At 43.9% G+C, this 72,089-nt stretch overlaps 1 protein-coding gene across 1 annotated transcript; it reads left to right on the top strand.

The window, feature by feature from the left end:
• The first annotated feature begins 13,046 nt into the window (after window positions 1–13,046).
• Window positions 13,047–64,074, top strand: LOC8036807. The gene is made up of 36 exons (XM_029982532.4): window positions 13,047–13,307; window positions 14,463–14,620; window positions 15,470–15,541; window positions 15,727–15,792; window positions 17,568–17,627; window positions 20,033–20,128; window positions 22,580–22,714; window positions 23,323–23,385; window positions 23,493–23,549; window positions 23,841–23,903; window positions 24,029–24,127; window positions 25,688–25,747; window positions 25,832–25,891; window positions 26,011–26,136; window positions 26,458–26,584; window positions 27,553–27,600; window positions 28,213–28,292; window positions 30,031–30,193; window positions 30,589–30,686; window positions 31,641–31,806; window positions 32,720–32,862; window positions 33,665–33,830; window positions 34,956–35,092; window positions 36,792–36,957; window positions 38,334–38,473; window positions 39,211–39,376; window positions 42,351–42,493; window positions 43,970–44,135; window positions 46,589–46,722; window positions 54,435–54,597; window positions 55,553–55,635; window positions 56,705–56,885; window positions 57,817–57,980; window positions 61,693–61,773; window positions 62,779–62,892; window positions 63,836–64,074. Exons 1-36 carry the CDS (start codon window positions 13,268–13,270, stop codon window positions 63,872–63,874), a joined length of 4,023 nt encoding a protein of 1,340 aa, XP_029838392.2. The 5' UTR covers window positions 13,047–13,267; the 3' UTR covers window positions 63,875–64,074.
• Window positions 64,075–72,089: the final 8,015 nt, after the last annotated feature.

The raw sequence follows: 72,089 nt of genomic DNA, 5'->3' as shown, positions 1-72,089 counted from the left end.
TGTTTTACCATTTAAGCTTAGAATATTTAAATGTGAAATCTATATTCACTCCGCAGTGCAAAGAAAGTGAGGCTATGAAACCCCCTTGCCATCAGTGGATAAGAAAATACCTAGTTTTCTCTCGATTTCTGCCACCATTCACTTAATCTTTGCTTGGTAATCTCTACAGTCTTGAAATCCACTCTCCCTTCGCTGTCTCTAAAACCCAATGACTTTATTAAATCTATGTTGTCTTCGGTAGGCATAGGGTGAAGCCCTTTACAGTAGAGTATCAAGTGCTCAGCCGTTTCGTCCTCCTCTCCACAAGCAATGCACACTGTATCAATTTCCTGGTACTTCACTCTGTATGTTCTGGTTCGCAGAACACCCGTTCTTGCCTCAAACAGCAATGAGCTTCCCCTAGAATTGTCATAAATGCTTTCTTTGGCAATAACTCTTTTGTTTAATCTATAGCTTTCCAGAGCCGTTTTTGTCTGCATTCCCTCTAGCCACCAATCTCTTTGTGTGGCCTTAACTTTCTTCTTAACTGAGACTTGCTCTTCCGTATCTTCGCTATAGCCCAAAAACTTTCCTCTTAATTTCCTAGTGCGCTGTCTCCACTTTGTGTCTACACTCCTCATGTATAAATAGCTGAAAACCTTTCGTGCCCATTGCTCCCCGTCCATTTGCCTCAACCTATCCTCAAATTCTACCTTGCTCACCGCTTCCCTGCTCTCAAATGATGCCCATCCCATGTCTCCTTGTACTCCCTGGTTTGGCGTTTTGCAATGTGCCCCCAAAGCCAGTCTACCTACTCCGCGCTGTTTTATTTCTAGTCTCGCATGCACTTCGGACTTCATGCATAGCACTGCGTTTCCAAAAGTCAAGCCAGGCACCATGACCCCTTTCCAAATCTCTCTCACCACCTCATACCTGTTGTAATTCCAAAGTGCTCTATTTTTCATTACAGCTGCATTTCTGTTGCCCTTACCTATTATATACTTTTCATGGTCTCTGAGATATTCTGCACCATCACATATCCATACTCCTAGATACTTGTATTTACTAGCTCTCTCAACTGTAATATTCTGTATCTTCAGCCTCTCAACTTCATCCTCGTTAAAAATCATGACTGCCGATTTTTCGCTACTGAATTCTAAACCTAATTCCTCTCCTTCCCTACCACAGATGCTCATTAATTCCTGCAACTCTGTTCTGTTGTTAGCCATTAGTACAATATCATCCGCATACATCAATCCCGGTAAGGATTGCTGAATTTTTTGGCCTAGCTTACTGTAAGAAAGGTTGAACCCAAGCCCACTCTTCTCTAGTCTATCCTCCAATCCTCTCAGATACAACATAAACAGCAAAGGCGATAACGGGCACCCCTGCCTAAGGCCTCGTCTTATCTCTATTTTCCCTGTCGCCTTTCCTTCCCGTGTTATAATCACCTTGTTATCTTTGTAAATGTTCCTTAATAGTGCTGTTAGTCCTTCATCTAGGTTTAAGTTCTCCATTATGTCCCACAGGTTTCTTTGGTTCACATTGTCATAGGCACCCTTGATATCCAGAAATGCCAGCCAGAGCTGTCTGTTTTCTTTTTGCGCTATTTCTATACACTGTGTTAGAGAAAATAAATTGTCCTCCAACCTTCTTTGTTTTCGAAACCCGTTCTGTAATTCGCCCAGTATGCCCTCGCAATCTACCCATTCCTCCAGTCTGTTCTTTATAATCTGCATTACCAACCTGTAAATAACCGGTGTCACGGTTATAGGACGATAATTCCTAATATCAGACTTATCTCCCTTTCCCTTATATATCATACTCATCCTACTAAGCCTCCATTCATCTGGAATATTTCCTTTTGTTATCATGGTACTCACTACCTCCCTTAGTTTTGCCTTAGATTTAGGACCCAAATTCTTCACCAGCTTGATAGGGATACCATCTGTGCCTGTCGACGTGCCACTAGGGACTCTCCGTTCCGCCTTTTCCCATTCTCTTTGTCCAAAATCCGCGATGTCACAAACTGGACTGCTACTTCCTTCGGTTCTCCTATCTTCCACATGTACCCGTTCCCGAAATTTCTCCTCCATCACTGCTCCTATCTATTGTATCGCATCATCTCCCTCTAATTGATCTCCCTGATGCGAGAGTATGAACCTCTGTCTAGCTTGCGTTGTTTCACCGAGTGAGTTCATGTGCTCCCAAAACTTCTTGGCAGCGTTTCTATCTTTCTTACTTACATTACTCATCCATTCCTCACCCTTTCTCTGAATTTTCGCATTGATCAAACTGGATGCCTCTCGGCGACATGTTATAAAATTGTCCCATTTTCTTTTTACTTCCGTTTCGGACTCCCCACTACGCTTGGAATACCTGTGTTCTCTAGAGGCTTCCTACAACTTGCGCCATCTATCGGCTACCAAGAGCGGGGGCCACCGTAACTCAATGGGCGAAAGCCGTTTATATTAACTTACTCAAAAACTCGGCCAATAACCGCTTTGCACTCATGAAGGTTGTGTTAGGTGCGGTGTCCGTACTTTTTGGGGAAAATTTAGAAATCGTACGATCACGTTATACACAGCCAAATGACGATCAAAAATATTTACATTGCGTCTATGGCAAGACTCGAAGAAAAAGACCGCACTACGATAACGGTGCCTCTTCAGTCTTAACGAAATAATAACAACGGCACGTCAGCAAACTGGGCCGGTGGGAATGCGATGGCTGCGGAGCCCGTCTATACAAGCGTCCGTCGGCACAGCTTATTACTATGGGCCGACGTGAAACAACCACTTCCCGAGCCGCGATCGTAACCTAACCCAGTCGTCAAACGTGGGCGGAATGTTCGCTCTCTCTTTTCTTTAGCCCTGTTCAAGCGGCATCCTACCCCCCCCCCCCCCCCCCCCCCCCCCCCCCCCCGCAGGCGGTGTCGGTACTCGTAACCTGCCGCTCGACTATTTTCCGTCTCACCTTGCGATGGACCATAGCGGACGCTAGGAGCATTCAAAACCAATCCAAAGTCGAGTGAATGTCACGTGACCCTCGGGAGAGGGCGCTGTGACGAGCAGGACGCGCAGTTAGCTCAATGTAATGCTTCCTGTTCACGCTTTGTGAGAATGCACTTTCAGTTACGAGTGTGTGCTTTTCTATTTTACTTGTCCTACTTAAATCCCTGATTATTTTTGTCCGTTTCTTTTCTATTACGCATCGGTAACTTGCTTAGTTTTCAACCCTTCTGTTACTGTTATCTAATCACGTGACATGTTCACGGCGTTGGATTGGTTCGGAGAGCTCGTACAGCGCCCTCCACGGTCGATTGCAAAAGGAACTGGAGGCATGACGCCAAGAGTACGAGATCGGGCCAGCCGGGGGGCGAAAGCCCATCTCGCATAATTACCGGCCGTCCCCAGCCATCGTCCACCGCTGCCGCTGACACCAGCGCCACCTCGGGAGCGCTCGCGGCCTTTACGAACCTGTCGGCTGCCGGTCATCGTAAATTCTGGGCCGGTCTTTTGCCGACACACCTCCACCGCCCAAACTGGGTCAGAGTGGGCTACCTGCCGCTCGTGTCGTCCCTACCGAAGCTGCCATTGGGAGGGCACGAAACCCAAACACGCGGTGCAGCGAGCAACACAACAAAAGCAACGACGACGGTGACGCCGCGGAAATACAAGAAAAGAAGAAAAAAAGTTCCTCCGACGCAGTAACATTGCTCCGAAGCTTCATTTATGCGAGGGACGTATCGCTGTGCCGGCCCGAGGCGTCGTTTTTGGAATGGAAGCCACTCCAGTTGTAGGAACGTGTACGGGGTAATCAAATTCACACGTCTCTACGGGAACGAGCACACGAAGAGACAAAACACTATTGCCCTCTTTTTTGTGTTTTCGCAGACCTTGTACCCCTTGGCCCTTGGATATATATATATATATATATATATATATATATATATATATATATATATATATATATATATATATATACAGGGTGTTTTTCTTTATTAACATATTTGTTTAAAAAAAGCCGTGAAAGTTACACTTATGCCGCTTGTGGAGGTGAGTTATACGGCCAGGTGGGCATATTATAGAGGGCTAATCGTAACGATCAGTCGACTAATTAATTAAAATTCGTGAACTAACTTTTTAAGTAATGAAAATAGACATATGGTTCCAATTAGAAACTTGCTCAAGTTTATCTGTTTCCAAATTTTAAAGCTGTAAAAGTGTGACAACCACTCGCCGTGATCTCACTGTTCATACTAAATTAATGTGGAGTGTCATAACACGTGTGTCCTTTCGGACACACGTGCCAAAACAAGTCTTTAGATATGTAGACGATTACCTTATTTTTGTTGAAGTCAATGGTGGGGCGAATGTTTTAGACAGAGTGTCGTCAGTCTTCGAAAAACTTGGAAAAGGACTGAAGTTCACTTTCGAGACACGGTCAGGCGGTTGCCTCCAGTTTTTGGACTTGTCTCTCCGTTTGTCGAGCAACCATCTTTGATGGGCTTTTAGTCCCCGCTCAAGAAAAGCGCTCCTGCCGTAAGTACAAGTCGGCGCACTCGAAAAGAGTCAAGAGAGGCGCGGCGTCCTGCCCTGGTTCGGCCCTCAAGAAATCATGCTTCCACGAGGTGGGGAAAATTAAGTTTCAGTGATCCAGTGAAGAAATCTTGACGGGAGTAGGTTTTCTTTTACGAGTAATCGGGGAGGTGTCGGCGGGACCGGGTTTATGGGTTTGAAAGGCCCCGCCAGCCGGACACCACGGGAAAGATCGAGTGGACCGGTGGTGCTCCCGTACCTACACGGTGTTTCACACAATGGTAAGAATGCTGCGAGGCGGTATAATGTACAGGTAGGGTTTAAAGAATGAACCAAAATTTTGATTAAAAAACACACACAAAAAAAAAAAAAAAATGCAGCAAAGCTGTACGCGGTACGCTACAACCCCTACAACACTACTCGTAAGGCGATATCTTGAATGGACGGCCGTATTTTTGGAAAAAGAGGGCGAGATTGAACGAGGCCGACGAGGCGCATGACGTCAAGATATCTCGTTTCCTCTTCGCTTCGCCACCTCAAGGCGTCGAGGCGGAGAAGACGCGAGGCCGTTCCCTCTCCTTCTCGAAAAAACAAGACGTAAACATATCTGTGAAATGTGCCTCTCTTTTTATTGAAAAATATGGTCATCCTTTCGAGATATCGCTGTATGAGTGATGTTTCGGTGTTTGTAGCATCCCGTTGCACGCTTTTGCCGCCGTGTTTTGTGGAATCCAGAATTCGGTTCAACATCCCTTTAACGCTCCCGACAAATTACTTCAATTCTGTAAGAGGGTCCGCGAGTAGGGGGAGGGGAAGAAGAGAGGTGAATTTTTCTGTAGAAAAAGGCATGTGAACCGTTTCGTTCGATATGTCGGGTGGGCGTGGTGTATTGCGTTCCTCTGTCCTGTGGCAAGGTGTACGTGGGCCAAACTGGACGCTGCGTTAATCGAGAGTTTTAGTGTATCGTTCCGATACCTCCGACACTCCCGATAACGATACGATGCACGAGCAAAGGCTACGGCGTGGTATCGGGTGTCGTTATCGGAGTCATCGGAACGAAACTTTCTAATGAAATACTTAAGGAGCACCGTCGGGCCACCTGGCCGTCCACTGTAATAGGTGCCGCTGCTCTCCAGTGTTTTGTGACACAAATATTTTGGGCAGGTATAAATAACAGAGGGCGAGGGAGATCTTGGAGGCCTTTCAGAGAGTTTCTCGGGGAGAGGGATGCCTAAGCCACCCTTCCCTTAAACTGACTCGGGCTGAGTTGGCGTTTCTAAAGAAAACGACACGTACCAGCACGTAAACATCGTGATTTTATTGTTTTTACGTTGTATAGTTTTGACAACAAGGAGGTGAAGTGCGCATGGGCGATCTGGGTTGCGGGATGCTTTTTTTATGTTTTCTGAGGTTTCACTAAACATATCAATTGCGAATGAGCGCCTGTCCGTCGTCCGTGTTTCTTACCGCTCATTCACACTGGAAGCGGATCCGCGTTTGCAAAGCGGTTGCGAACGCGGTTGTATAAAGATCCAGTGCAATTGCACGCGCACTTGATGTCATCGGGTGCGCGTGCAATTGTACTGAATCTTTATACAACCGCGTTGGCAACCGCTTTGCGAACGCGGATCCGCTTCCAGTGTGAATGAGCGGTTACTCTGTCCTCGTCTTTTGTGCGTTTTCAAATCAGAATGAATAACTATCAACTAGCCCAATTTCTCACCCTTCCGAAGAAGAAAATACTGGCTCAGTTTGAAAAACAATAAATTAATTGAAAAGAAAACAAATGGCTAGGTTCGGACCGGTGACAAGCCTGTCCACGCTCGGTGTGAAGTCAAAAGAGAGGCCGGCGACGGGACGCAGAGGTTAAGATAAAAACTGAGATTTAATGAGACCATTAAAAGCCGGGCCCGGGCACGCGAACGGTTCAACAACAAAACGCTAGCAAGCGTTCACCACACAGCAGGCCGACGAACCTCCGCGCCGCGTAGCCACGAAGAAACAAACAGAACTCAATCACAAGTACCGCGAATACAACAACGCGCCGCTCGCGGCACAAAAGCAGCCGAGAAGAAACGTTCGCCGGCGCAAATAAAAGAAAGTCCCGATAAGGAAAAGTATCAACTACTGAACTCAAAGTTCAGGACAACAATCGAAAGTTCACCGATGACGGGTCGATGACAGGTCCGGAAGATCGTCGTCGTCCCGTTGCTCGGCGGGCCGACGCAACACCGCACTCCCGAAACGTGAAAAGCACGCCGTCCGCATTAAAAAACACGTCCGAAAGCTACAGCACTCCCAACGAAACCACATACACGAAGGCAAAGCACGCCCGAAGGCAAACACACACCACTGAGGGCGAAACGCCGGAAAGGCAACAACTTTACGGTTTCAGCCCTCATAGAAAACAAAGATTTTGAACTTATAACGAGAGCAGCGGGCAGACGAGCGGAGTGACGGCCAGACGGCCACTTAAGCTGTAACTATCCGTCCAAAATCCTAGAGTAGACCATAGCCCAACCTTGCGGCAGGCAAGGCCGAAAAGGATTGTTTCACAATGTCCTCCTGAGAGATCTGGAAAGAGTCACCTTCCTCATCCAAGAAAATAAAAGCAACGCGAGGGTCACTCGAACATCGAGTGAGTACCAGGACTCCAATTAGGATTAGAATAATAATCAAAATCCCCAAACTACATAATTGGCGGATCCCCGTAAGTGTTGACAACACACCTACGAGGAAAATCCGGAAAGCCTCAAATCCGCGCAGAGCTCAGCTGCCTCTGAATGATACGCTGACCAACAAAAGAGGTCACCGAATCCCCACACAGAACTACCGTGGAGGTTACGAAATAAATAAGCACCTTAAAACGAGTTGGGCTTATCCCACCTCACGTCATCGAAAGAGAAGCGAACACAGGTGTGCGACCTGAACCATACACCCACAAAAACAATATATATATATATATAATATATATATAATAAAATATACTGAAATTTGTGACAGAGAAGATGAACGAGAACGACGTCCAAGGCGCTACCATTTCGGAAAGGCGGTTGTGAAACTATGTACTTCTCAGAAGGAATCTCACATCGATACAGTTAGCACTTCTCGCTGAGCAGTAGCAGACTCACGCTCCTGCAACCTCAGAGATGGCAGATTCGAAGGCGAGTCACCGCGAAATCCGCGCTTCGATTGCTGCACGGCAATGAGTTCAAGGAGAAACTTGAGCACGCGGCATTCGAACCACGGGCATTGCAGTGACTCGTGTTTTCAGACTGTCTTTTGTAGGATGTATGAGCAGTGTGACGCCACGGCTTTAGAGTTTGGATTGAACACACGAGCCCCAACCACGGTGGCCTCAACGCGAATGTCCGACAACGAGTTGATCGCAGCTGAGTCAAGTAGAGTGCTCAGTGCTCACGTCCCCTGTCCATGAGCTTTTGCGAGGGCGGATCGGTCCCGGAAGTACATTATACCATCTTGATTTCCGCGACAGCAAGCGTCAGCAAGCTTCGCGACGGAGAGGCTGGAAGTAACGGACCGCTTCCAACCTTGAAATTATACCACGATAAAGAAGCTTGTGACGTACGAGTGTACAGCGCGTAACAAGCGCGCACACGGCATCGGCATCCAGCCCGGCCTTCAGCACGTGCTGGAGTTAGGGTGACCACCCGTACCGCGACTCGCGGGACAGTCCCGCATTGAGGGCTCGTGTCCCGCGTCCCGCAAGAAATTCCAAAACCTTCAAAATGTCCCGCATTTCGCGTAAAAATTCACTCATGGCGCTGTCGAACAACGGGGCACGAGGAAGCGCGGAGGTCACTGCTAAACGTGTGAATCGCGATGGTACACCAATTTCTATCAAAGCATTCCGGGGAGCGACCGTCGTTCTCGCAGGAGATCTGACGCGTAAACGCCCTTGTGCCTCTCTTCCCTTGGTGGTAAAATACTGCGAGAGAAAATCGCTCGCCAAAAAGTTGAAAAATAAATTATTGTAATTGTTTTCAAATAATGCTGTGTCAATGCAAAAGGGTTGCTGTGGAAAGTTTTATTTTATTTTTATTTTTTTAGTGAAAACCACACAAGGCAAAACGACTGCAACTCACAACGGTCAAAAACAACATAAGGTTCGAAATTTGTGTAGGAGCATATTGGTAAAAGTAAGAATCCACGAGGAACAAGAAGCCGTAAAAGATTTACTGCTTCTGCTATCCTTTTGATGCATTGAGTTCTGCTGGCGGCTGCAGTCGATTTTATGTTTTCAACTTAGACAGATTTATTAACGTATGTGGCATTAAAACATAAAATATATGACTGAGAGTGACAATTACTTGAGCCTAATTGCCGCAATACAATTTGCAGCTGTATAATATGTGAAAAAACAGTGAGTGTGCAGGCGAGCTGGTGGTAGCTGATCATGTCATATAACACCTGAGACTGTGGTGGAAGAAATGGGAAAGCTTTCAGTAGAGCGAACAAACACAAAAAGAGACGTCCCTTTCCGTGTCTGTTCCTCTTACTAAAAAGTTTCCAATTTCTTCCACCACAGTCTCAGGTGTTATATGACATGTATAATATGCTTTCGGACAAGACAGGATATTAAATGTGTTAGCAGAGCCACACTTCTTGGCGTGTGTTGTTAAATTCCCTCGAATAGTTTATTTTATGATGTTTATTTTTAACCTGAGCTAGACTAGGGCAGAAGGAGGAAAAAAAATGTGACCTCCTTCTGGCCCAGTCTTGGTTTAAAAAGCATCATGGTAAACGTCCACCAACTCGACTGCACACTAAGCAGTTTTTTTTTTTTTTTTTTTTTTTTTGCAGTTGTTACAGTCGAAATATAATACCGCCCTTCCCTTACAACCCCCCCCCCCCCCCCCCCCCCCCCCCTTTTCCACCCCGGTCAGCTTGTCCCGCATTTTGCTAGCAGGAAGGTGGTCACCCTTGCTGGAGTCCCAGGCGCCCGAGACGCCGATGCGTTGTGGAAGGTCGAAAGCTCCTTCTGGTGGCGGGAGAACTGAAACTTTTCCCTGCCATTTCTCATCCTGTCAGTCACTACAGCATGCAAGCAGCCTGGTACTGTCGGGTATACGAACAGTGTGGGTACGAATATGAAATGCGAAAAGCGGAGCGCGTGGCCTTTGAAACATGCACGTTGCGCTACTTAGAGGCATCTAAGGAACTGTAAAACTATGGGATGAAAAGCGGGCTGCGAGAGGGCGCGGCCACTCAGCTGTGCATACCCTCGAAGGCCCTCTCACCACTACGCAGTTGTATGAGTTCCAAGTCGCGTCTAGATTGTGCCGTATGAATCGAAAGCCACGCGCTCCGCTGGTCGCATTTGATTCGTACCTGATAGTACATTCGCTTATCTTATGAAAAGTTTGCCTTAGGTGGTGGTTTAAACCTTTCAACACGTTCTGAACGACTGCTAAGTCACAATCACAAAGGCCTTATGCGCGCGCGCGCGCGCGCGCGCGCGCGTGTGTGTGTGTGTGTGTGTGGCTGAGTTAGTTTTGCATGCATCACGAATGGTATTATACCCGTGTCACATGGGCAACTCGATTGGCATTTAAAACGTGGTTTTGGTTTTTATACAATTTTTTTCTGAGTCCAGTAGGAATTTAACCTTGCAATATAATGTGTCACCTTTCTTCCCTACCTTTACGAGTTTGAATCAAAATGTTTATTGCGTTTTAATGGTTTCTAATTTATAAAGCAATTAAATTATTCGTCACTTAAATATTCTCATTCCTCGATCCATTGGGGGCCCATACTCCAGTAGATATATCTGTTACATGAATTTCTTTCGACCCTTTAATTTAATGATTTCTGGAAAGACTTGAATGTTTTCAGAGGCGTCGGAACAATTAAAGAAATCGAAAATGCGGGTGAAGGGGGGAGGGGGGAAAGGGGCGATACGACGGTGTTAGTGCTGGTGGGAAAATTTTGCCCCCCTTCCCTCGTATTGTTTACTTGAAAATTATTAAATGTCTGGGGGCAATCAGCCCCTGCGCCGGCGACACTGCAAGACTTTATAACATGACGTCAAAGATCCAGGTGTTACCGGTTGCAGTAAATTATCGTGGGTGACGAAAGTTTTGAGGATTCATACAACCATTCCCAAGTCCTGCGTCCTACTTTGGGAATGATGCCTGTTTGTCAGCTTCCAAGTTAATTAATTTGCTGACAAATAGAGTGACAACTCGTGCCCCCCCTCCTCTTTCGCGCATGCTGCTACTTGCTCGTGCAAACCCTTCGCTTTAGTATTTATTTATCTATTTAAATATCGTAAAAGTAACTTCCATAGAAAGTACAGCTTTAGCAAAGCGGACGGCATCCACTAGCGTCTGCAATATGAAGTCCGCTTGCTTATGCTATGCGAGTGAGGTATGTGTACGACGCACTCATAAAAATGTGGGATTTGAATGTCTGCTTGTGGGAGGGAACTTTTCGAAAATTAAGAAAAAACTCAAACAGACACGTACATGTGCATGCGCACAACGAACGTGCTGTTTGGGCTGCTGCTCCGAGAAACTTCGAGTAAGTGCAAGCAATTGACGCATCACGAGCCGATGTGTTTGGAAACGTGAGGGCATCTGTTTCTACGGGTGAGCTGTATGGATCGGTGATTCAAGGAGTGGTTGTCGTATTCTGCTCGGTGAGCTCATTAGTTGTGCCTCCCGAAACCATTTTTTTTTAATGTTTATACTAAGGCTTATTTGCGGAGGTGTTTATTTTTCAGTAAAATGTGGTGATAGTTCGGGGAAAAAAATTGCTGAAGTGCACAATTAGAACGTCTGTTTTCTTTCTCGCAGTTTGCTATCTGGCGGTTACTGTAAAGGTGCATTGTTCTATTGTTCTGCGCTGAAAGCAATCAATTAGCTGCCTATTCGACATGAATAGTGTATAAACATGTGATTCTAGCACAAAGATATATTGCCGTCCAATCACCAAAAGCCAGATGAGGTGCTTCTCATTAAAAGTTAAATACATCTAATTTCGCAAATAAAGTTTATCAAGCTACAGAAAAAAAAAAAGAAGAAGCGAATGGATGACACTAGTAAAGCCCACAGTGACTCACAAAAGACGCCCAGACATTATCCATGTTGAATGAACGCAGAAGTCAGACTTTTTGTTATGTAACATTCACTTCTGGGAAGCTATGAACCGATATAATCACCAAACATTTTTCCTCGCTCACATTCACATTTATTTTTGTTTCCACTCTCTCGTCAATATCTTACCATGCGGTGTGGCTCGCCTTTTTTAACACGTTACATCAGGATGATTTAAATCAGGGCAGTTTTACCACGACGAATTAAATCAAACTTTTCCCACAAAAATAATCCCACTAATATAGTTTTATCTACATTTTTTTTCTCTATCATTCGATGCTTTCTTGCTTCGTGCATTTGCTTGTATTTATAGCAAAAACTCGTCGCGGAAGAAATGTTTATATCAGGCTGAATACCGGCAGAAGGCAGTGCTCTTCCGAGCAATCGCAGAGTTCAGCTTTCCACCTTCCACCCCATTCGCCCGTTCCGTAAAGCAAATCAGAATGCGAAAGAAAGGAACTAAATACGAAAAGTAATGTCCCATTGCTAGCAAATCAGAACGCGGAAAAGAAAGCAATAAAAACTTTCTAACTATCTAAAAAAAAAAAAAAAAAGTCGAGCTGTTTTTGTATCGATTTGGCAGGTCTAGATCTAGAAAATGTTGTTAATCAAGCTACTTTAAATTTAGAGTATTTTAAGATGTAGGTTGACGAAGCACTTTGCCTGTCTTGTTGAAATCACGGTGTATATGTTTTTTTCTTCTTCCTTCTACTATTATTAAAATTAAGTTGCAAGTAGCGCTCTGTGGTGTTCGTCGTCCTTTTAGTCGTCCGTCGTCTTGTTAGCGCTTTTATCCTATACAATGAATCACCAACTGGCCCAGTAGTACTACATTCCCTTTATCAGTAATTATTTCTCCCTCAATATTATCGATGATCGCACGCATTGGCCACTTAATCTGCCGTGTATACACCATTCCAACACCTACAATAGACCTCTTGCTAAATCACTCAAGCATCAAGGGGAATGCCGGGAATGGTGTTCCACTCACCGCACGTGCTGGCGTCTCCTTGATGCTCCTTTCTCCTCAGTCCAGCACGCGAATGTTCGTCGCTTCGGAAAGCGAGCAAATAACGCGGCATACGCACGTACACTGAAAATGAAACCGGCCAGGAACCAAGGAGCTCTTTTTTGGAAAGGAAAATACACCTTTGTATCTAGAATCATTATTGTTGAGCTACAGTGATTAAGATCAAATTAATCTGATTTAAATAAAATAAATTTGGCTTAAATTACATACATCTAATTTAAATGAAACAAATATAATTTAAATAAAATAAATATGCTTCATTAAAATTAATAAAGCTGAAGCCAACCTTGCATTGGGGAGCCTAAAAAGAAAACTAGGGAAGAACCTAGGGAGATTTTGGAGCCATCGCAAAATCTCTTGAAGAGAAGTGGAAAGAGAGGAGGAAACGTCGTGGAGAGTGGAGAGAAAGTGGCGGTGGCGTGTGGCATTACCCGTCGCCCCCGTCGCATATCATATGATGCTGATTTCACCCTTCGTGTGAACAAAAACGCACGGCTCCGTGCGCGTTTTGTGTCTTTACGTTGCTTGTTGCAGGTTTGGTTCTTGTTCCAGTGTGCCCTCGTCTCCTTTGCGGACTACCGCAGCAATAACCCGCGAAGATGGTCGCGGGGATTTTTCTCGTGACTACGCTTTTGTGCTGTGAGTACGATCGGTGCATCATCCGCGATCATTTCGTAACTTTTCTCTGAAGTTCATGTCACATCCAGATGCGGACGATTCCGCGCCGTTGACGGTCTGCGCGGTTTGGTTTGAGACAATGAAAAGCTGGCTTTTTCTTTGAGACGCCTCACCCTCGTCGTGGTGTTGTTTCTTTTTAAAGCAGCATGAATGACTATGCACGTTTTAAGGGTTGGTCGATGCTTCTGGAGCCCACTCAAGAACTCGGGGCTCCAACAAGCGATTGGCGGATTTCATTTCCTAATATTAACGTGCAAATTTCCTAGTTCAAATATTTGCCCCCCATGCTACGTAGTTGTTGACTGGCCTGAAATAATAGGTCGTTCCGCGCTCGCTGCGTTTTAAAATGTGCTACTGCACGATATTGTGTTTCGTGGTTTGGTATCTGAAATTTATGTCGATGTCTGAATAATGTTTTGTTCTGAATGCTTTTGTTTTCGTACTTGCAGATATGGTGCGTATGTATCTGTTTGAATACTGGGCCACACTTGTTACGCGTTATTCACCACTATGCATGCCTCAGTCACCTGTGCGCTGGATCACTGGTTTTTGTTCTGTTTACCACATTGCGTTATCTGCATTGTTAGTTGGCTCAGGGCCTTTGTCAATGAGGAAAGTCGAAAGAAGGAACGCAGGGACAGAAATATGGAATGTGGTTGATTGTAAACAATTCAAAATCAAGTTCAGCGGCTTGCATGGGACGAGCATCGAAATCTGACATCGTTGTAGCTTTTGAAATGTAACCGCTGTGTTCTGAATCAATATAAATGTATATACATTTGTTTCTGGGCACACTGAACTGAATATGTGATGTTCCTGGGTCACATGCATGTAAAGATGCACCACAAAGCATGCCATTAAACAAGGATGCTGATTATTTCTATGTTAACATAGACTTGACACAATTAAAAACAAGTAGCAAGCAGTTGTTGGCAGGCATGAAAGGTTAAGCAGATTTCTGATTGACATAATCATGCCAAATGAAAAGGAGCAGTCGTCGGAGCTTACTTCTCTTTGGGCAAGGATGATGGGGATGGCTTGCACACATGTAAAGTTGGCAGGGTAAAATCCAGTGCCGTTTGAGGCTGTATGCATGCATATCTTTTCTCTTCATAGTTACGGCAGCCAACAGCCTGCCATTAATCCAGCCGTCCGATGAAGTATGTCAGACCCTGAGCACATCATGTCAAGACCTGTGGGTCGCGTCCGGATGCAAGAAAGTCAAAACTTGCATAACCGAAGTGTGGGAAAAGCTGGAGGTCCCTCTTGACAACGTAAGTGCTCGTGGTTAGTGTGCTTCTTGGAGAATATGTGACTGAGTAATTGTTACTCTTTGATATGACATACGGTATACAGGGTGTTGACGACAAAAGCAGACTGTTTTTGGCACCATAAAAATAAACCATGCAATGTCCAAGGCTCGGACTCTACTTGGATGTAGAGTTAGGGGTTGAGATTGGTTACCAAAGTTTCGGAACAAAAGCAATTTTCTGGGATTTCCAAGGAGGAAATAGCATTCAGTTGTGGCAGCAGATACTATTCACCTCGGTGCATCACAGCCTCCTGGGCTATCATTTTCTCATTAAAATTATTAGAGAATTGCTCCTCACTTTTACTGCAGGTTTCCTTACATTCTAAGACTTTGGATCTTGTCCCAACTGCTTCCACTACATTTGGGCCAAGTGTGTGGTCCAAATGCGGTGTGGTCAATCATTGGTCACTTTATGAGCCTGAAGATTATGATTTTATTAACCTTTGGATGGAAACGACTACATTGGTATGAGCAGACTTAGATTGTTTGGCTGAAGAGTTTTGAATTCCTCTCAATACCCTGCTGATGCTTAATATCTGGCTGTGGTAGTGTGATGTTATTAATATGGAGGTTATAGATAAGTGAGTTCCATATTATATCTACTAAAGTGTGTTTTGCACAAGCTTAGTTTTTTATAGTTCCTTTCCCCTTATCTTTTTTCCCATAGACTGCAGAGCTGCTCATTGTGTTTTAAAATGATGCCCTGCTCTTTTTCGATAAAAAGCCTATGTTCATTATCAGCTCTACAAAGCTTTTGTGTTGCATCCATATGTTTTTCATCTGTATATGATCTGATCTGCCTTCCTTTCAGAGCAATGTATGCAATATCTGCAAAGAAATGGTAAAAGAAGCCAGAGATCAACTTCTGAGCAATGAAACTCAGGTGAAAAATTTTTCGCTTTTGTTTTAAAAAGTAGAAATTTTCTCTTTGAAGCCCATCAAAGTTTCTGTTTGAAGCCAATTTATAAAGTTCTAGATATTTACCTTACAATATACAAATACAAAGCTCATTTTTTTGCCACAAGTACTAGGTTTAGATTGTAAGTTGTTTTCACACCTGTTTTGTAGGAGGAACTCAAAGAAGTCTTGGAAGGCAGCTGTAACCTCATACCTGTTGGATTTATCTCAAAGATGGTGAGCTTTGCATGTTGACTCTGATGAGAAAAAACTATTTATCGTGTTATTACTAAAAAATACAGTGGAAGCACTCATTTCGTTCAAGTACCTGCTATTAACATTTCCCAAGCTTGGGAATTCTGCAAATTATATAGATTAAGTGCTCGATTTGACAGGACGAGCACCCATGTCTAGAGTAACCCAGTTTTCAGTGAATGGGGTGGGCGCTTCTGTATCTTACGGTGGTCATGATAAAAGTGATTGAGGGGTCGCTGCCTCAAGAGCCAAGTAGCATTTGTGCATCAAAGACTTTTGGATTAGTGTGTGGGGCTGAAGCAGTAGCAGGTTTTGCAGCTTGTGTTCCCCCTTCTGATACTTTGTAGTAATTTTTTTGTATGTAGTAAATCAGATACTGCCACTTGCAAATGTGATTTTTGTGCATAGTGTCTAGAGTTACATCTGAGGGAACCCAGAATAAAAATTGGAGTTATGTCCCATGTAACTTTACCCCAAGGTTTCGAGATAGGTCCAAGGTAACCCAATCTGAAAATTAAAGTTATCTCAGAGACAGACAGAACTTGAAATAAAAACTGAAGTGACGTTCCACGTAACTTTACCCCAAGCTTTCGAGTTAGGTCCGAGGGAACTCGAAATGATTATGAAAGTTAGGTTCGTCCGACGGGAATAAAAGTTAAAGCTACATGCTGTGTAACCTACGCAAGCTTATTGAATGTTACGCTTTACGGCCGATACATGACGTAAACTCAAACGTTTGTGAATAATGCATACGTTAAGTCTGATGCAGCATTCTTCAATTGGTTAAAATCACGGCTAAATCTGTACCTCCAGGTACAGATGCCCGCCTTGTTTAATTTTTTTCGTTCTCGAGTTTTCCTTTTCTTTAAGACAATTTTGTTTTCTCCTTTAAGATGATTTCTTGCGACGCTTTCTGAGAGTCACTTTTATTCGAAGGAATTATTAAGAGAGATAGAATGGTAATGTGATACTCGGTCGGACGTAACTTTAATTTTCATATTGGGTTACGTCTGACATAACTCAAAACCTTGGTGTAAAGTTACGTCAGAGGTAACTTTCGGCTTCTGTGGGACCTAACACTAGACACTGCATAAGAATTTATGGTTGGAAATTTTAAACTCAAACACTCCTATGAAGTAGTCTGGATGTGGAATGCGGTGTTCGGAAGGCATGATTTTCTTGAATGGAGTTGCTTTCCAAAGGTCATCCGTTACGGAAAAAATGTTTACTCAAGTTTATTGCCTAATTATAATTGGTGAGCAATCAAAACTTTTAAAATGCCAGGTTAAATTTCAGTGTCTGTGAGAAACAGTGAAATGATAAATCTCGGGTTGGTTTCAAGCCCCTGATGAATTTGGTGTAATGTAATTCGAAAATGGTTAAGCTTATAGCCTTCTGTTCCTCTCTTGTTCAGCTAAATGGGGGTTCAGTTTCTGGTAACACCTATTTGTGTTCATTATATATTATTTTGGTAATTTACATTTTCTGTCTCACTTGGACCATGTCTGACAATCTCATCCCCACATTATATTATAGAACTGGCTTCACACTAGTTTCAGCAGGAAAACTTAAAAAATAATGATACAAAGTATCAGTAGTTTCAAATGCATGCTTACAACTTTCAGGCATCTATACCTTGACTTACCCTTTCAAGTGCTTAAAGTGGTGATTTCAAGAGTCCGAACTAAGGTCCGAAATATGGCGAGCCGGTTTATTCCTCCATAATTAATGCGGGTGTATCCTTTTTGTCCTTATAGTGCAGGCAAGTTGTCGACAGCCTTATTCCTGACCTGATCGACATGCTCGTCTCGAGAATGGTGTGTATCTTCGTAATGTGGCACCTTTGCATCTTGTCTTGTCATGTCTTCTTTGTATGTCACCCTATAGGTATTGTAGTATTTGACTTCGTTTTTACTCGTAAAATAAGTTAATAATGGGCCCGCTCTTATTATACCAATTTTGTTGAAGGTAAATTAAAATAATACTTTCTTACATTTTTTTCTGCATTGATAAGCATCCCATAGTAGATTTATTAGCAGTGTTTTGGGTGGTATCTGAATTATCATTTATTAAATTATCTTGAAAAAATCTACCAGTAAATGCACCAGCGATGTGCTGTTGACGATGCTCTACAGATGTCATGCATTTGAGGATTGTAATGTAGATGGTTGAGGCGTGTTGGTTATTAATTTACGATAAGGAAAGAGGGACATTAAAGACAAACAGACAAAATCAAACTTGTGGTGTGGGATACATTCTTTGTATTATTTTCAAGGTGAAAGTTCATAATGAGGTTCTGCCCCAACTGATAGTTGCATCCCAAATAGGATGATTCAGCTTAGTATGTTATCTCGCCCGCTATGCCTGCATCTTTTGTCTATTTCCAAAACATGTTTTTTCATAAATGGACAGGAGCTATCGGGCTTTTGTATTCGCAGCGTTTCTCCTCATTTTATCGCCTGCTACCTATTATCAGAGTTGTACATCTGACAGTGCAAAACTGGGATTCATGGCTTGACTGTTGCTATGTGAATGACGCTATAGTGCTCACAAATTTGCTGCTGCTTCTATCAGCTTTTTTCTTTGGTGCCTTTTCCTAAATATTTTTTGGGGAATTCAATTCTCTGTGTCATTGAAGTGGTAATGAGTTGCTTCATAACTTAGATTGCTCAAATCTGAATTGTAGAATAGTGGGCTCTTACTCTATTGCATAAACACTGCAGTGCTACCAAGGGCTAAGGTACAAGAACATTGTTCTGCAAGATGCATTCCTTGCATAAGTGCTCATCTTTGCAAGTACTATTGCGATGTTTTTTTAAACTAGATTTGTATGGTTCCTTTTTTTTAAAAAAAAGCAGCATTTAGCATAGTTTTCTCCACCGCAATCTTCAACTGTTAGAATTATTGGCCTTGCAATGGGACTTTAAGCATTCTCAAACTTTTCAGTCTCTGGTGACCCTCTATCACTCCTAAGAGGGGTCATTAACCCTTCTCCCTTAAAGGGCCACTAAAAAGAGAATTTGTTTTCTTTTAAAAAAATTTTAAAATAAATTTTTTAGAAAAAAATGGCCGCATCTCCGCGTGGTGGATGATGTTGATTGGGACGAAGTTCTGGTGGGGCTGATGATACTGATTTTGTTCATAGGTAGTGCTGATGGTGCTGATTTTTTTTTTTTATTGCTCATAGGTAGTGCTGAGTTCTGGGTTTCATTGGTATGGAATGTGTGGTATGGAACGTGGTTATATACGCTTTTGAGCATTTGACCGTGGCGCCCTCCCGTCTATAAACATTGAGCCAATGCATGCAAAGTTTAACCCGATTATATACGCATTTGACCGCAGTGCCCTCTCCTGTATAGACGTTTAGCCGATACATGCAACGTTTCATCCATGACATTCCAGCTCTTGAGTTACTACCACCTCTCGGAGCCCCATACTCGTCCCGCAGTCGTGGCCGAGTGGTTAAGGCGATAAACTAGAAATCCATTGGGGTCCCCCCGCACAGGTTCACATCCTGTCGACTGCGCCAACATTTTTTCTTTTTTTAAGAAGACAGATGGGATGGCAATCGATGTGAGCACGGACGCCGAATGGACAAGGCTAGACCCTAAGGAGCTTCGCCCCTAAAAAAAAATTTTAGAGCAATATTGTTGGCGCGAGATTTATTTTAAATCCTACGAGCAAAGTCCATGGCGTCACGGAATGGTCATAGACTCTTTCCACTTCAACGAGATGGTCATACACTCTGTCCATCTCAACGTGATGGCCGAGCCGATCTACCTCTCCTCCACACACCCGAAATGCCGAGAGAGAAAACAAGGGGAGGGGGTGACTACCGACTACATCATGTCTCGCGCCGTCACCATTGCTCTTGAAGTATATTTTTTGTGTACAATTTATTTTTTGACACCTTTTTAGTGGCTGTTTAATGCTTTTTTGACAAAGCAATTAATCACTTTATATGCTTTCTTGATTACATCAATAAGAATGCAGATCTACATGTTAGTAAGAAAAATGAGATTGCCAGGCTGACATCAGCGGTCTCGGTGATGCTGAAATCTCGGCTAAGCTGTGAGAATACATTTTTTAATGGTGGAGGCAGGGTAGTCATAAAAAGGGGACACTTGAGAAGTTCCTGGTGGTGGTTTGGCATGGTTAGCTGAAGTGCCGTCGACATAACCTTTTGTCAGTTTCGATAACTGTCTTCCCCATCAATTTTCAGGACCCTAATCAAGTGTGCAGCATTTCTGGCCTCTGCAATCCTGACTTCATGACCCAAGGACTTCAAACCAAGCTGCAGCAAAGCCTGCTTCTTTCTGTAAGTAATGAAACTCAATTGTAGCTTACCTTCCGTCACTATTTAATGCTCGGGTTGCCCGCATCTTCCTTTTGCAGTATCTTCAATAGACTACTTCCATAAAGCCCTGCATGCAACACGGCGCGCGTTGCACTCTGGGAACTAGTTGGCCAGGGAGGAGGGTGGCATGGTTTCGGTTTCGATCGACACGTCGACAAGAGATTGTTTTCTGGTCCCGAGAGCGTCATTTGTGGTCTCTAAACTAAGCTAAATGGTCATACCTCGAAGCTTTAGCACAATCCAGAGACTTATAGCTTGTCTTAACACATGCTTGTCGTATTTTTGTACTTGAGCCCTCCTGTTAGTGTTCCAATCGAGGTATGTGGACGAGCCAGTGCTGGGAGTCTCGACGCTGCGAAGCTCGGGTGCTCGGGGATCTTGCTTGTGTACGAATCAACAAGCTGTAGCAACCAATAAGTATGCATACATCGAGCTCGCGCCTTTACATTAGTGTTGTTGATCAGGAAGTTTGCTTCGTGCGTTCATAGACGAAATATTACTTTTTGCAATTGCTGTTTTTCTTAATGTGCCTGAGTACGCGAGGTAGAACTCGGAGGTGCCATTGAAAAGCTCAATTTTAACACACTTATCTCTTATTTGTACTGACCCGCAGCACTGCACGAAGTGAAGTCCCTACCCACTTGCATTCCACTAATATTCGACATCGCGTATGCGCATAAAGTTATCCTGCAATCATATAGGCAAATTCGCGCATACAGGCCGTTTTAAGAATGCAAAAGTCGAGCACTTGTGTGAAGAATGTCGCACCGTTCGCCGGTAGTGCGTCAGACGGGCATGAACCCCTATATTGGGGTTCATGCATGCCCGTCCGGCGCACGGTGCGACATTCTTCAGACAAGTGGTCGAACGGATTCAAAGCGCATTTGACGACTGCTAATGGCCATAATATTTGTTATGTGTTTGCTTTCTTCCTGCCTGAGTATGCCGAGATAATTTCAGACACACCGTTCCCGGCACAGATCTCGGGCGTCAGTAAAAGCTCGTCCAAAAAGGCTTAGCGAGGAGTAGGGGACGCTTGTTAGGGCCTCCGTCGTAGCTAGCCGATCTCAGCGTTTGCGAAAAGTTAATCTTCTATCAGCATACAATTCTAGTGGGAGATATATGATGACACGAGGAAGACATCATAGTACCTTTTGTGCAGTAGTGAGGTCGAATTTATTGCGTTTCCTTAAAAGTTCATGCGTAAACGCTGGCCTCAACTTTGATACCCTGCGAGGATGCGGCTTGCTTTTCGCCCAATGAAGTAACGAGAAGCGGACATTTGGCAAACAAAATGCGTGTAAGGCTCCAGACGAACAAATTTCAGTTGTAGTTCTCTGGTACTAGACGGGATTACTGACATTGAGCTCAAAGATCCACTCGTGGGGTGAGGTGACTAAGCCACGACTTACTACGTTCGCGTACGCACGCACAATATCCAGTGTTTCGGGAACCAAGGAAAGTGCCCCGGTCTTCGTTTTGTATCGCTCGAGAATGAGTGTGTTGTACCTTCGTGAAGAGTCAGGTAAACGAAAATGCAAGCAGCGCGTTCGGTCGCGGCGTGATAGCATGAGATGAAGCTGCTCAGTCGAAACCGAAACTGAGTGGCCAACTAGTTCCCAGAGTGCACTGCGTGGTATTTCGCCGCGATGGGGCGCGTCGGTTTTGGAAGAAGTCCATTACATTGGCATCCCTTGGTTGTGTATGTTTTGGCAGAGCTAGAACCTCACATGATAATTTTATGTAACGAAGTGTTTATTGCTTATTTATTTTCTTGACATTGCTGGATTCCCCACCCAAACCTCTCTCCTTCCGCCCTGCATGCATTCCCTACGTGCACAACACATCCCATCGTTTGAGTGCACTAGCACATAAATTCGACACCAGGGTTCTTTTCACCGGCAAATTCAAATTCGGCAGAATGTGCAAGCGCGCTAACAATCCCGAACCTCCGCCACGAGCGAGGCAGGCAACACAGAGCAGACTCCCAACCGCCCGCAGTGTTCGCTACTGCAACGGTCTCCCTGTGTCTCTTACATCTCCCCTCATCCAACACCCCTCATCCCGCTCCCCCTCTCCCCATCGCCTCCCCAAGTCGAGCCCGGAGCGGCTAGCCGCCCCAGTAAATCTGTCGTTGCAAGTCGAAAGCTGTGTCGTTTGTTTCGTCCTCTTGTGTGTTTCTTTTGTTTTAAGTCAATTTAGATCACCAACATGCTCAAGTCTTTAATTGTAACTTGCAATGTTCTGTTTTGTAAAGCTGTACTTATATTAGTAATACTGTTCCTTCTTGAAAAATTGTGTCCAGGTTTTTGTCTTATTCTCATCCACCTGAAACTTCCGCACAGCAGTGCATCTGGTCTAATGAAGGTATGATGAAATACGCACAAACTCAGTTATGTAATTTTTTCCCAGTCTTTCCAGTCTCGCGTTTTCTTGCCTTCGAGCGAGGCCAGCACATCTGTTGTGGCAACTAAGAAGAGCTCCGATTGTGTGTTGTGCAAGGATGCCATGAAGTACTCGAAGAAAATGTTCAACAAGATTTCGGAGGTGAATATCTATTTACTGCTCATTGGTGCGGAAATTACATTATGCGATCACGTTCTGTCCTATATTGCATTTCAAGCTCTGTTGCAATGAGAAAGGATAAGAAAATGTTTACAAAAAGAACTATACAAAAGTTGTTAGACTCATATACTGAACCTTTCTGTGTTAAAACCTGACCTCATGTAGCTACAACTTGTAAACATACCGGTGTACTACAGTAAAACCTCGTTATAACGAAGTTGAAGGAGCGGTTGTAATTATTTTGTTATAACCATTAGTTTGTTATAGCCAATGTCCATATCTTCTCACTATATTAGCAAGCAAGGGGAATTATGATTGCTTTGTTATATCCATTAGTTTGTTATATCCCATTTTGTTATAACAAGGTTTTACTGTACATACTTATTCCTAACACACAAAATACAATTTTTTTAAATCATTTAGTGTACAAATAGTTAATTGTAACAGTCTACAACAGAAGTTTCTAACATCAACTTATAAATTTAAAGTAAGTTTTTCAAAATGTGATGTCCTTTGGAAGCATTTGCTCTTTGTCACTTTGCTTCTTCAAGCTCTCAAATTGATTCAAGCCTGCAAATTTATTCAATCAGGAACGGATGACATCCATAGTCCTGAAGGCTTGTGAGAATCGCCTCGGAAACCAGTCACCGGAGGTAATACTCATCACTCGGTTCCTTACTAATTTCTAGGCTAATTATTTAATTAGATTTGAGTCATTGCAGTGTACTCAGGCCTAAATGTGTTTATGTTTTTTCTCTAGTGTCAAGCTATTGCAAAGGTGTTTTTACCTCCAGTTTTCAAGTTCCTACGCACCATGGTGAGAATTTGCTCCTCTCATTGTTTCTTTTTTTTTATTTCTGCATAAAAACTTCTTAAAAGATGCAAAACATTTTTTAACACTGCAGTAAGGATCAACATCATTGGGTCTATGCAATGGGATAACAGCTTTACTTTTGCTGCAACAGAAAACAACCTTCGAAATATTTTAACTTTGCAGTTTATCTGCATTTTTACTTCCTCTTCAAATTTGCTTGCTGTTGGCAGTTTTATTTTTTCTGGACAAGTTAGTACTTGACTGCTCTTTATGTTGCCTTTTTCTTTTCAAAAGAATCCAGATGCTTTCTGTGCCCACCTGAAGCACTGCACACTTGTTGGTTCTACAAAGCTAGAGGTATGCTTGGTCTTTATCTTTTTAATATTGATCAGTAGAGCCAGCATGTTAGATGGAGAGCCTATCATAAAGTCAGTTGTCTGTTCAAGTTTTTTTTTTTTTAAATTTACCATTTTTTTTTCTAGGTTCCCGTATTCGCCAAGGCAAATGACGATCTCACCTGTGATTTTTGTAAGCAGCTAGTGGAGCATTTGAGACAAATCCTGGCATCTAATGCAACTCAGGTTTGTCTCATTTTCATTTTTATGAATACTTCCGTTTCATCATAGTTACTCGCTCCCAATATTGCCGGGGTTGGTCCTTCTTTTCATGCGAGCTTTAAAGATACAATGAACCAGTTCTTCACCTCGCCTGTTTAAGGTGATAACTTGATATGTGTGTTCTGAGGATTCTAAAAATCTAAAAAATGCGTGCCCCATTTCTATAGAAGGAATGCATTCGAAGTGAGACGTCGACGTGGAGCAGTGCAGTGAAAAAAAGCGAGCAGTGAAAAATTGTGTCTCGTTCGTGACAATGTCTTTATCGAAGTGAGGTATACACAACAATGATATGAGAGTTTCTAGAATTATTGGAGCATATACTGTAATATACTACTACGAAAGCACCTACTTCATACAAACGCCCACTATTAACTTTACCCAAACTTGGGACATCTGCAAATTGCACATTAAGTGCCCACTCCCTCCAAAGCGCCGGCATCAGCCAAAAATATTCACCTTGTTGCTGCGGCCCCGAGACTGGCTGCGGCAATGACGGAGGTATCATGTAAAAATAAACACACCTTCTCCGATTCCGTTCACCCTGCCTTCGAAGCACTTTATTGGATGCCGTCTTGGTTTTTATCGATTTGACCGGACAAGTCTTGATTAGCCCAGTTTTCAGTGAAAGGGCGGTGAGTGCGTCTTGGGTACTTTACAACAAAAATAAATAAATCTTTAAAAAAAAAAAATTAAGTGGACAATCTTTTTAAGACGCCTTTACGGTGAGTGTTTTGCTACCATCTAATTCAGTGGCCTGTGATTAGGACTTGCCTTTACAAATTCAGAGGAAATGAAATGAGTCTGTGTCTCGGCATCTTCCCTTTTCTCTTAACACAATCTCTCATGAACAGTGCATTGATCGTGCACAAAGTTGTATATTTATCTCAGGCTCCACTTTGGTGTTGAATGCAGTCGATAAGCCAGCTTGTTCATAGTCGTGAGCATTTTGTCTCTGCATTGCTCCATATTCCTCGACTTATCAAAAGCGGACATTCCTTTAACAAAAATGCACTGTTGGTAATAAAAAAACCAGAATACCAGTTGTTTTTATTGGAGTAAACAGTGCCTCATTTTTCTTCTTTGGTGCTGCATCATTAAAAATAAACTGATTCTTGAGTAGTTTTGATGAAAGTGGTCTTACTGGGAAAGACTAGTAGTTTTATTCTGTGTGAATTGCCATTTGATCCTAATACGGCGGTCAGTTCTATTTGCATTCAATATAAGTATTTATCCGAATATTCATGTTCCCTTCACATACGCTCAGGAAACTTGTAAGTGCAAAGAGAGATGGACCCGGACCAGCGTTAACATTTATGCCCTTCTCTATTTGCAGTTGTATGTATGTTTCCTGAGCGTCGTACACAAACTAGCTCAACAACAAGTCTTGTTATTTGCAATTAATTTGCATTTAACTTTAGATTTAATTTTTTATTTTTTTTTATTTGTAGTTGTAACTTTGTGAGCCAATCAGTTCTACGAATACTCTTTTGTTATAGTATTTGCATTCGGTTTTTCATTCTTCAGGAAGAGCTGAAAGAAGCCTTCCTGAACTTCTGCGAAGAGCTGGGTTCAGCAGCCGAGGAGGTGGGAACCTTTTGTCTTGCACCTTGCAATTGCTATTTATTTTTGCAGCCATTGCCAACATGTTCGTCTCCTTTTCCCCTTTAGTGCCAGAAACTGCTCGATGAGTACTTTGACATGGCATACTCCTATCTTCTCGAGGCACTTGTGAGTACATTCAATGTTTTAGTCTTCATAGAAAGATATAATTTCAGGTTTTGTTTTCGTGAAATTGGACAATAGTTCGCATTGACAGACCCAAGGAGACTTGATGTTCCCTTTTCCAGACCCCCGATGAGTTCTGCGCCGCCATTGGCTTGTGCCAGCAGACCTCGAAGGGAGGTATGAACTCGCAGGAGAAAGCCATGAACAAGGTTATTATGAAGCTCTTCCCATCGTCGGAACAACAAAAGGTAACGGGCACTACGCTTTTTCTGACATCCAGGCGGTTGGGCTTTGAATCTTTTGTCATTATTTCGGGCAGTTGTTCATTAGCAATGTCATTCATGTAATTGTTCCTGACTTGAATTACAATTCAGGCTTATTCGAGAACACAAACGGGCTAAATCTAATTGACGATTGAAACAAATGCTCGACACTGGTTCTTGAGGTTCACTGCGAACTTCCTCATCTTGAAATTGCATCCTTGAAGCATACGCATACCTGCCAAGTCTCCCGCATTACCTGGGAGACTCCCGAATTTCGTTTCGTATGGTTATACGTTGGCATTTCAGAAGCACCTCCTGAAACTGAAGCTGAAGAAGTATGGGAAAGTCGGCCCTTCCTACAAGTCGGTCAAATCTATGCCTCTCGTGAAAGTGGTTCCTGCACTGCCTGCAAAGTACCTGGAGGCTAACACATGTAGGCATCTCCTGTACTTATGCTATCTCATCTGTGCGAAGGATGTGAACAAATTGAACTTCATTTGCTGCATAACAAAGAGACAAATACGGTAGAATCCTGTTGATATGTCTCTTGCAGAAAAGCGCAGTAAAGCAATGTATAATTTGGGAAAAATTTAGCTAGAAGAAACGCTTTTGGGAGCCTGTAGATGCGACAGGAAACAGCATTTATGGAGCAACTTAATTCACATGGACGTTTATTGCTGCGAGAGACTACCATATGTAGGGCGGTTTCATTGGATATACCTACCTAAGGTTTGAAATCGTGGTGTACGCCATGTTGATGAACTTTTGCTCTAATCCCTTCTATGCACAGAGGCATCGCTGTCCCATTCGCTCAAGTTCTTTCGCATTGTGATCAACTGCTCCCGCCACAGTAGTCAGGAAGGTAAAAGGGCATTGGCTGGTGTTTAACCTCAATAGATATTGGTCTTTATTCAGGATTATTAAGAGGATTCGGCGATTGGGAAGTTGAGCCCTCGGCGACGGAAATACAGCCGCAGTAGGTGCCTTTGGGGAGACTCCGAGAGGAGAAATACAGTAAGCACGGATTTATGTGGCCCAAATATGTCCCCGGACATACTTACCAAGTTTTGTCGTCGACAGAGCCACTTGTCACGCTTGTGCATTTCACCAATACCAAAAGCAACGTCAATAATTGGCCGTCTGCACGCAGTCTAATGGGGAAAGTGGCAGACGCTGTTCATCAACATGGTGAAACGTGGCCTATTGGAAGTGAAAAGGTGTTTCGTGCAATGCCCTATACATTTAAAATATAAGTAGATTATTTCTTTTCAGACTGTTTTTTAATATAAGTGCTCTCTTCATGACCGTAACCAAAGAATGTCGATGAATAAAGAGGCACAAAAATGGGGGGGGGTACTGTATACTAGGTTTTGAATGTTCACCTTTGTTTATCATTTCCAGCTGCTGCCTTGCCAATGGTAAAGCTGTTTCCCTCCCAGAAAACGAAAGGTGAGAGCTCTTTCCTTGCATCTTGGCAGAAAGTAAACGCTGTTTGTAGCATAGTTTGTTGGGCTCAAGGAAAAGGTGCAATGAGAAAGTTGTTTTAGTACTCTCCTGGCGCAGCGAAGCAAGCTGATCTTTCAATTTGTTTTCTTCAGCTCTCTCTGGGCTAAGAGGCCAAGCACAAAGCGCCATTCACACACTTGCAACCGAGTAGTTTCGAGAGAGACAAGACTGGTTTTTAAGCCTCTTGCGATGGCGGAGGACCAGATGCGCCGCTGCGGAGTAGGTCCTATGCCATCGCAAAAGGCTTAAAAACCGGCCTTGTCTCTCGGTCCTACCCGGTTGCATGTGTGAACAGCGCTTAAGAACTATGGAGCATTTTTGTATATCGAAGGAGGGGCATGCACACAAACTAGTTTTACGTTTGCAAAAAGCAACTTTAATTCAGTTTTTTTGCTCTGTATACAAAAAGAAATTTCAAAATCCTACCTAATGTTGTTTTCAGCTGTGAACTTCTGTGGCAAAATTTGTTTTTGTAGAAACCTTAACAACATACTGTGATATCTACGAGTGAATTGGGTGACTCTCTAGCTTGTAATTAATACTTTTTTTTATCAGCGGGTGACATAATCACCTGCTCCCTCTGCAAGTCTCTCATCAACCTCGCTGAGCAGCTTCTCCCTGGAAACATGACCGTGGTAAGTGCCATTTTTGATCCTCTAACTGCAGAACTTGACGGTCGGGATGTGATGATGCTGTGCACACTTCAAGCGATATGTAGAAAAATAATAGCGATTTTGTTCAACAAACATATTAGTAGTGTTGTGCGAATATTCAAATTTTCGAATAGTAGTTTCGAATAGTACTCTATTCGATATTCGCTTCGAGAGCAGTTGTAATATTCATGCTTTTCGAAGTGTTCGCAAACTCACGATCGCAAGTTTGTTTACTGTCTAAAAACCAGAAAGAAACGATATCTAAAATCAAGAATATACTCGCACGTTCGGCAAAACAGTATAAATATTATGGTGGGAACTTTGAAATATATTCATAGTAATTATTTTATCAACTTTTTTAATAACGGGCAAAAGAAACCGAGCAACGAACTCCAGGGATGCCGGCGCCATCTTTGCCAATCTTGGCACTCTGGTTGCCAGCACTCTTTTCTCACCACCGCCGCGTCCAGACATAAATTTAGAAAAACAAGTTTAGGATAAAAATAAATACCTTTAGAAATTTCTCATTTCCGATAAAACTCATAAGCACGGATTCAAAACATTTAAACTATAATATTTCAAATTATTATTATATTAATATAGCGACAAAGTGAGTGGATGACATAGACATTGTCAAAATGACGGCAGGTAAGTCGGTTGGCAAGATGGACTAACGACAGCGTGAGAAGTCCAGTTTGGAAGTATTTCTGTAAACTTCCCTCTAAAAACGGCCAAGTTTTTTGAATGGCAAGTATTCAATATTCAATTCGAAAATATCCTACCAAAATCACTATTCGCTTCGGATTCGATTCAAACTCAAAAGCCGCGTCGGCACCAGATGCTTTCAGAACAATCACCACATTGTTCACTACAAAATCAAGTATGATCTGTGATAAAGTTACCGCTGCCTGTTGCTAACTAACACTTTAGTGTTCCTAACACATTGTCGCAGACGTGGATGTGGGTGTGTCGACATACACGAAAGTGCAACAAAGTTATATAATTGCATTCCATGGCTTGTGCGTGCACACCACAACATTGCTAATTTGCTGTGTGACTGGAACTCCACGCAACAGAAAATCATTGTTTTCTTTTCACAATGTACACTCGAGTAGTAAGATGAAAACATGGCACTGGCACTTTTACAGTACAGTTCCTTAATATTTTTTTTTTATTTGAGGGTTTTTGTTTTTTTTTAGGCTCCAGCAGTTTATTAGCTTGTGCGTACATATTTATAGAAATTTCACGTATTTTCATAAATGGGTCTTTGTCTGGGAGGGCATAGTACTGCAGCTGTAATTGTTTTTCGGATTACGCAACTCGTGGATTCTATGGACTACATATAACAATGTTTTTGTGCGGTTGTGTCATCAAGTTTCCAGTCTAGTGTCAGTTCCAAACATACCGTAATAGGCATCCCGGAAGATAGCCCAGCTAAAATAAAAAGTGGGCTAACTTCTGGTGTTCGATCAAGAAAAGTAAAAAGAATACTACTTTTAGGTCATGTGTCCCTGCCAAGCTTAGTGTTATCGTGGGGAGGGTCAATGAAGCAAAGATGACTGCACTTCCCAGTCACCAACATTCGCTTACATCCCACCATAGCTAACTAGTCGCATTTACACTGAGGTCAACCTAGAATCTTTCTCCACAACTACCTGCACGATTGCCGCTCAGACCCAGGCTCCGTTTTTAATGGCTCTCATCATTTGTTCTTCAAAAGGAGGCCATTGCTGACCTCCTGGATTACATCTGCGACCTGTTTCCTGCTAGTGAAGAACAACAGTGCAAAGCGTTCATAGACACTAACAGGGACATCATCATCAAGTTCCTCACCGAAGACGCCGCTCCTGAAGTCATTTGCCACATGATCACCCTCTGCAGCGGTAAGGGCCAATTGATCTTCATCGGAAATGGGCAACTCACTCAAAATAATTATAAAATGGGATAAATTACAATTTGCAATGATTGAATAGGGATGCAATTTGGCAGTCAAATACATTCAAGAATGCAGATGTTCAGTTTTGCAAATATATTTTAAGACGGACATTTTATTGGTCCTGTCCTGTCTCCTCCTTCTCTTCTTAGTTCTTTGCGCTTTTAAAACCACCGTCTAGAAGCAAAGGAGTGTTCTTACCTTGATATAATTTCCTTGTAGGATACATCATTCTTTCTAAACCAAAATCTTGTTTATCCTTTTCTTTTTTTTCTCTGATCACAAAAGTGTTTTATGGATTTGTGGTGTAACCGTCCCTTTACTGTCTTCGTTTTCTCTTACCAGCGCCTCCGGCGCCAAGAGTTTCCCCTTATTCAGACTGCGACTTTTGTCAAGACATTGTCCAGTTCTTGTACAGCGAGTTGAAGAACAACAGCACTGAGGTTTGTAGGCATTGTATTAATAATTGTTATTGCTCTAAAATTATATTTTAATTGGCGAATTCCCAAGAAATTTCAGCTTTCTTAAGCAGTGTAAAATATTAATGTCTGTAATTTTGCATTTCAGTGTTGCTTTCAAACATGTTTTTTGGGAATGTCTCTTCGTTTGGCTCTTTTTCATGTCTTTTTCTACACACCTGTAGAAAAAGATTAACAGTATAAAAAATATTACTTTTTGGTATTAGGTTGTATACTACAGTTGAATCTCGATTTAACGAAATCTGATTTTACGAATTTATTGATTTAACGAACAAATATGGATTCCCCGCGCGGCCTATGCAAGAGATCTTTCTTCCTCGATTTTACGAAATTTCCAATTTAACGAAATAATTAGCGGGTCCTGGTGACTTCCTTAAATTGAGGTTCAATACACTAGAGCTGAAAGGTGACTCTGCCATTTATATTTGTTCTACAAAATTTTTTTCTCTACAAGTGTAATGACATTTACAAAAAGACTGCAGTGAGAATACAAGAGTGACAAATATAGTGGACATTCACCATGATGATTATAACCCAAGACAGGGCCAGAAGGTGGAAAGTTTTTTTTAGAGTCGAAGAGTAAGTAACAGGGACAGACAGCATCTAACGCTATCTGTCCCTGTTACTTTATCTTCCACTGTAAAAAAGATTTCCTCCTGTCCCAGTCTCGGGTTATAATCATCATGGTAAACCACAAGACCTCCCTCGCTATCTACAACTCATGAAGTGCTCAAAAATGTTTATTTGGTTGATTATGCGCAAGCAGTGGCGCCATCTCCTATCAGCAGCCGAGAAAAGCTCTTGCCTTGACTAAAAGCGGACCCGGGGTCTATGTCATTGCTTGAAAGTGTCTTTGTGCTGCGAGTCTTTTCAGTGAATGTCCTCGTTGATGCCTCGCTAACAAGTGCCATTCTGCAGGAAGAGCTCAGACAGCTTTTGGAAGGCGTCTGCCGACTGTTTCCGGGAGAGAGTGGGAAGAAGTGCCTCGGTGTCGTGGACACCTACTTCAACCTTGTCATGTCCATGATCCTCCAGGAGTTCACACCAGACCAGATTTGCAAGCAGCTTGGTTTCTGCCCATCCTGTGAGTGTTCTCTGCCCCTGGGGTGGTGCTGTTGCACTGCTGAGACCCTATAGGGACATGTGTTTCTATGATACATTGACTTTTATATTGTGCTTCACTTTAAGTGCTAGCATAGCAGATGCTACAATGAGGAGCTCCACACTTTCCACGTTCCTGCCAAGCATGTGCGTTAATGCAGTGCAAGCAGCATTCAAGGCAACATGCTCGTGCTTGCGGCTTTGGCTTTGTTCGCGCATAAAGTGAAACAAACGGTGGTAAAATAGAAAGGAAAATGATGAAACGGGGACATGTCGAAAACAGAGTCTGAAGGAATCGAGGAAAATTTTTTGTGAGGGTATATCTGTGATGCTTATTTTCTGAGACTTGTACTAGGTATTAGTTTTTGTACTAGTGGGAAATTGGGTTCTGTTGAAAATAATCCATGTCTCATTTCATTTCTATGGAAGCTATGCAGAAAACAAGTTGTCTGCTTCCTGCGCAGGAGTTTCGGTTACGCCATAACGATGCCGAGCTTTAATTGAATGGATAGTGGGTAGACCTCAGTGCTAGATGCCTTCAGGTCTACCCACCATTTTTTTCAATCGGCCAATAAGAGAGCTGCGTTCTGACATCACTGCAACCCCTGAGCAAGAAGCAGGCGAACTTGTGCTCTACATAAAACCCACTTTGCCCCCTCTGTTCCGATTTGTAGAAAAAAAATATAATTCCGGAAAACGTAGGGCCCTAACATGCCGTAGATCCTCTGGTTATTGCAATGACAAAGGCCGTCCTGATTTACTCATTAATCAGACTTTCAAGTTTACTGGTCAGTGTTATCGGAAGATATAGTACTGCTTGCCGATGTTAATGAGATGGAAGCAACTTCGTAGACATGAAGAGGCCAGTAAATGCCATTGTGTTCTCTCCTTGACAGCAAAGCAAGCACCGTCGTCAATTCACGCCATTCCCCAGCCCACGAAGCAAGTCATTAACCAGAAAGTTTCGGATTCCGAGTGCGACATGTGCGTCAATGTCGTTCAGTTTGTGTACAGCGAGTTGAAAGACAATGCCACCGAGGTTTGTGCCTGCTTGCATTCCCGTCCTATTCACTTTTTATCCCAAAAATTCTATAACTCCCCATTTATATAGAGGGTTTCTCAAACTTTTCGATCTCAAGGAATTCCTGTCTCTCACAAATGGCAGTCAAGAAACCCTTCCTAGTCTCGACACCGATGCAGTAAAGCGCTGCAAAAGCTTATGGACCTTGTAAAGATTAATGCACATACTCGGGAATGTTTTCCACATAGTCGCGCATCGGTGGATGGCTCAGATGTAATAAAACTGCTTAAACTGGGAGAATGCTTCACTTAGTTACAGGGATGGCCCAGGAAATTTGAGAGTTTGGGGAACTCCTGAGAGGCTTTTTTGGGAGCCAAGGGTTCCTTGGTACCCAGTGCAAAAACCCTTTCTCTAATACGTGGGCATACACATCATAATTAGCTCTGTCTGTAAGGCAGGCAGCATTTTTCGGTAAAATTCTGTGTGCTTGACATTGAACATGATGATAGGCCGCGCACAAATAGACAGAACAGACAAGGAAAGAAATTCCTACCTCGTCTGTTCTGTCTTCTATTTGTGTGTGGTCTATCATCATGTTTAATGCATAGCCTAGCTTACTACCTTACTACTGTTTGACATTGATTTTTGTTATGTTTGTACCTACAAAGAACAGGTTTATACTGTATGTCTGAACATGGTACTTCAATGGAACAGATCTGGTTGCCATATCTGACAGAAATGCATGGCTGCATTGGCGCTCGTCAGCATGCACGTTATGCCATCTGAGTTGTGGCTCGATGGTGCGATGAATGCATTACAGGAGGAAATTAAGCTGCTTCTGGACAAAGCTTGCAGTCTGTTTCCTGGGGAGACCAGACAGAAGTGCATCAACATGGTGAACACTTACTTCGACATGCTTGTGTCGCTGCTCACCCAGCAGTTGTCTCCCGATCAGATCTGTCAAGCACTGGGCTTCTGTGCAAACTGTAAGTATAGCTCATGTGCAAACTGCGAGGGCTTGTGTTCAAATTGGGGCAGTTTTCTTGGCAGCATCGTCGGTGATTTTGCGAAGGGGGGGCAAAATGCAGTCTGCTTTTGATGGCACGCATATATTCAGAGCTACAGTTGGGTTTCTGCATAACAAAGTTCAGTCTAACAAAAATTTTGTTTTGCTGGAGTACAGTAGAAGCCCATTGATACATTTCTCAGGGGACTACAGTCAAGGAATGCATGAGACGGGAAAACATAACGACCGATAACGCTTGTGCAGTCTTCAAATGAGATGGAAAGCAACTTCGACACAGTAGATTATCTTCCTTAGACTGTGGCTATAGGGAAGCATTGTATTTATTTGAGTATGGGTAGACTTCTAGAGTCTTCCATACTCTCGAGCTCCTTTTTGCCTGCCTACCTCCTCTTCCTACTGCTCTGGTCACATGGCCTCCCCGTTAACCAATCGGTGTCGAGCACCTCACTCCTCCTCTCCCACACGTCAACAAATCAGTGTCGAGCAAAGCGGCCACGCTTTTGTCTAGGCTTCACGAAACGTCGAACACTTAACCAAAGAGCGTTTTACGGTAATAAAAGGAAGAGGAAGGGGTGCATGTGGTTGGGCGGTGCAACGCGTTGTGTTGGCAATGTTGGGTAGCAGTTTTTGGGCTTAACATTGGGGATGACAAGGCGATAAAATGACAAATTAAAACACATATTCCAGTTAGAGCCTAATGTGCCCAACGCTTGTTTATGTAACAACCAGGAAATTGTGTTAATTAAGAATGTATCAACGAGGTTCTGCAGTATTAAATTTTTTTATAATTTCTTATGAAACCCTTTGTATTTTTAGTCTGTATATACCGTAGCATAGTCATTTTTGGAGCTATTTCAATGTCACTAAGCACTAGTGCTATTAACAAAAAAATAATAGCCTGTAAATGACTAGGTTGCGAATGAAGTGGGGAGCTTCAGGGGGAATTTTGCCGCCAGCGTGGGAATATTTGCCAGGTTGGGGAGGCACCTCCCAATGCGGCAAAACTTGTGGCAAAGTGTGCCCCAGGTGTTGGTGGAAGTAACATTGGAATCAACCAAATGCTTTTGTGTTCCTTCCTTGACAGCAAAGCAAGTGCTATCTGTCCACCCCGGTCCCCTGCCCGAAGGTCACACTAAGAAGGATAAGTCGGGTTCCGAGTGTGACATGTGCATCACCGTCGTACAATATGTGTACAGCCAACTGAAGAATGAAAGCACCGAGGTTTGAGCCTGCTTGCACTTTTGCATGCCTTTTTAAAGGAACAGATCATAATTATTTATGCAAACGTTCTATAGCATCAAGTTCACGTCAGGTATGAGTGTGCACTTCATAGGCAGCGCTGTGTGTAATGTGAACGGAATTTTTCGGTTGAAGTGTAGGTATGTGACATTGGTCTTGAGTAAGGTACGTTGTTCGGCTAGTTGGTTCATCTTAGTAAAACATATAAAATTGCACAAAAAAGACAAGGGCAAGAAGTATGCAGGGCAGGTGCCAACTTTCAACTAGTTTTATTCAGGAAAAGTAAACATGTTTAATTATGTTTACTTTTCCTGAATAAAACTAGTTGAAAATTAGTGCCTGTCCTGTATACTTCTTGTCCTTGTCTTTTTTTGCGCTATTTTATATGCTTTACTAACATTCGTCTTTGTTGTGCATATTTACCATCATTAAAGGGCGGTTCGGGTCGAAAACAAAACCAAAATAAATGACTGGTATCACTTTAGTGGCACGAAGTATGGTCACGGCCGAAATATGACGTCAAAGTGAAAGCCGCGTACTCCACTAAAACCGATTTTAAAAATGCGACCAGCTGCTCTTTAGCGGGCGGCAAGCGGGTTAGCTTTTAGCCGAGGAACACTGGTGCAGGACCCTTGTGACGTCACGTCGCGGCCGTGCGGCTGATGATCTGTGTTGCCATCTGCCTAGAAGATAGTTTCGGTTTTGCAGTAGACACCCGAAACGAAACTTTGAGCTGCGATATTTATAAAATTACACACAATATAAAAAAAAAGCAAACAAAAAACCTCGTAATTCAGGGACACGGCCTTAGCTAAAAACAGTCGTAATCCCAAATTAAAAAAAATATTGACCAGTGTTGCCCTTTAAGTCAGCATACCGTAAGGTCCTGCAAAAATGCCCATTCATGTTTAACGAGATAAAAAGTGAGAAATCTGAGGGGTGTGATCTTTCCGAGTGGGACGGCAGAAATTTGTGCAAAAATGAGCAATCGAAGTTATACTCGTCAATAAATTTTCATAACCCAGAAATCAGTACCACAGATCATGACGTGCCAGACTCGTACAACGGATGGGTAGGGCCCAGGTCCATCAGTTGTGTGGGCACTTTACATAGCAGCATGCTTTACTTTCACCACCGCTGCCACCGTGGACTAGGTGGCACAAGCTGCATCCCGATGCGGCGTTGCATGCAATCAGGTGCATGTGCTTATTTGTGCCTGTGCCTCCATAAACTTTTTAGTATTACTCACATTTTATATGTCTTATTTAAACACGATAAGCTAACTTATGAAGTGGTGAATAAGAGAACTTGGGAACACGCTTGTGGTCGCAGTTTCTTGGTTTGCACAGTTTTGGTCGCATTTATTGCTATGCCGCGATTGCAGTAAAGTTACTTCTTGTCCTTTTGGAGGCATGTCCCAGTGTCTACCTGTAATATTTGCAGTTTGAAATTCGGAAACCATTATCTCTGGTGGGGTGGGCGATGTCTCGGCATTTTTCACCCTATGGATGCAAGCCAGGAAAGCTGGACGGGCAACTTTTGGAGGCGGCCGTTTGCACGGTAGCTCCAGTGGCCAGAGTAACTTGTCGCGCCTCACAAAGTCATGGCACTATTGACGCATGATAGCGTACATATTGTGCCATTTAAGTTATGCCTTAATGCCAGGGTGATTGCATTGCAGGAGGAAATTAAAGAATTTCTGGACCAGGCATGCAGTTTCTTTCCCGAGGAGAGCAGACAGAAGTGCGTCAACATGGTCAACACTTACCTCGACATCATCGTGTCACTGCTTATCCAGCAGACGACTCCCACTCAGCTCTGCCAAATTGTGGGCTTCTGTCCAAACTGTAAGTTTGGATTCTCTTCATACCGGGGGAGTCTTTGTCCAAACTGGAGCAAGTTGTCAGGTGCTAGCGTCGAGGAAGGTGCCTAGGGTGGCAAAACGCTAGGTTTGCACCCATACTTGTTTTCATCTCAAGAACCATAGTAAAAGAAGTCCGGCTCCTTGCAGAGCGTTACTGATTTCTTCTTTTATGTAGAGAATTGGTAAGACATACGTAGGTGCATTTTAGATAGGTATATGTTATCTTATCAAGAATACATGTTTTAAACGCCAAAAGCATCGCTACTTCAAACATTGTGGGAACTACTTTGCATGGCGTATGAGCAACGCGCAGAACTTCCTTTTTTTTTAGGTAAAAATGAGTACTGTAGAATACCGCGCACCCACCCATTCCATATTAGTAAGCACCCATTCCCAAATTTGTAAGGTCTGAGAAAATAGGCGCAGTACATTTATATGTAAAACTGATGACCGGACAAGCGCCCATTCCCCCCTTTTCTCACGATTATTTCTAAATTTTGAGTGGACGCTTGCCCGGTATTTTACGGTATAGTGGTATAGATGCATTCAGAGCTGAAAGTTGAATCTTGATTTAATGAAGTTCACTGAAGCAAAATTTTTGATTTGGCAAGATATTGCCCTTTTTGTAACTTCTTTTCTTAGAACCCTTTATGTTTCGGCTTCAATATAAACCTATATTGCTTTTGCGAGCTTACGGATGAGACGGGGAGAAACTTGAACGGAATAAACTATATTCCCTGGGCTTTCATGGCTATAGAGAATTTCTATTCGTATATGTTGATTTCATTTCTGTAACAGCCCTTAAGAATTTGGTATGATGTATAATTCTTACCAAAGAATGTAGGCTTATGAGAGTCAGCAACATTTTCGGGCCTATTAGTGTATTTTAAGGGATATCTTACTGCGAGCACGCATGAAATGCTTATTGCGTTCGACTTGTTAAAACGACAAGATGCTCTACAATACCCTTGGAGATTTTTGAGTGCCTTGTGATGTCATTGATACTTTCTATTAAAGTGAAAAAAAGAGTTGCGGACTACTTTCTCCGCTCAAAGATATTCATTTCGGTGCATATTTATACTTGAAAAGTTGGCATTATTAAAGAACCAGGAACTGGCTTTTTCGTAAGCGTTATTGGATGCTGGGCTCTAAATTTCAATATAGGTAAATTTTAGTGTAAGGTAGTAAGCTACCGATATTACTGACTTCGTTATACCAAAGTTTAACTCGAGCTCCACACTTTTTTTAAATTTTCTGTTCATTGTTTTTGTCAATAATGCATGGAAATGTAATTAAAATGGAAGTAATTTCGTAGCAATGGGGAATGAACCAAATGCTGTCGTGTTCTTTCCTTGACAGCGAAAAAAATGCCATCGTCTGTCCACCCCGTTCCCCAGCCCAAAGTGCACATTGTCAAGAGTAGGTCGGGTGCTGAGTGTGACATCTGCATCAACGTTGTCCAGTTTGTTTACAGTGAACTGAAAGACAACGCCACGGAGGTATGTGCTTGTCTGCAGTTCTGCAGTCCTGTTTCAAGGACGGCCTAGTATCTACCCAGGAATTCCTTACAGTTAGTTTATGTAAGAAACAAGTGTGCACTTCATAGTCGGCACCATCCATGAGGGACATGGGATTTTTTGGTGTGTCACTACAAGCAAACCGTTAACGTGCCATAAAGCTCTGCATGAGTGTCCATCCATGTCGAAGAGGTAAAAAAGTGAGAAAAATTGGGTGAGCCATCTTTTCGAGTGAGACAGTGGAAATTTGTAAAAAATTGTAGCAGTTAAAGCACTGGTGTCCATCTACAGACTTGCATGAACTAAGAATCTTAGGAACCAATATCACAGGTCACGGACATGAAAAGCTCATGTTGAACGGTGATGCTTCCTGACTTTGAGAAGGTTATCTTTAGTGATCTTATCAGTCTGTGTAGGAAATTATTTTCTACATGTCAATTAGCGATTGCAATCTTCTTGCGGGCATCCTGTCTAGCTGGCAGTGGCCATCACTCGCATCAGCAGCCCTCATGGCTGCATGCCTCTTACCGCCGCTGCCACCTTTGACTGTGGTGCAAGTTGCCCCCCCTTTTAATACAGTGGTGCTTGCAACTTGATACTTTATGGTAGACAGAGCTAGTTGTCATGTCTGACAGGAACTTCTGGCAGTATTCACACATGATATTGTGCATATCATGCCATTTAAATTTTGGTTTAATGCTGTGATACATTCATTGCAGGAAGAAATCAAGCAACTTCTGGACAAAGCTTGCAGCCTGTTGCCCGGGTCAAGCAAACAGAAGTGTATCGACATGGTGAACAATTACCTCGACATGCTCGTTGCACTGATCATCCAGCAGTTATCTCCCGATGAGATCTGCCAAACGTTGGGTTTCTGTCCAAGCTGTAAGTGTTGCATCTGCCCTAATTTTGAGAACTTCTGTCCAAACTACACCAATTTCTCTGGTGGTGTTGCCAGTCGTACTGTCAATACCTCGTTTACCCCTAAGCTTACAGTGTGGCAAAAGCTACGCCTTTGCCGGACCAGTCAGCCGCCTTTCATTGATAACCTGATCCCGCTTTCTGTGTGTGGATATGGTTGGGAGAGTGATCATGTGGCAAAATATTGATATACGACTGGTCCACTGACCACGTAGCTTCCACTGCACAGTCTGCATAGGGGTGAACGCAGCATAGAGCTGTGAAGTAATGTTGTGTGAATATTCGAATAGTAGTTTCGAATAACACACTATTCAATATTTGCTTCAATATGAACTGCGATATTTGTATTTTTCTAAGTGTTGATCGCAGCGGGTTTACCCCTAAGCGCTTCTTACCGAGCACCGGTGCACTGCGGGGAAGCACCACCCGCAGAGCTCGCTTCCGCGGGTGTTGCTTCTCCGCAGCGGACCGGTGCTGGGTAAGAGCGCACTCAACGAAATAACCTGCCGCGATCAACGCTTGGAAAAGTATAAATATCACAATTGCCTGTTTGGGAGAAAAGCACACTTTAAAAGAAATGGAAACATTGTGAATGTTGTTATCTACGTGGCAGTAAAACATTTAAAGTTAGGCTGTGGTTGTTATGCAAGAGTATGTTAGGCAGAGGTGCCTCAACAATCTGCTTTCATTATTCATGATTCTTGTTTTTTTTTTAATTTGAGATTGACGAAAGAATATTTGCATATAGCAAGAATTGCAAATCCACTTAATTAGGTATAGCTGGGCATTTCTATAGGTTTAATTATATTTACAATATGTGGTTTACTTGCCAACCCATGGCATCAATCTTTCTGAGGTCAGTTCATAAATATAAGATTAAAATTAGCTTATAAACGGAAAAGTAGAAGCTTTGAACACCCTTCACGAGTTTAGCTTAGTTTTCATTCAAGCATCGTGCAACAGTAGTGAAAGGCTTTAAAAAACTATTTGATATTTGATTGGAAAATATTCGGCCAAAACCACTGTTCGCTTTGAATTCTCTTCCAACTCAAAATACACTACTATTTTCACAAATGACTACTATAAAGTTCTATGTTCACATCTGGTGATATACATCTGTTCTGAGCTACAATTGATGTAATGCATCCCATTTGCCAAAATAGGTAACTACCACTAAAAAGATGTGAAAAAGTAGGAAAGGAACACATGCAACACATTTTAATGATAGTTTATTTTTAGGTGAGCTAATCCTTTTGCAATAAAAACTCAATGACTGCTCTGGTAAGTAATTGGAGTGCTGTTAACTTCTGTGTGCTGTTGAAAGCCCACTATAGACATTCTTAACACACCTTTCTTTTTAATCAATCTCTAGGTTCATTACATCAAATCCTTGTGTGAGCAAGTAGTGTCATCCCTAGATGTCTTAAAGGAGTTGTCTCTATTTCTCAAACTGACAAATAAAGGAAAACAAGGAACAACTTCCACATCTGCTGTGTCATTTCATGAAAGTTTAAGGGAGAGAGGGGACAGTGTTGTAGGGCGGATGGCGGCTGCAAGTTAAAAGAAAAACATTATTTTGTGCACGAGAAAGATCCGAGACTCTAGGATAAGCAAAAGTGGATAAAAGTAAGAGGGACGTACAGGCTCTGGGTTATTAAAGAAAAAGAATGTTTCCTTTGTTTGTCTTCATTTAATATGCAAGTAAAAGAGATATTTGCAGATGTTTGTTAATTTTTATATCAAGCACTCAAAATCTTCGAAGTGAAACCTAACTTATCCCCATTTTTCCGATCGATGATATAGATCTGGATTTTGAGCTTTTATTCTAACAAAAATATTGAATTCCATTAAAGGACACATGCAAAGGAAAAAAACATTTTTTTTAGACAGCTTAGATGGAAAAAGGATGTCATAAAACGATTTTACAACGAAGAAACAAAATTTTTAGAGCTATATTTACGCTATACGAATTTGTAGTTGGCGCTCGCGGGAGCCGCCGCTGGTCACGTGGTAGGCCCGCGCACCGCCGCGCTGCGTCGCCGCCGCACGCTGAGCGTTGTGCGAACGCCGCTTCAACGCGTTTCTCCACGCCGCCGTCGCCGCCGCCGCACAAGTTCGCTTGCTTCGGGGCGCCGCCGCCGTCGTCTGACCGGCGCACGTCTGCTTGCGCTTTTTCAGGAGTTTCCTTTGGGCTCTAAAAGTTACTTATTCGTCTTGGTTTTTTGTTATACTTCAAACAAAGATGAATAAGTTGCTTTTAGAGGCCATAGGAAGCTTCCGAAAGAGCGCAAGCACCACGTGATAAATAAAGACCAGTCACGTGATAAATACAGACCACTTTTCCGCGGTACCCGCGGGCGCCAACTACAAATTCGTTTTGCGCCGTAAATATAGCTCTAAAAATTTTTTTTCTTCGTTGTAAAATCGTTTTATGGGGTCCTTTTTCCATCTAAGCCGTTTAAAAAAAATGTTTTTTTCCTTTGCATGTGTCCTTTAATAGGCCATAGAACTTTCAATTGCTGCGACAACGGAAACCCTAAGGAAGTTGTCGACGACTTTATTAGAGTTTCTTGATCTGTGCTGAGAGTTGCATTGAAAGAAACTGTTTATAGCTGAGGTTCTAGTCTTTCCAGTCTCAGGGAACCGTTGCCTGCCTTGTACGGCAACCAAGGAACCACTTTCGGCCTTGGCACTGCACCAGTAAAGCAGTGCAGAAACTTTACAGACCTTGTAAATAATAACGCATAATACTAGACAGTGTTTCACCCATAAGCACAAGTCAAACAACTCATGTCTGTTGGAACACTAGTACTCAACTTCCATAGTCTTAAAGAAGCCTCCGAGACACTTCTAACTTGCATGAACTTATATAGTAATGTAGCGGCGTGTTGTCTACATGGTTTGTGTGTACACTCTTCTGGTCTGCTTTTGTTTGCAGCCATCGCGGCATCCCCAGTCGTGACGAGTGCTTCGCATTTCTCAAAACAAGGCATCCCCAAAGTAACCTTTGGTGGAGAGTGTGAAATCTGCAAAAACGTTGTCCAGTTCGTCTACAACGAAATGAAAGACAAGTCATCCGAGGTTCGTCTGTTCGGCTGCGCTAGATTATTTACAGTAGGGTTCATTCAATCTCTCGTCCCTGCAGTTGTTCGACGACTCGCGTATATGCCACGCAGTGAAGCCAGCGCGCGAGCACTTCTTCTGCCATTTCCTCGTAGCTTTGCAGTTGCGATGTGACATCACGAGAATCCACTGGTCATTCATTCCACCTACCATAAAATACCGGGCAGGCGCCCACTCAAAATTTAGACATAATCGCGAAAAAATGGGGGATGGGCGCTTGTCCTGTCGTCAATTTTACATGTCAATGTACATGTGTACATTTTCTCAGATCTTACAAATTTGGGTATGGGCACTTAGTGTGGTATGGGCGGATGTGCGGTATTCTACGGTATTTCCAACTTGGTTACCTCTACGTTTTAGTTCATGTGTATAACCTATCTTATATATCTCTTTTCTAGTTATGACACACGTGAAGGCCAAAGATTTTCCGGTGTTTATTAATAACAAAAATGGGCTGATGTTTTTCGGTGTTCATCTATTTTTCAAATATCAATGTATGTCGGTGATCTGTTTTGGACGGGTGCTAAGAATGGCGGTCAGGGACGAAAAGAATCTCGGGAGAAAGTCAGAGTTCAAGTATGAAAGGGAAGGGTTTCGACAAAAACAGTTCTAGCTAGAGAAAAAAAATTTCCGGCAATCGGTGTGTTTTGTTTAGACAGATTTAATTTAGTTTTAATGCCAACAGACGTTTATCGGTGTTTTCTGGTTTTAACTAATTTCACAGTTTTGACACTGACGGATGTTTATCAATGTTTTTATAAAACTGGAAAGTCTACTGTCTGCCCGTCTAGAGTAGAATACCGTTGACTCGCTTTTCAGGGGACCATGGCAAAAAAACATACGGTTGGAAAAAACATACCTACCAATAACACTTTTGAGGGTCTGTAGATGAGAGTGGAGGCAACTCTTACACAGCAATTTATTTCACATAATCTTTCATGGATGGGGTGAACAATACCCTACCTTACTCATAACGGCTAGGGAAATGCGTCGACCGAGAATGCATAAACAAGGTTCTACTGTAAAATGATACTTTGTCTCTTTGACTGCACAGTATGTTAATTTTGCTTTTAAGATACCTTGCAATGCTGTAAACTAAGCTTGTAAAATCTGTTAGTGTCTGGGGCATCATCGAAGGTAACAATGCATGAGAAGCTTTAATGCGAGGATTGAAACCATCTAGGCTCGATGCATTTCAGTATCAAACAAGGCGCGTGCCATTTATCGGATGAAAAAGCCACTAAAGAGCATCTGAGCCGAGTTTAGTGGTAAAAGGGACGAAGTAAACGGGCCTTTTGTTTCAATCGTAACTATCGTTTGATAGTTCCAAAATTTATTTATTTGCAGAAATTCTAAATTTTCGAGAGATGTTTCACCACGAATGCTCAGTGTCTTGGCAACAGTGAAATGCTTTTCGTTAACGTTTCACTCCAGGAGGAGGTCAAGAAACTTCTAGATGGTGTCTGCAATCTGTTTGCTGAAACTGAGAGGCAGGAGTGCGTCACTCTGGTGAATACCTACCTTGATGTCCTGGTGCCCATGTTGCTGAACAAGTACACCCCAACTCAGATCTGCCAGAGCTTGCACTTGTGCCCGAATGGTGAGTGCAGTGATGTGATTGCTGCGCCAATTGCGCCAAACTGCGCCAAGGGGCTAACCCTGCTACATCCTGCTACATTTTGCCGAAATATGGGTAATCTGCGCCAAGCCTGCGCCAAAAGACCAATTTTGGTCGTCTTTCAAGACCGAAACAAAACTGAGTACCATAATTGAGCATGCATGAGCTAGGTAGCGCAAGCGGCCGCCCAACAAAAAGTACCCTGTATCAATCGTCTATCTCGTTTTACATAGTTTTTCCCGCCACCTCTTGTTTCACGCTCGCGTCGTTGATGTGTCTTGTCTCGCGTCTTAAAAAAAAAAAATTCACTGATAGACGCGCGCATGTGTTGACGCTTCAGTGCTTCAGTCGTTGTACAAAGCGCTCCAAGTGCTTAAGTGCTTTTGGACCCTGACTCGCGATGTCTTGTTTTGACCTGACTCGCTGAGGTTCTTTTTTCTGTGTGTTTAGCATGTAATTTGCCTGCCGGCCAGGAAAGCACGTGCCGCTGGACTGTTTTTTGTCGTATTTTGCACACAATTTTGGAAACCAGTTGGCGACAGAGCGGAGTGGCATGGTGTCTGTTTCGATCGAACAGCCATCTCCGCTCGCGCGACGAAGCACATGCAAATGAAAGCCTGCCAAAGTTGCCCTCATGTGCGCGCGGACATGACTGCACGACAGAGGCACCAGCCGGGACGCTTGCAAGCCATTGTTTTAAGTTTGCTTACTTTTGGGTCCATACCGCATGAGCGAATGACGTTTTAGCGAACAGCGACATTTGAGCGAATCAACGTTTTAGCGAATAACGGGGGCGCGCGTTAACCCATTTGCCGCGCTGCGCTTTACGCCGCTTCGCGGCGACAGTCTGCGGTGGCTCATTACAAAAATGTGAACCCATTTGGCCCACCCGAAAACGCCGCTTGGCGGCGTCCGACTATTCGCTAAAGTGTCATTCGGTGAAACGTGGGCGTTCGCTAAAACGTCATTCGATCAATTGAGTGCCTCCCGCCCACAGCACTGTTCATTTGTGGGGCGTCTCAATGTCTCTTTGGAGACATTGAAAGTGGGAATTCCTTACTAGCCAAAGGCAAAGCGAGTCTTGCAGCAGCCTTGTAGAAAGTTTCGAAAAGCAAAAAGAAAAGCACCCGGTAGTCTTAATGCACCTTTGTCTTGTATACAATTTCGCATTGCACTGCAGTAGTTACGTGTTTCATCAGTCGGAGACAGCTTCCATTTATTATATTATATAACTGAGTCGGTCAACCTAATGCTGTGATATTTACTAGTAAGCTGGCCATTTTCAAATAGATTTTAATATGTGCAGTTTGGTTATTATTGATCTATAACCGTACATATATATGTATAACTTAACTGAAGCATTGCAAAATGTGTCATGTCATTGTCTTTTCGGTAACATGTTGAAAGACTCCCAGGTGGTCGAACTTGACCATAATCTGTTTATTGCGGCGAGCGAAGTGGCCTTCGTTCGTTCAGCACTTAAAACGAATATGTTTATTTTTCTAAGAATATCTGCTCCAAAAGCCACTTTTACTGCTCCGAAACATTGTTTTGGCTGCTCCAAAAGCAACTTTTGCTGCTCCAAAACACTGTTTTGGCTGCTCCAAAAGGTGCTCCAAAACGGCTTAGGCCAATCACATCACTGTGAGTGCCATCACTTCTCCTCGTGCTCGCTTGTTTTGCATTTGTTGCGTGAATCACTTTGATGGCGGGACTTTAGTGAGTTACAAGACCTGATTAGTATACTGAGCACTCGTGCACATATTCAAGCTTGGGATCACAATTGCTGGGACCGTACCTTCAGTCAAACCTTAGAATATGGGGAGCAAGTGTTTCAAAGTGAACCTTTGGTGCATCGGAACGCAAGAAAGAGCACCCCAACCAAAAGGCAACATAGAGAATTAGAGAATGTGCAGAGAACATGAAATGACGAGGCAGTCAAGTGTGCACCATCATTGGGTGAGGGCAGAGGGAAACAAAAGTACAAATTACTATGCAGCATGCAAAAGTAATTTGCACGCTACATAGGAAATTTTTTCTTCTTTGGCAGCCATTTACGGAATGACCCCTTGATCCAGAGTTGTGAGGCACGTTACCAACCTCCATAACAATCACCAGTGTTACAAAAATGCCAGTTTAACGAAGTAAACTCAAGTCCTAGCCTACACCCCACGGTTTTGATGTGTTGGCTCGACCTTCACTAGCTTATAATTAAGATTCCGGTTTAACAAATTTCGCCTTTTTAATGGTTGTTATACAAAGCGGTTATGTGTTCCTCAAGACAATTTAGACATGCAGTAGTGAATACATGACTAAACGCCGGCATATCGATCATACATATCAAACTGGGCAGGGGCAGTACTGCGGTTCGAGCTTTTGCTTTCTTTCTGTGAGAATGGTTGTCTGTAGCAATGTTTTTCTCCATCCATCTTTAGCGAGAGCCACTTCACTACCATCTGCTCCCAAGAATGTGTCCCCGAAAAAGATGGCGGATCCAGATCCAGAGTGCGACTTCTGTCAAAGCATCGTCAAGCTTGTACATGATGAGCTGAAGGACGAGAAAACAGAGGTTTGTGCTTTTACTTTGTGTGTCAGGATAAGGGTATGAGAGCATTGCTCTCTCTCTGACATTAAGTAATTTTATTCGCACAATTCAGCGCAATAGCAGGCAGTTCCATCGGCTGCTCATGAACAGTTTCCGATTGCCTTGGGGATGGTACACAGGACACGATTGTACATTCATTAAGACACGTTCACACATGTTGAAGTCAGTGCAAAAATTGCTAATTGAAGATTTTAAGGTTATATAATATAAGCTCGATAAACTCGGGATACTGGCTTCGGGTGACGAAGCAGTATCCCGAGACGAAGTTTTTCAGCTTACTTTCGGAGGTCACTGCTGGGGAGAGCTAGCACATGCCTCGTTCCATTGATATAAATTACTTTTTCCCTCTGTTGAGCTACTCTGAAGTATGCTCTAGGGAAAGTCACTAACTTTAAAACAAACTTTATCAGGAGAGCAACTTGGAGCAACATGGTTCACTTAGGTTGGCTCACAGCAGTCAATAAATCAGTGCAAGCACTTGTATAGACCTTTTCACCCTCCGCCGCATGGGCGCTGCCATCTTGGAATCACGTGATGCGGCCGCCATTAGGTTGCTTCAACTTGTTGCTTTGCTCTCCCGTCCGCGCCTTGGCGGATGCATTGAATTTGTGTTTTTTGTCGCGTTTCACCGCGTCTCTTGCCTTACTCCGTAAAGTGTCGTCCGATACTTATACTTACCATGCAATTGCATTACATCATTATGCGCGCAACTTGTGTAGTTGATTTTGTAACACGTTTTGAATATTTGTTTTACCGTCGGCGTGCGGGATACGTGTGAAAAGGTTTTATAGGAACAGGAATTAGCGTTAGCACTTGCGCACATTGAATACATATATGACTTACTACTGCAGACGCCAGCACGCGCAGCGCGTGTAACTACACTCTACTCTGTTTCACCTCGTGATGTACCTCAGGAAAGGCTAAAAGCGCGAGCTCCTTGCTCTAGGGCACATCTCGGCAGCACAAGCTCGCGTGCAATAGAGCAGCTCCTAATGCTATGAGCTCGCGCTTCTAGCCTTCTCTGCGGTACAACATAAGGTGAAACGGAGTATCGTAGCATGCACCACGGTGCTTGGGAAATTTAGCAAAAGGACGCTGTCTGCTTTTGTGTGCTACCAGTACCCGGCCGATTGAGTCAAGGCAATCCGCTTTCCAAAAGCATTGCCATGCCGACAACTATCGCGTTCATTTAGGCTTAGGAATTGCCAGAATCGAAAGACTATTTGAAAAATGCAGCGAGGTGATTGCTCATGCTTTGCGTTTTAAGTGAGGTAAGGCAAATCGAAAGCCTCCTGCACCATTCATTGTTGAGAAACGCGCCCGATATTGCAGCTACAACGACGTATTAGTTCCAAAGCGAGCGGCGCTCACTCACCGGGGCACCGCCATGTTTCCCCGCCGTCCTTGCTCTGCCGGTCACATGACCTAAAATTCCCCCTCGTAGGGAAATCCGGTTAACCACGGTTAGTTAACCAGCTTCGAGCAAACGGGCCCTGATAACTATCGTCTCATATCGCTCACATGGATTGCATTGAAACTTTTTGAGCATATCATCCTCTCTAACGTTATGAATCACCTAACCTGTAATAACTTTTTTTTCCAAAACCAGCATGGTTTTCGCCAGGGTTATTCCTGCGACACCCACCCTTTTTGAATTTTCTCACGACCTGCACACTAACCTTGACTCGCTCTCTGAAACGGATGCCATCTTCATAGATTTTTCCAAAGCTTTCGATCGGGTTCCTCACCTACGCCTACTCGCAAAACTATTGCGACTCAATATTGATCCCTTAATCGTATCTTGGATTCGCAGCTTTCTCTCATCCAGAGTCCAATATACAGTCGTCAACACTTTAGAATCAAACTTTTCCGACGTTTTGTCTGGGGTCCCACAAGGCAGTGTCCTAGGTCCGCTTCTTTTCTTGATCTTTATTAACGACCTTCCAAATTCTATCACCTCTAACATACGTTTATTTGCTGATGATTGTGTCATTTATCGCCAAATAAATTGCTCCTCCGTTCACCTTCTTCTTCAGAAAGACCTCGATAATATAACCAAATGGTGTGATCAATGGCTAATGTTACTAAACCACTCTAAATGTAAGTTTGTCTGTTTTTCTCGAAAACATTCCCCATCTCTTTTCAAATATTCTCTAGGCTCATCAACAATTGAGTATGTTCAATCGTACAAATACCTTGGCGTTCATTTTTCTTCCCGTATGTCTTGGACCCTCCACATTGACTCCATACATGCCGAAGCTTCCAGAACGCTTGGTTACATTCGACGTTGTCTGCACTCAGCCCCTCCAGCTTTGCGCCAGCTGGCCTACGAAACTTTTGTGCGTCCGAAGATTGAGGATGCTGCTGCCATTTGGTCCCCACACCAGATTTACCTCACTAACACCTTAGAATCTATTCAGAATCGTGCTGCCCGATTCATTCTTTCTAACTATGAACGCACTGCCAGTGTGTCGGCCATGAAGGCTTCCTTATGCCTCCCCACTCTCATTTCTCGTCGAAGAATATCACGCATCTGTCTTTTCCAGAAGATTTTTTATTACCACCCTCTACTCAGACAGTCTCTACTGTTAGAACCGCATCGTTCATCCCGACGACTTTTTAACCCCCTTAGTGTACGTCGCATCCATGGTTCCACTGTCACCTTTAACAACTCATTTCTTCCCCTTGCCATAATAGAGTGGAACAATCTACTGGACCATGTAGTGCTCATCAGTGACCCCGACCTCTTCAGACATGCTGTATCGTCTATATTTAATATGTAATCAGTGCGATGCTCCTACCTATGGCCAGTGCTCAGCCACATCTTGTTTCTATGTTTTGTTTTTTTGTTTTTATTGTATAAAAGTTCTACTTGTGTGCTTCTTTGTATTGCCCCCCCCCCTTATGTAATGCCCCTGGCGGGGCCTTTAAGGGATAATAAATGAAATGAAATGAATCCTTTGAAGAGTTAAAATAAAAGAACATCAAATGAATACCTCACCTTCTGGGAAAAATTACTCTTAAAAAATGGTACTAATAATGGCCAGTTCTTTTGGGGAAACATGCAGTATAACAGCTACATCATGCAGCTCTGGAAAAAAATTACAAAAATAACACAGTTAAAAAAATAAGAAAAGTTAAATTTTTTGCAATTGGTTGAAGATACTGCAATTTTTTTTAAGGCGAGACACTGGTTCTAAAATGGACTATTTTATTTTTGCAGCTATACTAATGAAAATCACTGTGCATATGTGTTCCTTCTTTCTCAATTCAAATATGAAATCAGTTTCAAAATATCTCAATTAGTTTTCAAGTTACAAAAATAGGGTTGCCTAATTTGGTTAATTTCTTACGGGTCGTTAAGGCCATTTCGAACAAAAATATTTTTTTTTATTGATGTAGATGCATAGCTAAAGGTCTGCCATGCATTATAAAGCTATTTATATTTTCACAAAATTACATTATAATACAAAAATGTACTAATTATGCTAATTATGACACTAATGAGGTCGCATTATTTATCATAAAATTTTCGTTGTCATTATAAACTGCAAAAAAATAGCTTTACTCCACAGTCCAGTCCTTTCTGAATAAAACGGTATAAAAAGTTTCAAAATGCTACGATAAAAACTTCATGAAAACCCCCGTAAGGCTAAGCACGTTGACAAAAAACATGAAGATGAGAAAATCAAAGTTAAAGTTTTGACATTGAACATAGAAAATTGTGTGAACAATGATAAATAATAATTGCCACCAAGGTGTAGTGTAAGTCTTCATGAACAACTTGACATAAAAGATGATGTAATCCATTTATGGGAACATTCGGAAAAAAATATGAAAGAAGTAAAGAACGAGTGAAATGTTGATAAAATCACATTTTCCTGTTTCGACGCTGACTACAATAAATTATGTGAAAACCCTTATGCAATAATAGTTATCAAGATGTAGTGTAGTGCATTCTGAACAAATAATTTTAAAAATTGCAATAATTTGTTTTTGAGAAGATTGCAAAAATGGTGAAGAATTACTGATATAGGCTAAAAATTGCTTCTAAAGTGATGACCCGACAACTTTGGACAACGGGAGAGGCGAGCAAGAGTTTCAAGCTCCAAACGTAATTTTGTTTGGCCCTGAAAAGGGCCTTTGTTCCACATGGCACTGGAAAAAGCCATTACAGCTGTCCTGGGCTGTAATCTCGTGATGCTCCTGCCTGGTGTCGCTTGGAGAACCTTTCCTTCACGCTACTGCTGCTCTGGTGCACCGCGTTTGCTTTACGTAAACGGAGACTGTCCTTTTCGATGCTTCGGCGGACAAGGCAGTCACCGGTGGCGTAGCCCAGGCCTGCAGCAATGGACTCGTTGGTCGCTCTCCTTCCCTGGTTGTAGACAGCAACAGCTTCAGCCGCAGCCCTCTTCACGCTGTCCAGGGAGGCATTCGCATTCTTTGAAGTCTGCGTCCATCACCGAATGCAGGCTCTCACTGGCATTCTGCGTCTTTCCCTCACTACACCGTGCCAACAGGTCTTCATTGCTGAGCCTTTCAAACACTGGCTCCAGTGCAGCCCGAACACAATCCGGAAGAGGATTCTTGTGCGGCGGCGGAGGCTCACTGTTTGCCAAGGCCCTGTTGTACTTGCACCAGGACTCCGCTCCCTCGGGGCACTTGCTGTGGTCTGGGGCGCCGTCTGTGGAGGTCATGTGCAGGAGTGTGGCTTCCACCGCCCTCTTCATCCCTGGAACGTCATGGCTGTTACTCCTGAGAGCATAGCCGTAATAGTTAGTGATCTTGATCTTTTCCTGTGTCAGCTTTCCTCTCCCACCAAGTGACTCGCCTTGTGCCTTCTTCTTCTCAACAACGTTGCGCAAGGCAGCTCCCATCCGCTTGTGGACGTGGTTCACGCAGTCCTTCTTCTCTATCTTGATGAAGCCGTAAACCTTCGCTTCAGACAAGGCATGGAATGTCCGGCTGTCCCCATCCGAAAGGACGGTGGTGTAGCGGAGACCATGCTTGGTCAGAGACCTCTGGAACATTGTGAGCGCAGCCTCCACCTCCATACGGCCAGCATTGCAGTCAATGTTCCTCTGGCAGTCGTGGGTTGCGTACCAGTCGCTGTAGCCATCGTCCTCTGGCTCCGGTCCCAAGGCACATCCAAGGCAGAAGTTGGAGTACACAACATGGTCGATGACGAGGCCAGAGTACAACTCCACAATGCAGCCTACACCAATGTGGGAGCTGCGTCCTCGGGTCATCCATGATCCGTCGAAGATGACATCGATGTTGCCAATGGGGTTCATAAAGCCTGTGTAGAGCCCCTTGACGACAGTAACACTGGCGGCTTCACTGTCGGTTGCTGCATTCTCACATGCCCGCACAAGCGTTTTCAGGTGTCCCTGGTACGTCTTGTGGTGCAGGCCCCGATGAGAAATGTTCATGGAGGCACAGAAGTCTGCCAAGGCTGTCACTCCTTTGCCAATGGATTGGATCCCCTTCATGGCCCTCATGTTCACTTCAAAGGGAGTGATCTTTGCTGTTCCAGCAACCCTGGGAGAGGAGAACTGCTTCTTCTGGAAGTCGCAAGTGCTGCAGACGAGCACAAGCTTGACGGCCAAGCCGTACTCCTTGTCCGCGGCCTTGCTGAGCGTGAGAGATCCCACACCGCAGCTTCCACACCTCGCGTGCGCGAAGAGGTCGTTGAGGACTTTCATGTCGACGATGACAAACTGGGTCCCGGCATCGCTTGTTTGGCATGATCCGTTGACTTCAAGCAGATCGAACTTCCGCTGGGTCGCCGACTTCTCCGATAAAACGCGCTTGCTTTGCTCCGATCGCTCGGCGCGCTGCGCTTGCTCGGCCGTAGAGTAGTAGGTAGAGTCGACGCGAGTGGTGCCGGCAAAACTTGAGCCATCCGGACCAGAGCTTGAGGCCGCAGCATCGTCAACGGGAAGGCTAGCCGATGGTCCCGGCAGATCCAATGCGTTCGGCAGTGGCGCAGATCGTAGCGGCGCACTTGCAGGTGATGTCTTCCGCTTGTTCCACGCACGTCGCGTCTTCCTCCCGAACGTCCGCCGCGTACTCTCCTTCAATCGAGAGTCCCCCGGCATCTCGATCGCTCGAAATAAAACTCCCGCAACTTCGTAGCGAGAAACCAACGATGTCCGACGCGAACGCGCGAACGTAAACGATTTCGAAACAACGTGCACTCAGCCGCGAAACGAACAAAGCGACGGGCCAAAACGAAGCAGACGACGCTTCTCCACGCTCCCCTTGCGCTGCTGGAGGCGCGCGCGCCAAGAGGAGGAAAGGAGCAAAAGTGGAAAGGGGCGCGTCTTGGCCTATGACAGGCGCGCGCGGCACGACGTACCCGTGACGTACGCGCGCGGGCCAATGAGCAATCGTTATTCCGGTCGTGAAAACCCGCGGAATGCGGACGCTCTCCAAGGTTGTCGCGATAGTGAGTGGGATGAGGACGTAGGGAAGAGAACCAGCTCCCCAACAAGACCAAGATGGCCGCGATCCGACGATCGGTCGTGAAGCGACGCGGGCGCGCAGTTTGACTATTTTTTTGCGTTGGATTCGCGATTTGAGCGTCGCGGAGGCATCGTATTTATCGTTTTTTTTATACTTAGACGTCGAATAGGACATTGAAACTTCGCAGGCAGGTACTTCAGACTATATTCTATCCAAACATGTGATTTTTGAAAAACCCCAAATTTCGCGATTTTTTACCATTTTAAGGCCCGCGTCTCGCCTTAACAAAAGAGCTTGAAAATGCAGAAAGTAAATTCACAGGTGCTTTCTTTATGAAATTTCAGTAGAAACCTCAAAAGCCAGTTCTATCAATTCATTCTCGAATTGTAGCTTTCCTGAACCGAGATTTGATGACTAAAAGTGAAACCGAGATAAATGCATTGGAATGTTCAGAAAGCTGCACTTCAGGTGGTGCCGGCATGTCGGAAATAATTTATTCCGACTTTAGTTACAGGAGTGAAAGTTCCTGACAACATCAATCTGGTGATCTGCAAGCTAATAAGATAACTCACTAAAAAAGTTACTGTAGAATACCGCACATCCGCCCATTCCACACTAAGCGCCCATTCTCAAATTTGTAAGAGCTGAGAAAATCTGCACAGTACATATATATGTAAAATTTATGACCGGACAAGCGCTGACCCCCCTTTTATTGCAATTATCTCCAAAGTTTGAATGGGCGCCTGCCCGGTGTTTTACGGTAAGACCGCTTGCATGTATAAATGCAAAAGCATTCATACACGCAGCGCATTCCTACAAGCTTGCAGCCCACTATTCTCTGCGGCATGGAGGACAGCGGGCAGCGTGCCCCGCTCCTCTGCGGTGCGACATGGCTCAAAGAAGAGCATATCTTTTGTATCTTGATTCAGTTAATGTCATGTGCTCAAATTTTCTTATTTTATCACCACCGCTATCGTCACATTCTCACGGAGTTTCAGCTTTCTGAGAAGCATAGTTTATTTATGCCGGCTAAGAAGCCGGGCTTGCCTTTCTCGGTCGAACCCTGTAGTTTGGGAACCCATGCTTTAGATCAGGGAGAAGCCCTGGTCTAAAGTAGGGCTGAATGCCCTGCTTTGGGGATGGAATGTGGAGGTGTGAACGATTCAATATAAACAAGAAATGCCAATCTCGTGGATCTTGCCTTTCAGGCGGCCGTCAAGAAGGTTTTGGACCACGTGTGCGACCTCTGTCCTACCAGGCAGAAGTGCATCACCTTTGTCAACACATACTACGAACGCCTTGTCTCCTTGCTGCTTCAGGAGATGGATCCAAACCTGATTTGCAAGGACTTCCTCCACCTGTGCTCCGAAGGTGGGTGCTGGTGTCACTCTTCAAGGGTTGCACTTGTCTTTGTTCCGGTAATAAAGCAAGAGCCTTTAGTAGTCATTTTTATACAGTAGGCTCATGATAATTCAAACTGATATTTCAGGGCGTTTTCAGACAAGTTCAAACAACCATGTCTGGTGATCATTTTTAATTTAGATGAAAGAAATGTATTTTGCTGGTTCCATGCCTAGAAAAATAAAACCAATCATTGTTTTTGAAAAAAAAAAAAAAAAAATTTGTTTTTGCGAAAACATTTGTTAGCACCCTCTCAGTCACGTGCGTGTTTTGCGTATCGCGCGATGTTGACATTTCGGGCGGCTTTCCCCAAGAAAACTGTTCTGGATACGGGTCTAGAAAGATTCACTGACAAATTAGGCATAGGAAAGATTGAGAAAAAATATTTATTGCCGAGTATTAGGGTCGTTATTTTGAGAAAATAAATTGCAAACACGGCACATTGCACAAGATTGCTGTGAATTAAATATTTTTTTCCTCCGTATCTATAAAACCTAAGGTCTTCGAACCTTGCCAGTATGTTGCCCTGTATATAGTTCATCTTTGCATCAAATATTGTTGTCCTTGTTAGACGGAGGATTTACAAGAATTGCTCACACAGGGGCATTTAACTAAATATTCATTACTGCATATGCATATGCATTATTTGCAACTTTCAAATAGATTATGAATAATGAGGACTTAATCCAGAATAGAAATTTTAAACATTTGGACATTCTTTTTTGTAGGCATTTTGTAGAGGCTCAGCCGGGCACAACTGTTGTGCTGCATATAATTAGATATTTTTTGCTGGAGGGAAATAGCCGACAAATGAACAAGAGTAGGTGTATTGCTTTTCGGATGCTCTGTTGGAAAGATTTAGTAATGCTTAGTTTTATCAGATACATTTAGGCTCACTGTCACGGATGTGTCTTCTCATCTCTAGGTCCTCGTGGAAATTTCGAGTGCACCTTCTGCAACTACGCCCTCCATTTCATCCAGAACCAGCTGGTAGACAATGTTACCGAGGTGGGGGTTCTCCAGTTCTGCTTTTCTGGTTTCTATAAGTAACTGCTCACTTTAACGATCAAGGTTAAGTGTTATTCTTAAGGAAAAGGTGTAGGGCTAGTCGTAATGTCCTAGACATTTCAGTTTGGGTAGCAAGTTGTCTAGGGACTACCGTATTTGCGTAATTGTAGGTGGACCCATTTTTCAATTTTTGAAAATCTGAACTTGGAAGGGGGGGCGTGGTCGACTTATAATCAAATCCAAAGCATCCCAGCGGCGACAAAGATGAAACAGCCGCGGTATCAAGAACACCTTGGCTCGTTATGAGTTCAGCCAGGTGTATCTGTAGCATATTGCCATTCTATGTGCTCTTTTTGCAAGTTCTATTTTTTTTTTTATTTGCACGAAAGAATATCACACTTACGGTGATCGCGAATCACCCGATCAGCCGAACGGCGAGCGGCGTGTAACACATCGCGCTGCGTGGTGGCGTGCCCGAGTCTTGGGGGTGACGACACCTGATGTAAGAGCCACGCCGGAACGGCCGGAGCAGCTACTGGATCTGCCTCACTCCCCGTCGCTTGTTTTCGTACAGCGCACAGTGTCACGTTGTTAAATAGAGTGTTGAGATTCTGTGATTATGCTGGAGTGCCAACTATGTTTCTGTAATTGCTTTAATGCCAGCATAGAATTTCATTTCTGGATAGTCACCAAGTTACGTTGATCCTTTAGGTAGAGTACAAATTCTTTTTCGTTTGAACAAACCAGGATCTTTCTATGTTGGTATGTAGCTGCAATTACCAGAAATTTCCTATTTTATTCAGACTAATCAGTTTCTTCTCCCGTTTGAACATGCAAAATTGCACCTTTTCTAAAGTGTTCTTAGAGCAATGATGAAAGGCAGCATGTTTTATGAAAGATGAACTTTCCTCGGGGAATAATTGCTAGAAACTATGCCGATGATGCAGTTACAAAAAAATCTTTCTGGTTGGTTGCTAGAAGCATTTTGACGGTACAGCTCTTGGAACAGCAAATTTAATTCTAAACTTGCACGTGACATGGTTTGATTGGAACCTTTTTTGTGTGGCAGGCGCGCGTTCAGGAGGTTTTGGACAAGCTTTGCGACGAACTACCCGAGCAGTTTGCGGATGAGTGCAGGGCGTTTGTGGAGGAATACGGACCAGCTCTGATGGTGTTGCTGGCTCAGGAGCTGGACCCAAGCATCGTGTGTGTAGCCATCAAAGCCTGCCCCAAAGACGGAATCCGGAGACGTAAGCAAGAATCATAATTCAGTCCAGATGTAGAGTTCTACCATTGTGGCCCTTTGACAGGTTGGAGCCAGTCGTGTGTCGGCACCAGCATATGCCATAAAATGGCGGACAAGTATAGGGTTATGATGTCAATACAATTAAAGGGAAGGTGCAGCGAGCTGGACAAGAACAATGATAATGATACCTGGAGAAGGGGAACAAGCGGGACAAAAGAACAAACAGAAAGTCTCCAAACACAACTAGGTAACTGGTGCGTGACTCCAAAAATCCGCCTGGTCCTGGTATCGAACCAGGGACCTCCCCATCCACCGCGCACCAGTCACCTAGCTTTGTATTGAGGTTTTGTGTTTGTTCTTTGTCCCGTTTGTTTCTGTTCTCCAGGGATTATTATCGTTATCGGTATAGGGTGTCTGTCTACAATGGATATTAGCGCTGTAAAGGAGTTGGGAAACCTGGGACATTAACGTGGAATAAAAAGTTTTCAAGAGAATATCGAAATTCTAAACGATTTGTGTTTTGTGATACTCGGGCAGTTCAGCCTTCGGGAACATTGCAATCTTTTGTCAAGAAAAGCAGAAATTTATAATTTTGTGAATGTCATCCATAGGATTCAGTGCCAAGCAATTTGTAGAGCCATGGAATAAAAACTAAGCGAGTCCAAGAGTTTAATTACTGTTTATTGATATTTTATGAGTCATCTAAAATATTCCGGGGAACATTGCGATGTTTGTTGTTGTTCGGTTGAAATTCTCATTTTAGAGCATGCGCCGAGGCATTGATGTCCAAGAAAGTTGGAGATGTGTGTGAGCCAGTTGCGAGAATGAAGGTGGATGGGAGAATCCTCAATAAAATAATTGTATATCCAATACCAAGGAGTGCTTTCACTAAATCTGGATCCCCAAGTGCATCTTTAGATCATGTATTTTTCCAGAACCTGAGGCCTTTGTTGCGGATGGCAAGCTGAGCAAATGTGACACATGCACAACGGTTGTGGATTATGTTGAGAAGATTCTGCAAAGCAAGCCCAATGACAAGGAGATCAGCAAACTCATTGAGAACGTCTGCAAGGCAGTGCCTAAGAACATGCAGTCCGATGTAAGCCCATTGCCTGATCCTTTCTGAGAGTGCAGTTACAGGCTTTCAGTTTGGATCTATCGTATTGGCAGGCTTAAGGGGAGGCACTCCCTTGGAGGGTCTACTTTTTAAGTATTTGTGCCAGGTTGATGAAATTTTTAGGGTATGTTAAACATCAAAACTTAGGAGGCTACACCAACTTTCAACCCAAAAGGTTTATTTTTTGACAAGTTACAGCCTTATACGTTGAAAAAAATGAACATGTAGCAGTGCCAAAGGAAAAAAACTATCGTTTCAAAATATGAATAAAAAGGCACAATTTCTTTGTTGGGATATAACGCTGAATGACTAAACTAATCGGTAGTAGGCTTGAAATAATTTTTAAGGCCATATTTTATGTAAAAATTAACTTTCAGTAACGGTATAAATTTTTGATTTTTTTCTTGTTTCACGAACGTCAACATTTTTGTGTGAAGAAATAACAATTCGCAAAAAGTAAGCGCATAGCCGAGTTCTCCAGTAAATTTCATGCCAAAAAAGTCATACATTAGACTTGGGGGCACTTAACTCATCGAACAATAGTTTTAGAGCTGTGAAAAAATGGTGAAAACATGAAGTTGAAAAAAACGGGTTTGAAAGTTCGAACAGTGTTTTAGTTCAGATGGGGCTTGCCATTTCATCTAAAATGCTCCAGGGGCATACGTCACTCCTTCCTCTGCACGGTCCCTCTGTGCCTTGGCCACAGCTTCCATCTTCCTTTTTTTGTGGGACATCTTGGAGGACTCGAGCGCTTTCACTTGGGCCTTTGCAACCTTCATCTTGATGGCCCTCTCCGTATGACGCTTGGTAGCTCCCTGGCTGTACGCCCATTTCCAATAGAGCTTCCTCGATCCCTCGAGGCCCCAGGTTGAACTCAAGGACTGCAAGGGCCACTGCACACTCCACAGTCTTGAGGGAGGCGAACTCCACCTTGGGGCACCTCTTCCACACCAAGGCATTGAAGCTCTCATTGTTGTTTTGAGTCTTCATCCGGGAACACCTCTCCAGCAGATCCCTTTGTGACAGGCGGTTGTACAAGGGTACCATCTCCCTTGCGATTTCCTTTGAGAAGGCTGGCTTAATGTGTGGCCGGAACGCAGGTGGTTCTCCCGCTGCCTCGAGGGCCTTGCTCCGATTATAGTGGCACCAGGAGTCCGTGCCAGTGGGACAACCTACATGCCTCGGCTCCTCGTCAGTGGAATAGGAGTGCAAAAGGCTTGCAAACACTCCTCGCTGCATGGCTGTCACGTCGGGTACATTGTCCTTTAGCGAACAGGCATAGTAGTTGGTAAGCTGCTTCATCTTCAGGTTTGTCAGCTTCCCTTTCCCGCCTAGTCCCTTCTTTGCCTTCTTCAGGGCTTCCAGACCCGCGTACATACGCTTCGCGACATGGTTGACGCAGTCCTCTTTGTTGATTTTCTTGTCGTAGAGCTCAAGACCAGCTACCTTAGAAAAAGCCTTGCTGTCGCCATCACACAGCATGGTGGTGTACTGCATACCGTGTTTTTCAACTGAACGGCCAAAAATAACAGTGGCTGCCTCCACTTCCATGGCACCGGCAGACCCATTGAAGTTCTTCTGGCAGTTGGGTCGGTGGTCTTCCATCCATTCCGTGTACCCCTCTGTGCCTGGCTTGGTCCCTGGGTGCACAGCTGGCAGTAGTTGCTGTGGACGCTGTAGTCCAGCACAAGACCACTCTCAAGTTCAATCGCGACACCAACACCGAAGTGGGAAGTGTGGCCGCGTTTATGCCAGGTTCCATCGTATGTGACGCACACGTCTAGGAGTTCCCCCTCTTTGGCGTTCTCCGTTTTTCGCACCGACAGCGCAGCGGTCCTCATCACATTGCCGGCGGCCGCCGTGGCTGCTTCGTGGACCTTCGCGGCAACTTTCCGAGACGTCTTCAAACACATCGGCGGCGGCATAATCATCCCGGTAAAAAGATTAGTTAATTTTGTGAAGCTCACGCCACAGTCGCGTGACGAGAGACCGATGCGCGCTGCGAGATCGTTCTGTCGCGTGTCACCAATATTCACAGAGTGTGGAGCCCTCGCGACTTCTCCACAAGTTGGGCAATGGACAACGAACGCAAGGAGGACGCCCTTCCCGGTCTCGGACAGTTTGAGAGAAGCTCCTGCACATTCAGGGCACAGCAAAGCACTTACTAAAGCTTCGATGCAGGACACGCCAAGCAAGCGGTAGCCGTCGAGCTCTTCGCCTTCGGTTAGGCCTAGCTGCTTCTCGGGATCGTCGGGCTCGGAACATTTTGCGGGCGCTTCTCGTTGCATCATCGCAATCTTCCGCTCGATTGCAGTGAGGTCGTCTGCACTTGAGATTTCGGTCACCGGCAAGGATGATGTGGACGCCGATGGTCCCGGGTGACGTTCGGCGGGAGGCAGCAAAGTGATGGGCGATTCCAAGGCACTCGGCGACGGCGGAGCGCTTGGAAACGGCGAAGACGCGCTCCCGTCGTCTTCCTTGGGAGGTCGTCCGCTCCCTCTTCGCTTCGAAAACCGCTTGCGGCCACCGAACTTAAACGGCGAAGGCTTGCTACGGAAAGTTGCCGGCGTCGTAGCGATAGAAAGTCGAAGAACGGTCAAGGGCGCGTAGAGCAGCTAGCAAACGAAACAACGACTGACAGAAATTGCGCGCTAGCAGACGGTTATGACAGGTTATGACGTCACGTGGCTCGTCCTAGCGAATCAGAGCTCTTGTTTCGCCAGCTTGACCTATAAGAGCGTGCACAGCTATGTTTTCTACGGGGTTTCACGGTCTTTGAGCACAATATCGCGAACAATGCTGCAAACAGAACGAAAGAGGGTGAGACGCTCATTCCAACGAGGGGGGCCTGTCCATGCTAGTCCTAAAAAACGCGGAGGGAGCGCGCTTTGAAAATAGCACATTTTCGTAATCGGCCGCGTCGTCGGCGCGCACGTGCGGCCGCCAGCACGTCGAAAATAATTTATTTCGGAGTAAATACTTTACTTACAGGAATAAAATTTTTGGACAGCATTCTTTATGAGTTGTAAAAGCTGGTCAGCCTATTTTCCAAAAACGCGACTTTTTTGAAAAAATCGCGATTTCTAGGCCGTGCCTCCCCTTAAAGGCCTATGGAATGTCTTTGGGTGATACGGTGGGTAATGGAGTATAGTCGGCACTGAGCAGACAGTGTCAAAGTCTCTCTTAAAATGTATTTATTAAAAAAGGAGGGACATTGGTTTGATGGTGCAACATGATTTTGTGAAACATCAAGGACATTGGTGCAATGATGTGAAAGCGGGGGTGTCTACTCAAAGTGATAATTATCTTTGCTCTGAAGGCACATTACTTTAAACATCAAGGACATTGGTGCAATGATGTGAAAGAGGGGGGTCTACTCAAAGTGATAATTATCTTTGCTCTAAAGGCACATTACTTTAAACATCAAGGATATTGGTGCAATGATGTGAAAGTGGGGGTGTCTACTCAAAGTGATGATTATCTTTGCTCTGAAGGCACATTACTTTAAAAACTAAACTATATGAAACCCTAGATTTGAATGCACTCCATAAATGCTGAGAATGGTTTGGATCTGCATATAATAGGAGAGAAAATTTAATATGCCAGAAACCAGAAAAAAAAGCTTTGTATTGTAAAAGGGTTTCTATGGTCACTACGAGCTAGCTCAATGTACAAGCTCACTTTTGTTTTTTAGTGTGCATCCTTGGTTGACCTGTATGGACCCTACCTGCTCGACGCCATCGGAAACATTGGCAACAGCCATGAAATCTGCAAGGTGAGCATAAATAATTTAAGTTGATAACTCGAACCAATATTTGGAGTTCACCAGACGTAGATAGGTAACAGGATTGGGCTTGCATTCACTGTGCAGTAAAACAGTTCTCATGCGTTACAGAGAGGCCAGTTGGAGCTCCAAGATTTGTAGCTGTTTTATGCTAAAGCTCTACATAGGGTACAACTTTTTCTAAACGAGCAGGTGAAAATCTCTCTGCCAAAAGGTCATGGCTATTTGTGTGTTCGGAAATTTAGTCACTGAAATTACTGTCTGTATCATATTGTGGTACGTTCCTCACAAGTGAGTTAAATAAAGAAAGGGAAACAGTGAATGAATTATCGTTAATGACTATGTTTGCAGGTTTTTTTTATTTTGTAATTACTATTTCACTGTACCACACTTCGAATATGCTGTGCTGGAACAGAAATTCTGTAATTGGGGACAAAACAGGCAGATTTAATGGGTGGGGCAGTGGGTTAACTCGGGGTGGGGCACTCTGCACAGAGATGCAACATCGTTGATGGATGTGATTTCACATATGAAGGTACCATATCTTCCGGATTACAAAGCACACTTCTGTATATTGAGCTGTTTTAGCAGAAAAGTTGGTCACAGGAGCGACATGCGCTTGGCAGCCCCAAAGATCCTAGTGTGACGTCGCAACTGGTCGGTGTCTTTTCACGTTTTTTCACGTTTTGTCACATATTCAAGAAAACAAACATGATATTCAGAATCACGGGATAAAAATACGTCAGAATTCACCATCTCGTTGTTTTTTTTTTCAAGAAGTACTTCAGCTTCCTTTTAACAAAGGTTCACAGTATGAAGGTGTTACAGTAAACTGTTCATATTTTCGGCCATTGAAGTACAGTCATGGTGTGTTCTCCTAAAGAAAAACCTTTAGTTGCATGACCGCTGTTTACGTTCTTATCTTTAAATCCCGTTACACTGCATTTGTGAATCAATGTTGCTTATTAAACATATTTTGCTTCCTCTTCCGCATAGTTTGTCGACATGTGCTCGGATGGGACCGAGCAGTCAAAGCTTCTCGGCGCCAAGCAATGCACGGAAGGTCCGTCATACTGGTGCGGAACCCCCGAACAGGCAGCGTCTTGCAACGTGAGTTTCAACTGCCTATCCCACAAACTTTTAATTGGTGTACCAGTTAAAGGGGAACTCTGCCGATTTTTTGAGCTTCCCAAACTGAACACATTGTCGAAATGCCCAGGCAATACCCAGGCTTTGCTCTTTCCGACATGCTGTTTATTATCTCTAAATTAAAAATAGCTATGTACAAAATGCCAAGTGAGGGTTATGCCAATACCAATATTCAAACTTTCCTGCACTCTCCAGTGGGGTGGTGTCACACGTTGCATATCTTGCAAGTGGAGCAGGCAGTCTAAAAACAGTTTTTTGCATGTTGTTTAACACCTGAGACTGTGGTGCAAAAAAGGGAAAAAAAAACTTTTAGTCGAAGGGACAGACACAGAAGGGAACGTCTCAAACTCGGCTAGCTGGTTTATTTCTCGAGCATTCATGTATAGACCGACACGCTGTTTCCAAACAAGCCCGCGTTTGCCCACACCAGGTATGGGCACTGCGCATGCGCGGAAACCGAATTCGAGTGAACTGAAGCTTCTGCGCATGCGCAGGGCCATCGACAGCGCCACCGCAGCTGCATGACGTCAGGGACGCGTCTTGGTCTATACCCCAGCTAGCCTGCGCACAGCCTTTACACTAAAATTTGGAATTGTTTGTTTTTGTTTTACTGGCATGAGTATTTTCAGCAACCATTTCATACTATCGAACTTCTTGTAGCCAATCGGGAACCAGCTGTACTGCCCCCATATTACATCTAATGTCCTGTTTGAAATTTTACAAGTAGAGCAACTTGGTGAAAAAAAAATATTATTGTGACTTCTAATTTGGGATTATTTGTTCAAATGTGCCTATTAATGTGTCGAACCAATTCTGATGCAGATCTTTGCCTATAGAAATTTCGCCAGAACTTCTCTGTAACCTAGCTGACATGCTCTGTTTTTTTTTTCTTCTGATTTTTCAGGCACAGGAGTACTGCAAGAAGAAAGTATGGAAGCAGTAGCAATGTTTTCGTTTGTTAGTTTGTTCCTGCATGGAGAACTGGAGCACAAAGTTTTAATGTTCCCTTAGTTGTTTTATTATTGACCTTCTGTTAATTCTTTTGCTGCTAGCTTTATTTTCGATGTGGCAGTTTTTTGTGTTCGATGGTGCCCTTTTACTCATTTTCAACGGGAGAATTATCTTGAATAAAACGTTTTGCTACATGGTGTCTTTCCTTACAGTGTGCAGTTGTGCTTTTGGATGTCTGCTCACTTTGAGAACGTTATCTGAACCTGTAACTGAGCATTTGATATCTGTTACCTGTGAGTTAGGATTTGAAGGGATTTTAACATAGAGATACAAGAACCTTATTGCTATAATGCTTATAGTCTGAACTTGGATCGCATTTTCATGACACGACACCTCGACGTGTAGTCGTTGACTACTCCCGCACAATCAATCCGATCACTGTCGCAGATCCATAACCGGTCGATTGCATGGAAGTCGCATTTCATGCAATTGCAGGTTCTCGTTTCATGTCTAACATGGACATCAAGAGTGCATTCTTCACAATCAAAGTGAAAGAAGACGACGTGCACAAAACAGCCTTCGTCACACAAGACCACCACGAAGAGTTTCTACGAATGCCTTTTGGGCTCAAGAACGGACCGCCGACCATGACGAGAGCCATCAAATTGGCATATTCGCACCTTCGCAAACTAGGTGTTGTCACCTACATCTACGACATTGCCTGCGCACACAACAGTTTCGAAGACCACATCAAATGCCTCCGCGAGATCTTCAAGGCCACACGAAGCATGGGTTTCACACTCTCGCCGACCAAGTGTGTCTTCGCCTCGCCAACCATCACGCTCCTCGGAAGAGTGTTGACAACAGAAAGCATACAGCTAAACCCTGATCGCACATCTGCTGTATCTCGGTATGCTACACTGACGTCCATACGTGAGGTTCACAGCTTCCTTGGATTTGCGAACACGTTTCGCAAGAGAACTTCGCAGTGATTGCAAGACCGCTTAATGAACTTCTGAAGAAAACCACGAGCAAAGAAAGGAACAAAGAAACGCCCACTCAAGCACTTCAGCTTGCCCTCGACAATACTCAGCAGGAATCCTTCGAGTCACTCAAGATGAAGATCACTTTGCCGCCAGTCCTGTCCTTCTTCAAGCAAGAATGTCAGACGTATGTCAAGACGGATGCGTCACATGAAGGTCTTGGAGCCTGCCTCTCGCAAGACGTGTCATAGAATATGCCAGCAGATCCCTCAAAGACGCAGAAAAGAGGTACCACATCAATGAGCTTGAATGTACTGCTGCACATTGGGCTGTGACCGAAAAGTTCCGTCTGTACCTGCATGGTTACAAGTTTGTGCTCATCACTGACAATTTCATTGTGGTGTACGCAGTGAACAAAGCCAAGCTGAACCGCAAGTTTGCATGCTACATCGTTGACCTGGCGGCCTTCGATTTCACCGCCCCCCACAGGCCAGGCAAGGAAAATGTCATCGCTGACCATTTGTCCCGCTACCCTCTCCCAGTGATGTGATTGCTGCGCCAATTGCGCCAAACTGCGCCAAGGGGCTAACCCTGCTACATCTTGCTACATTTTGCCAATATATGGCTAATCTGCGCCAAGCCTGCGCCAAAGGTCCAATTTCGGTCGCCTTTCAAAACCGAAACTAAACTGAGAACCGTAATTGAGCATGCGTGAGCTATAGGTGGCGCAAGCGGCCGCCCGACACAAAGTACCCGGCATCAATTTTCCATCCGGTCTTGCATGGTTTTTGCCGCCGTCTCGCGTTTCGCGCCCTCGCCGCCCTCGCCGTCACGGGAATCTCATCTCGCGTCTTCTTTTTCAATTTTTTTTTCGCGGGAATGTGCGGACGCTCCGTCGCTAGTGTGCCGGGTGCCAGCTATGCCATCATGCTGTGAAACAAAACCACGTTTTTGCGCGGCGAGAGTTACTTTGTGAGCTGAAACGCTCGCGCGACCACTGGGTCACCGTGGTCGTGCGACGTCGGGTGTTGCCGTCCCCACGTCGCTACAGATATGGCGTTTCTAAACTTGTTCATCGACATTCCTCTTCTTCTAAAAAATCCATCTTTAACTCAAAGACTGCTCGTCAAAATATTTATTACCTACATTTCTCTCGGCGGGCTATCTTTCGAGAGAGACCCCGCTACGTGAAAAATCTGCCGCCAAGAAAACGTTGGTGAGGAGAAGTGAGCTGAAGCAAAGAAGGCAATGTCTGCACGCTGAACCCACACAGCGCGCTTGTTTGTCTCGACTTCAGTCCTTGCTCAGAGCGCTCCAAAAAACTTTTGGCCCTGGCTCACGATGTCATGCATCGATGCGCTTAGGTTCTGTTTTTCTTTCTATTTAGCTTGCACCTCGTTTGCCGGCCTGGCAAGCACGCGCCGCTGGACTGTTTTATTTTTTTGTTGTTGTTGTTGTTGAATGCTGGACAGTTGTATTTTGCACACTATTTTGGGATTCAGTTGGCGACGGAGCGGAGTGGCATTGTTTCGGTTTCGAATGAACAGCCGTTGTCTCTGCTCGCGCGACAAAGCACGTGCCACTGCAAGCTTGCTGAAGTTGCCCTCAAGTGCATGTGAACATGACGGCACGACAGAGCACCAGCCGGGGCGCTTGCGATCCATTGTTTTGTGTTCGCTTACTTTTAACGAAAATCTGGCACGTCAGGAACCAGGAACCAGTAAAACGGTGGCGAGCGTTCTTTTCTAAATTTCTCGGCAACGCCTACAAAACTGTACACTTGTGGGATGTCTCGGCAGTAAAAACAGAAACAGCGAGTTCCGTCATAACACAGCACAAAGTGCCCTTCGTTTGTCCAGCACTTATTGTAAGAATATTTCCTCCAAAAGCCACTTTTTCTGCTCCGAAACACTGTTTTGGCTGCTCCAAAAGCCACTTTTGCTGCTCCAAAACACTATCCTGGCTGCTCCAAAGGCCACTTTTGCTGCTCCAAAACACTGTTTTGGCTGCTCCAAAAGGTGCTCCAAAATGGCTTAGGCCAATCACATCACTGCTCTCCCCATCAGGTGATAAAAGGGAGGCGGCTGATTGGTCTGGCAAGCGCATAACTTCCACCGCAGTGTCAGCTTAAGGATGAAGGGAATAAGTGAGGCCCGGTGTCGTGTGACGTGCGTTTGGAGCCGGTGACGCGCTTTGAGGACCGCGGATGTATCACAGTGAAAAGGCAGAGAGATTACAAAGGGAAGGAGGTACGAAATAATCCCCTGTGTTCAGGGCCACAATAATTTGTGCAAATCGGACATCTCTCGATGTCGTCCACCTCCCGTGTCGTTTAAAAAAAAAAATGAAATCGGTAGGAATTGACTCATCATTGCACGTGTGCAAGAAATCCCCATGGTAATTATCATTTTCTGCTAGCTATCACTGAAAGGAAGACTTGTAAGTCAAGCAGGAGCCCAGAGAGCAGGCAATGGCACGCATTTGTTTCATTCTTCCATAGTATTTGTTTCGCACTGCAAATACCTTATAATCAGCTGTGAACGAGTATTGCAGTCATAACAGTAAACCTCTGCCTGCTAATGACGTCAAGAAATGAGTCCTCTTTTGTCTACAAAATATCACCCACAGAAAGAAGCCTCTTGCTCGGTCGTGTTGCGCTCCAGTATACTTGTGTTGCACTTGAGTAAGTATGATATATGACTGAAATCCAAACACGTTTTATTGCTCCTTTTAGCATGAAAGTGCAGTCATAGTGGCAGTGATGCATGGCCATGTAAAGTTGTTTTATTGATTACTTAATCTTTTCTACTGTGATACGAGTGAAGCTATAAACTTGTGCCTCAAATGTGAGCAGATTGGCTCCCACAAACTGCTGGATTTCATATTGCATTTACAACTAGACACGAGGTCCAGATTTACCCAGATCTTGTTGAAGTGACATGTCTGGTATGTTATGCAACACGTGATAAAAGAAACGTATGAACGCAAGTGAAAACAGCTAACTCAATAAATTGTACAGGCCGCTAACTCAACAAATTGTACAGGCTGCAACTACTACTTGTCTGTTAACTTTTAATAATACTGCTAAAACTTGGGAACAAGTCTGCCATCGATGGAATTCCTTATTATATGGTGCATGTATAAAGAATATACCTTGGTGCTGGAGGCAAATAAGTTACAAAGCAGAAGAGGAACTGAAATAACCATTTCCAGAAAGTGCGCAAGCTTAAAGTACACAAAAAAATAAAAACTTTTTCCACTCTGGTAAAGAAGGAAGAGCAGCGGAGCTGTAGCTTTTGTTCTCGGCGGTGGCTTTCTAGGCAAACGATCAGCTCTTCCGCAAGGGAATCTGAAGCGCTCGACGCAGTGGAACTTTAGGCGATAGCGGCCTCGCGGCGGTTGCGGAACCATTCGCACTGCTGCGCACATGGCCGCTCGTTCCGTTCCCGCTCTTCTTCCTCCGAAAAAATCTTGCCGCCATGCAGGGATGGGCAAAATACATGCAAATATGTATCGAAATACAAATACAAAATACTTCGTCAAAAATGTATTTAATTACAAATCTAATTACATTTCCCAAAAAGCATTTAAGTACAAGATACAAATACAACCAAATGTATTTGGTCTCCTCCAAATACTTTTCCAAATACATTCCTCATAATTTGCATCAGCGACTTCAGGGCACCTGCAACGGGTTTCTGGGCATCTCATTTTAATTTTGCATCGCACACTCAGGAGTTAGTGTGCGAGGCTCTAGTAACGTAATAGAAATATAATTAAAAAAATGTAATCAGCTTGGACGTAATAGGTAAATAAAGTGCAGAGCTTCAAGCAGCTTTTTTTGTCGATTACATTTTGGTATAGACTAACAAAGAACCGAGACGACCAAGACGCGCAGCACTAGCTAGAAAATTTTTGATTGTTGCAACTCGCACCAGTTACGAAAATCTGGACGACCCGCGCATTTAGAATGTTCTAGGCAAAAACATGAATGGAAATCAGGCTGAAAAGCATCACAAGTTGTCACAGGCACTTATTTAGCCAGTCTGCCTGTGAACGTCGATTTCGTCACTATTCTTGCCCTGGACTAGCACCGTAATCACAAAGTCACTAAACGCTTGTGCTTGATTGTGAGACACTGCAAGATTCGGTGCAGAACGTAGTTTTCTTCCTGCTCTGGACACGTATTAGGATGAGCAAAATGAGTCGTGACTAGGGGTGTCGCGAACTTTTGTCGAACCAGATTTTTAGGTCGAACTTTCGGGGTTCGACTGGGTCGAACCGGTTCGACGAACCTTCGAACTTTTCCCCAGATTCGACCGCTTCGACTTTGTGGACACTGTGGCCAGACCTTGATACAAGCATGTCTAGGTTTGGAGAATTTTTTTTTTATGCAAAGGGTTATTTTATTTTATGAACAGTTAAAAATAAAAGAAACCAATTCTAATCACTAAAAAAGTTAATAACTTAATCTTCTTGTACTGCATTAACTGAAATAACCAAACATGCGCTGCCCTTAATTCTCCCCATTGCCATCACCATCCAATCCAAAGCCAATTGGCCAGCCTGTCGCTAGGGGTGTCGCGAACCGGCCGCGGTTCGAGTTCGACCAGGTTCGACTTTTTCTAACTTTTAGTGAAAATTTCGACGAACCTAATATTCAGGTTCGACTCGTGTGCGCATGCGCGACAGTCTGGCCAGTTGGCTTCGGATTGGATGATAATGGCTAAGAGATTAATTAAGTGCAGCGTAGATTGGTTATTTCAGTTAATACAGCACAAAACAATTAAGTTATTAACTTCTTCAGTGATTAGAATTGGTTTCTTTAATTGCAACTGTTCATAAATTTAAAAATAACCCTTCGCATAAAAAAAAAATTCTCCAAACTTAGACATGCTTCTATGAAGGTCTGGCCACACTGTCCACAAAGTCGAACCGGTCGAAATTTGGTTAAAAGTTCGAAGGTTCGTCGAACCGGTTCGACCCAGTCGAACCCCGAAAGTTCGACCAAAAAATCTGGTTCGACAAAAGTTCGCGACACCCCTACCTGTCGCGCATGCGCACACGAGTCGAACCTCAATACAAGGTTCGTCGAATTTTCCACTAAAGGTTCGAAAAAGTCGAACCCGGTCGAACTCGAAGCTTGGCTGGTTCGCGACACCCCTAGTCGTGACAATAAATTTGAGGGGTGTATTTTCGCCCACAAAATTGTATTTAATTACAATTGTATTTGAAATACCCACGTTTTAGTATTTAAATACACATGTCAAATACATTACCCCATTTGTAATTAAATACAAATGTAAAATACACAAAGTATTTGAAACACGTATTTCAAATACTTGTATTTGAAATACTGCCCATCCCTGCCGCCATCTATGAGCGACGGCAACAACCAGTTGTCTGGTTGCTGATGCTGGAAAGGTTGCCGCGATCTATGAGCAACGGCGGCAAGCGGACAACCGGCAAACACAACATTCTGGACAGCTACCGCCATCTATTACCGACGACGGCAACCAGAGTTTGTGTCGACATTTGTTTGGTACCGGACACGGTCCTGGGGAAACTAGCACTTAGCAGCTCCGCTGTAAAAGTTCGCTTGGAGAATGGATTTGAACGGAGGCCGGCGGGACACCGCGATCGCGGCAGTAGCGCGTTAAGCGCGATCCAAACCAACGCTTCTTTTTGCGCCTGTAGGTCGTGCGGCTGCGGATGTGACGTATTTTCGTGACGTCGCGCCGCTTCTTCGCTCCTTCCGGGCGCGCACAAGAAAGTTGGATAATTTCAACTTCTCAGCGCGCACAAAAACGCGCGGTGACGTAGTAGGGCGCTCCTGTGTCCCGGCCAATCGGTGGAGGGCAAGCTAGTTCCGGCTCTGCGTTTCTCGCCGTCTGGCTGCCCTCTCCTCCCCCCCTCTTCCAACATGACAACGCGATCTCTCTCTCTCTCTCTTTCTCTCGCCGTCTGGCCGGCCAGTCTGTCGCAGTTGCACTTTGCTTGTGCGCTCGTGCCGAAGTTTCGCCCGTCCAAACCAAAGCGCACGGTTCTGACTCAGAAAGCGCGCCCGGAAACAGCAAAAACGCCACGAAATGCGTCACATATGCGCAGCCGGACGACCTACAGGCGCAAAAAGAAGCGTTGGTTTGGATCGCGCTTTACACCTCTCCTTGAGCGGAGCAACACATTTTCATTTTTCCTGCGCACTACTTTGGTACCTTTCTCACGTTGCACGTTATATATGTATCACGTTAAAAGCGTACGGCGTGACTTCTTCACCTTTCTTGATTCGTGATTTGTTATTCGGCGCCCTTACCGACAAAAGGCGAAACCTCATTGGCTACAGAGTCATAATAAGGTGTTCGGGATTCGTCACGCCCTGCGCTTAGCCAGTGAGTAAAGACTACAAGGCCCTCGCGCTACATATCTTTTACGTCACCTACGGTGGGCCATTTCGGTGCTTTGAATGCTGCGTCAATGTTTGACTGGGGCTCGTGGCTCAGTCAGGCACAAACACGAGTCACATCAGTACAAGACGCAGTACTGGTGCCTAACCAGTGCCACACGCCGTCTCACTGTAGCTGTCGTCAAAACAAAAACAAGCGCTAATTAAAGGCTTCGTCGACTTGGTGGTATTCACTAAGTGAGACTTAACGCTTTGTTTTTGTTGTGTCTTTTATAACGGAAACTGTGTTTATGGTGCAAATATAGTCCTATTTCGTCGTTCAACCGTTAATTTTGTTAAAGGCCCAGTTATTTTTCAGTCCCCCCCCCCCCCTTCCCTCCCACAATATTTTGGAAGTGTTTATTTTTTTTTTATTAAAAAAAATAATCTACGCATATCGCGGAACGTTTCTTTTTCGCTTATATGTAGCGCTAGCGGTTTATACCAGATGGCTAAAGCTCAGAACTAACCATCGTCTTATTCAAAAGGTACGCTTTTTTGTAAACGTCGAAGGGAAAAGGGGCCTGTTTTCGCCCGTTCTCTGTAACTGCCGCTATGCAGCCCCATGTATTCGAGAACTCCATCAGTGGCCATTTTCCCACGAAACGTTTCTTTTATAGCTTTTGCATAAGATAACGGTTAATTCTGAAAATTTTCATCTGGATCGGACTGCTAGCGCCACATTTGGGCGGAGGATGAGTTTATTTTTGCGGTGGAAAAACCCTGTACATTTTTTTAAACACCTCTTAGATTAGGCTTGCGTCGATTTCTATTATAGCTGG

The sequence above is a fragment of the Ixodes scapularis genome, unplaced genomic scaffold (assembly GCF_016920785.2).
Source record: "Ixodes scapularis isolate PalLabHiFi unplaced genomic scaffold, ASM1692078v2 PGA_scaffold3__209_contigs__length_174095766, whole genome shotgun sequence".
Classification (NCBI taxonomy): domain Eukaryota; kingdom Metazoa; phylum Arthropoda; class Arachnida; order Ixodida; family Ixodidae; genus Ixodes; species Ixodes scapularis.
This window is presented reverse-complemented; position numbering and strand designations above follow the sequence as displayed.

What these genes read in the sequence shown, in the direction of transcription:
- LOC8036807 (XM_029982532.4), top strand. Translation starts at nt 13,268, where the DNA reads ATGGTCGCGGGGATTTTTCTCGTGACTACGCTTTTGTGCT. An exon ending in ACATGCTCGTCTCGAGAATG is followed by an intron (nt 17,628 to 20,032) that starts GTGTGTATCTTC and finishes ATCAATTTTCAG; the next exon opens with GACCCTAATCAAGTGTGCAG. An exon ending in TGAAGAATGAAAGCACCGAG is followed by an intron (nt 35,093 to 36,791) that starts GTTTGAGCCTGC and finishes ATTGCATTGCAG; the next exon opens with GAGGAAATTAAAGAATTTCT.